The sequence below is a fragment of the Solanum verrucosum genome, unplaced genomic scaffold (genome assembly GCF_900185275.1).
Source record: "Solanum verrucosum unplaced genomic scaffold, falcon-dt-bn FXZP01000032.1, whole genome shotgun sequence".
In the NCBI taxonomy this organism is placed as follows: Eukaryota; Viridiplantae; Streptophyta; class Magnoliopsida; order Solanales; family Solanaceae; genus Solanum; species Solanum verrucosum.
The window spans coordinates 703,488-758,506 of NW_026020569.1; the positions used below are offsets into that span (position 1 = coordinate 703,488).

Sequence of the window (55,019 nt, forward strand, 5' to 3'; positions counted from 1 at the left end):
AAAGTAGGTCCCAGAAATAAAAAACATGTGATGATTAGTGAGTAATGTTATGTTTGTGGGCCTGGCTGCCCCTGCAATGGACGAAATAAGAGGGGACCGCAGGCTGCCGGTGAGTCCATCGCTCATTCGTCTTCACCGAAATAGCTTGAAATACTAAATATTCTAGGATAAGGACTTTTCATAACCTGTATAAGTATTGTTTTATTGGTGTATCTGTATTATCTTTCGTTGAGAAATAATAAGAGTTGGTGATTGATTGTGGGTTTTCTTTTCCTCGAGGATTTTCTATGTAAAATTGTGTTTTTTTTGTTGTTGTTGTTATTGCTTTCATTAGTCGTTGTCTTGTAACAAATAATGATGTTGTGTATGAGTATAATGTATGTTCTCTTGAAATCTTTTACAATCAAAAGTTGGCAATAATGGCTGTGTTGATTGAAACAAGTATTATGGAATAGATTAATTGAAATATTTGTAATGAAACTTTCACTTGAAACTGATGAAAGTCATTTTTCTTATTTGGTGGAAAAAATCAAACCTTTTATTTGGAGCAAACATATTCCACAAATTGAGGTTAACCAAATATTAAAACTTCGGATTCATCAAGAAAAAACATACCAAGACCACTCTAAATCAATTAGTATATTTATTCATATTTTATACTGTTGTCTTCTCTTCTGAACTGCATTCATTTGCTTTTGAAGATGGGATAACGTCTACGTACATTCTAATCTTCCTAACCCCACTAATGAGACTAAGTACTAGATATGTCATATGTTGTTGCTTTACATTAATTATTTTCCTGTAAGCTATGCATGTGCTTATTGCTTTTAGTAAAACATCAAGAAGGGACATCATTTCCAACTTTTTTTAAAACAGAGCTATGGTTGCATCTTCAGTGCAACATAACTATATATCCAAGAAACAGAGTTCTTCTTTAGATGACAAAAACATGATTCCTAAATATAAATGAAGCAAAAATGAAAATAGAGTACATTGTATAATTTTGTTCTCATTGAAGATTTTCCTCTAGGGATCTGATGGCCTCCATCTTGAACATATGAAACAAGAAATCAGACCAAGAATCAATAGGACCAGGCAAGCACCAATGAACACAGTCGTTTGCCACATTTTCATTTGGCCAATGCCCATATTTACTTGGGTGACCATCTGGTCTCAACAACATGGCTCGCGTTGTATCCATCAACCTAAATCTCTTCCCCTTCATCTTCCCTTCTTTCTCCGCGACCTGAAACTCTTCCACTTGGATCCTATATTGCTCCATGCTTTGATCCTCCAACGCGGTCTCATTACTTCCATATGGCCTTGTCCTTGCACAATCACCTCCCTCATTCCAGTTCCCGCCTTCATAATGAGATGGTGCAAATGTCCTAAGAATCGCTACACCCTTAAAATTTTCTAAGTTGTTGATGGCTTTAAGAGTAGTTTTGAATGCCCTTTGGTATGCATAGGTAGATGGAAGTTCAGTTACATTTGGTATTCCACAGTACCTGCAGCCAACTCGTTGATTGTTTACATAGTAGACGCTGCACCGGGCAAACCAGTGCCCGGCGTTTAAGATAATGTAGTCATATCCCTCAATTTTGGTGGTCCATTTCTCATCTGCTTCATCTAGGTATAGATTGTAGAGTCCAGTATGGCATGGACCATCTGCATCTACTTCTTTCGTTGAAACCAAAAATGGTGACCAATATATTGCTAGAGTGAAGTTGTAAGTTGTGTATTTGTACTTTTTGAAAGATTGATCTGGATTGTCAGATATATCAACAGGATATTCAACCTATAAACACAAAAAGAAGATCAATTGTTTTCATCACTTCTTTGATTTTTATTTAGAAATTAGATTCGTTAATAATAATAATCCTGAGATAAAATATAGAATTATTTATCCTATGTTTGATTAGAGATATTAGTAAATCCAAAAAATATTTATACACGGTTAACTTTGTCTATCCCATATATTGGTACCAAACTAGCCCAAAGCGTCGGCAGCAATAAATTGCTTAATATAAGGACCGCTGTCAATGATTGTTGATTAATGGTTTAATTAGTCAAACAAATCGGTCATAATTATCGATATTTTTCACGATAGATTCTTTTTTTTTTTTAAAAATAAAATAATATTGTGCTATTTGGGGTTTGAACCCAAACTCCTTCACTAACTGGACACCTAATTACCACTACGCCACAAGCATAGCTTTTTTTTTCACGATAGATTCTTTTTAAGCTTTATATATTTTAAGGAGAAAAGCTCTTTATAATTTTGGGGACCCGAAGAGATTTTCTGAGAATTAAAAAGCAATATGACAAATTTGACACTGGCCCCCAATGTTCCTCCTATTGTCGTAAGTCTCTGTTGTTCTTTTCTTGTAGTACTACTTTTCTTTATTTTAATTTTCTTTTTAGGTATGAGTTGAAATAAGAAAAAAACTTTTTTTGGACTAGAAGGAAACCATTTCTAGCATGAAAATGACTATTTTATTAAAAATTTCGCCGAGAAATAAGGAGGGAAGAAAAATCCAAAAGATTATTATTTTCAATAATTTGTAGTTAAATGGTCAATATGATATAATTTGATAGTGGTTGGTGACTAGACTTTGATTCCTCCAAGGCCCCCTATGCTCCCTTCCGCCACTTTACTGTTGATGACCATACTCCTCATTAATCCTATATTTTTTTTTAATCTTAATTTATAAATCATATAGATTAGATGTTCAAATCATAAAAACAATTATTAATGTAAGTATTTGAATAAACTATTTACATCATATTTATTATCTAGGATACAATTATTTTCTAACTTTATTAAATCCGAATATTTTATGGATCAAATTATTTTAAAAAAATTATCTTAAGAAGAATATCACACTTTTTGTTTAAAAATAATATAACTTTATTTTTAGTTTTATAATTTATAACTGCATAAATATTTTTTAACTCTTTTTAACACTACTGTCTTATCCCGTTAATACCAAGATTAATACTTGATATTTTTCTTTTGGAAAATTACAATATTTGTACTTTTTTTATTAAAAAAAAGTATAATAGAAAAAATAAACTAATTTTATAAATAAATAACTAATTTGAAATAAATATTTTTAGTAAGATGTACAAGTAGGGCAGAGCCACCTGAGTTCATTCGAATCCCTTCCACAAAAAATTCTATTATTTATATATAATTGAAATAATTTTTTTATGTATATATATTAGATGTCGAACCTACGAAGGAAATATAATGCACCTTAAATCAGCAGTATTGACTATTGTGTATGGAAATCAACAAAAAATTCAAAGAAAGAGAATGATACCCGGGACAAGAGGCATATCAGAGACTGCATTTGGTTTCTTCCAACTGAATCACCCACAATTGCCACCGACATGTTTCTGACCAAATCCAGAAACTGAAACGGGTTGAAAATGGGCAGCTCACATCCATTAGGCTTCCACCTCCACTTCAAATAATCACTATCGGGTCTTCCATGCTTCATACAGTTTTGGTGGTCATGGATTTCAGTACAGGTCACATTCGTATAATATGGAGCATCCGGATTCCAAATCCATTTTCCACTGAAGACATCACACTTGTCTGCTTCTTTAATCGCTATCTTCTGCTCCTCGAAAGGAAAGTATGTGGGTGAAATTTCAGACGGATTTCGGATTATTAAACCTCCTGAGTACCAATTAAATGGGTGATAAAGAGGGATAAGACCCAGAACGACAACTGCTAAAATTAAAAGTATGAATATACTTGGGGTTCTTTGAGCTGAAGTGGAGTATTTCCCAAAGGGAAGCTCCATTTCTGAGTGTTAATTTTCTTCTATGGAAAGTTGAGAAAGAAAGTAGTAGTAGTAGTAGTAGTAGTAGTAGAGATGGCAGAAATTACGGAAAAAAGTAAGTTGTTAAAGATGCATAGTTCATGAAATTAAGGGGTACCACTTTCTACATGTATGTTGACACTTGTAATGATCCTAATTTCTTCTTGTCATTTGGACCCTCTACAAAATAATTGAACATATTAATTCAAAAAAATTGAATAGTAAAATGTTCTCACCGCCTAAAACTATTCATTTGTTATAAATGAGTTTGAGCTTTGTGTCACGAAGTTTCTGTGGATTTGTGATACCTAGGCAGCGAATGGGTTAAAAGAGAAAAGATGATGGTACAATATGCAATGGTGGTGGTACTATAACATTAACAAGGTATGAGGCTTGTCAGTGAGTTGGGTGGCTCATTTATACCACGCTAGTGATTTGAAAAGTTTATTACGCATAACGTGCGGTTGCAGATTAGTTATCTTCACCTCACATTCCAACTTTTTTTTTTATTTTTTATCCTTCCCTTATTCATGTAGCCTACTTAGTATCGAAAAATTGAATCGAATCGAACTAATTTGATATTTCGTTCCTCAATATTTTGGTTTGTATTTGGTACAATTTTCCCTTAATATTAAGATTCGGTAGTACCAAAATACAGAAGTTTAACTGTTAAAAGATCAAAATAAAAAAAATTAGTCCCAATCCCTGAATTAGTGTCCAATATTTAACTGCTATGATGCTGTCTCTCAAATTTTCAATTATGTTGCTGTTTAGTTGGCGGCAGCTGCTGCTTACTGTTTAGTGCTTGCTGTTTATGTATTATGTTATTTCATTTAATTAAATATTGAAAAAGCGTGCGTTAAAAGAACAAGCTGTTGTTACAGATTAAGAAGGACATGGTGGAAAGACTAGATCTTTTAAAGATGGGGAGGAAAGGTCGTAGTTGTAGCAGTTTGGTTCATAGGCTTTATTTTGGAGGCCTATTTTTTCTCATTGCATCCTTCCTAGAAGGTGGTTATGAGATTAGGTGTCTTTGTTGGTTATGGTAATATTCACATTAGTTACCAAAAAAAAAAGGGAATTGAATTGGTTAAGTATTCGGTAGTCGTACCACTCTTGAAAAAATTGAAAATTGAAATTAGAAAGAATCAAACCGAAGTACGAAACGTCCACCCGTACTTGCACCATTAAAAATAGAAAAAAATTGAAGCTGGTTTGGTTTGTCCATTCTTTGTCATTCACCATAAATATGTCCTCAAAAACGAAAATCATGAATATGAAATCAAAGTTTTCAATACCATACCGTACCATGGGAACGTTCACCCCTGCTTCCACCATACAAAAAACATCTTCAGTCTGTAACGTAACCACATCTTGTAGTGTCGTTGATATGAGTCCTGTCTAACCAGAAATATTCCATTCCTGCCTTTGGTAAGCTTGAACCATATGTACCCTTTGGTCTATGGGGAGAAAATCATCAGCTCTATAAGAATTCAACAAGGCTTTTTTTGCCCCAAGTTTTCTAACAGTACTATAGTTACATTTGCAACTCAACCATAACGATCCATGTAACAGAGTTCCACTGTAATTCACAACCATTCTAAAAATAAATGAAGCAACTAAAAAAATCAGAGTACATTGTATGATTTGGCTCTCATTCAAGCTTTTCCTCTAGGGATTTGGTGCTCTCCATCTTGAACATATGAAACAAGATATCAGCCCAAGAATCGATAGGACCAGGCAAGCACCAATGAACACAGTCATTATACATTACAACATTGGCATTTGGCAAATGCCCATATTTACTTGGGTGACCATCTGGTCTCAACAACATGGCTTGAGTTGTGTCCATCAATCTGAATTTCTTCCCCTTCATCTTCCCTTCTTCCTCCGCAATCTTAAACTCTTCAAGTTGGATCCTGTATTGCTCTAAGCTTTGACCCTCCAACGCAGTCTCGTTACTTCTATATGGCCTTGTCCTTGCACAATTACCTCCGTTATTCCATTCTCCACCTTCAAAATGAGAAGGTGCAAAAGTCCTAAGAATAGCCACCCCCTTAAAATTTTCTAAGTTGTTGATCGCTTTAAGAGCAGTTTTGAATGCCTTTTGGTAGGCATAGGTAATAGGGAGTTCAGAAACATTTGGTATTCCACAGTACCGGCAGCCAACTCGTTGGTTGTTCTCGAAGTAGACACAGATCCGGGCAAACCAGTGGCCGGCATTTAAGATGACGTAGTCGTATCTTTCAATTTCAGTGGTCCATTTCTCATCTGCTTCGTCAAGGTGAAGGTTGTAGACTCCAGTATGGCTTGGACCATCTGCATCTGCTTCTTTTGTTGACACCAAAAATGGCGACCAATATGTTGCTAATGTAAAGTTGTAAGTTGTGTATTTGTATTTTTTGAAAGCTCCATCTGGATTATCAGATATATCTACAGGATATTCCACCTGAAGAAAAACAGAAAAGAAGATCAAAATTCATATTACTTCTTTGATCATTCTCACTTCAATTTGTTTTAGGATTAGTTTAACACTAATTCAGGCACATGCAGTGGCAAGTGTAGAGTTTAGCAAGAATCCAGGTTGTTTCCCCAAGTGATACTCGGGCTTAATACAAAATGATGTATTAATTGACTAATACAAGAACCATGGTCAGGTTTGTTAATGATTTATTAGTCAAATAGATCTCCAGGAAGACACAATTAACTTTCTACAATTACGAACCCAAGTTACCAGGCTTGGTTCTCTAACAATTTGGCACAATTACATTATTCTAAGCTATACTTTAAATGAAAAATCTCTTAGGATCTAGCTAAATACTCTCTTTGCCGGGAAGTCCCCAGTGGGGTAAAATGCTTCCTAACAAAGGCAACTCCATACCCAGAGGGACTCGAACCCTTGAACCCGAGACCTCTAATAAAGGATTAAAAAATATTTACCACTCCACCACAACCCTTGTTGAACTAGCTAAATAGTCTTGTTATAATATTGGGAACAAAAGAGACTTTCTGAGGATTAAAATGCAATATGACAAATTTCCCACTGGCCCCCAATGTTCCCCTATTAGGGTAAGTCTCTCCTTTTCTTTTCTTGTAGTACTATTTAATCTTTTGAGGGATGATCAATATTCCCAGTTTCAATTTTTGATTGTCATTCTTTCTTATTACTCTGTATAAAAAGAATGTTTTCCCCTCTTGACAACTCTTTAGTTTTAACTTTCCACTTTAACATGTTTAAAATTACAAGATTAAAAAAAGATTTTAGTAAATCTTAAATATCTTTAATTTTAAAACTACAAGATTCAAAAGTCTTTTACTTTCTTATACACTCCGTGTATGTCAAACCCTACAACAAATTAAACCAGAGGGCATAGTACCAAAATGAGAAATAACTTTTTTGGACTAGAGAGAGTAAATCACTTCCAAAATGAGAATGACTATATTATTAGAAATTTCATTTTCACCCCAAATAAAAGGAAGGAAAGATTATATATTAAGCTTTAATAGTTTCAATAATTTGTAGTTAATATTTATGACTAGACTGGCATCTACTTTGAACAATTAGATGAGATTAAACGACGAACTAAAAGCTTTACATTTCAAGTCCTTCATTTTACTGTTCATCATCAAATCTTTCCCATTATTCCTCCACATTTTACTGCCTTTCACAGCTTCATGCCGGAAAACAGTACTCGTTGACTTATCAATGGCGTCTTTGTGAAATTTGAACTAAATAATGAAAATTTCTAGTCTCAGGTAGACCAAATCTTCAATTAGCCCTAATTTATGCAGCTAATCCAAGCTAGAGTTTATCGAAACTATAGCATAATATGGTAGAAATAGTAATTAACCATAGATCAGCAAGTACAGAGTTAAAATAGAAGTAAAATTAACACTAATTGCAGAGAAGAAAAAGGGTACCCGAGCCAATAGGCATATCAACGACTGCATTTGATTTCTTCCAACTGAATCACCGACAAGTGCCAACGATTTGTTCCTAACCAAATCTAAAAACAGAAACGGGTCGAAAATGGGTAGCTCACACCCATTAGGCTTCCATCTCCACTTCGAATAATCACTATCGGGTCTTCCAAACTTCATACAATTTTGGTGTTCATGGATCGCATAACAGGTCATATTCGTGTAATATGGAGCATCCGGATTCCAGACCCATTCGCCGGTGAAGATATCGCATGTCTCCGGCTCTTTAATCTTTATCTTTTGTTCCTCAGCAGCATGGTAATTGGGTGAAATTTCAGAGGGATGTTGGGTTGCTAAATCTGCTGGGTACAAATTAAATGGGTGATAAAGAGGGATAATACCCAAAACGACAACTGCTAAAACTAAAAGTAAGAATATTCTTGGGGTTCTTTGGGTTGAAGTGGAGTATTTCCCAAAGGGAAGCTCCATTTTTTTTGTGGGAATTTCCTCAATGAAGAGTTGAAAAAGAAAAGTAGAGATGGGAGAAAGAAGAAAGGAAGAAAAAACAAAACAAAGTAGGCTGTTAAAAATACATGGTGGATGTAATGAAAAGAGGGCCAGTTTGCACATGTATGTTGACTCTATGAACGTGCTAATCACATATTTTAAGCTTCTTTGTACTAAGTATTGATTCCTCATCAATTAGCAGATATAATTTGGATTTAATCACTACAGATCCATCATTTAAGATCTACTACAATCTAATTATAGCACACAGACACAACTAGACTTTTTTACTTCTACTAGGGAGGTAGTAACTTCTTCTTTTTTTAGTGTAGTACGTAGTAATTTGATTAAATATTCCCTCGTTATGTAATTATTTGTATTAGTAAATTATGAAATCATGTTATGGAACCACCAAAAATGTAATTAGAGATTTTAAATTTGAGCTTTTGATATAAAAAATTTTCTGGTGAAAAGCACAAATACGAATCCCTAGTGTCGGTGGCCTCATATGTATCAATCCCTAGTGTTGTAAATAATTTATTTGGCAAAACGCGTGGTGAACTGGTGGCTCATTAGTTGTCTCCACTATACAGAGGTAACTAAGGAACACGTTTTCAATTTTTTATTTATGGACTGATCTAGTAGTATGTAAAATTTTCAGGAACAAAATTACTTAAGGATTAACAAATATTGCATCAATTTATCTATCTAATTTTTACTTGACATTAAAATTAAAATAGTAAAGAATTTTTTTAAATTTTATAATGTTAAACTAAAGATATATAAAAAAATATATATACTAAAATAGTTTTTAAACTTGTGATCTTGAACATATCATACAAACAATTGTAATTAGAAAGTTGAGCAAGAAAATAAAAGGAAATTTACACGAATAGTATAATGTTAAGAGTTAATTATATTATATCTTTACTATTTTCCAAATTACAAAAATTCCTTAAATTTGGTGGAATTCCGGTACACTTGAAAACATTCCGATACATCGCGCTTCGATTTCAGATACATCGCGTAAAGTAATGTATTTGATCAATATATTATGTAAAGTGATGTATCCAAGAATAGGAAAGAGTAAAATTTTTTGTGAATTTTTCAAATGATAGGAAATTTTAAAGAATATTATAAATAAGTTGTGTATTTAGATAATATTTCAAAAAAAAATACATTTTCTTAAAGAACCTAACAAAAAAAACACCAACAAATTGAAAGAGAAGAAATACTGATTTCCAAATGGGAGGAATACCGTATTAATTACGAGATAACACTTCATCTTATGCATTTATTATAGTATGAAAAAACTAATACACTTAAGCATTATAACTACATAGTATAGACTATTATAAGTCGTACTGTTAGAGATACATTTCTTGAGTAAAATGGAATAATTCCAAAAGATAAAATTTACAAAAGTGGTATTTGCATTATCTTTTCTCTTTTTTTGTGGAACAATTCCCCCCTTCTAACCAAAAAGAATTACCCTAATAAGTAACATATCACAAGACAAAGAAACTTTTTTTCCAGAAAATCCTAAGAGATGAGATATAATAATTAATCTCCCACTTCTCTTTTCAACAACTCTACTAAGAAATCATTCCAAGCATCAATTGGTCCAGGCAAACACCAATGAACACAATCATTAGGTACCGTAGCGTTTGGATTAGTATATCGACCATATTTACTAGGATGACCATCTGGTCTCAACAACATAGGTTGTGTTGCATCAAACAACCTAAATTTCAACCCTCTTCTTCTCCCTGCTCTTTGTGCAATCTTTAATTCATCCAATTGAATCTTATAAAACTCCAAATTATAACCTTCAAGTTTCTTCTCATTCCTCTTAAACGGTTTAGTCCTTGCACAATCTCCACCTTTATCCCAAGGCCCGTTCTCAAAATGCGACGGGGCAAAAGTCCTCAAAAACGTTACACCTTTATAGTTTTCGAGGCTATTAATAGCCCGAAATGCAGTACGAAAAGCCCGTCTGTAGCTGAAATACGATGTTACATGGTTAACGTTCGATTGCGGACAGTAGAGGCAACCGACAAGGCGACGATTTAAGTAAAACATTGTTGGACGGAAAAACCAATGGCCAGCAGAAATAATAACATAATCGAAACCTTGGATTTGATTCGTCCAGAATTCGTCGAATTCATCAAGATACAAGTTGAAGGGTTGTGTGACATCATTTGGGTCGGTTTTTTCAGTTTTTACCAAATAGGGTGCCCAAAACATGGAAATGTTGAAGTCGTAGTCTTTGTAGATCCAACGTCTGTTTTCGTCTTGTGTTTCTGAAACATCCTCTGGATATACAACCTGAAACAAACAAAAATAAAATGATTTGAAAACCAACGTCTGTTTTCATTGATTTACTTAACATTATCTTTTCTTTGTTTTTAATATGCAAAATTTCAAGTTTATGTTTGACTTAATTATTGTGTACCTCAAAGACCAAGCCTTAAACTTTGGTAGTATTTTTATGAGGATTCTATTTATTGTAGAATTTCTATTCAAGATTATTGTAGTTCCTTTTCGGACAGTTATAGGACAATCGTCTATAGGTGGTATAAGGTAGGGTAGGGTGGGTGGTACGGCTTAGATTGCGATCAATCTTATTCCTAATTGGGTATGGGCTGAGGTTAGAGCACATGAAGCTCACCACTACCTCGTAAGGGCATTGAGACCAAAATTTCAAACCGAAAAAATGAATGAGTTAGAATTAAGGACTATTTAATGAAAAAGAAATGAGAACTTACCTTGGACAAGAGACATATCAATGATTGCATATGATTTCTTGCAACAGAGTCTCCAACAAATGCAAGAGATTTACCTCTAACAAATTCCAAGAATTGAGTAGGATCAAATATGGGCAACTCACAAGCATCAGGTTTCCACCTCCATTTCAAGAAGTCAGAATCAGGCCTTTCAAATTTCAAGCAATTTTGATGTTGTTGAATAGCATAACATGTATCATTTGTATAATAAGGTCCTTCTGGATTTTTCACCCATTCTCCTGAAAATAAGTCGCAAGATTCACTACTACGTGATACTTCAGATGACAAAATTCTAACATCGTCATTGCTAAGTTGTTTCTTTTGATCTGTTTTTTCTGGGACGACTTTAGGTACCGTGAAGTCACGTTGATGATGTCCGGACTTTTTTCTAGCAGGTTGATTATGTCTATCGAGTTTTTTTCTAGGTTCGGGTTGCACTTTCTTATCTGTTATGTCACTTTTGGTCACAAATTTCGTACTTTTATCATCTTTTTCAGGTTTTTCTTGTTCTTGTTCTGGTTCATGTTGTTGTTGTTCTTCCTTTATGGGCACGTTACAAGGTTTCGTGGGCACGTCCTCCACAGGACATGGATGATTGACTTGCAAATCATTATCCAAATGATCAACAACCTGAATTGTATCTTCTGAATTAGAAGAAATAACTTCTGAAATTTTCTTTTGAGAAGAATAACGTATAGAAGGATAATAAATAGGAATAATTGTGAATAATATGGTAATGACAATAAGAGGAGCAAGTTTTGGTGCGGTTTTTCTTCGTGTTTGTGGTTTCCCTATTGGAAGTTCAGAGGATTGGAACTTCATGGAGAAAGCTTTGTATGAACATTAAGAGGAAAAAAATATTACAAAATTATAAAGTAAAAGAGAAGAAGAAGAAAGAAAAATAAGAGAGGTAGTGAGTGAAGAAAATATTAAAGAAAGAGAGTTTACGCATGTTACGCTAAATTCATTAACAAAGTGGTGGTCATCTCTTAACCAAAACTTAGTAACACCATAAGCGCCAAAACAAAGAAATTAGTAATAATATTATGATATATAGCTAGCATTGAATCCAGTACACATTTTTTTATGGGATAGTTATTTTTTTTTTATAACCGTTGTGTCTATACTCTATACTAGCTTAATTTTGTATGCCTTAGATTCTATTAGGTATCTCCTATCAGTATAGGCATGAATAATGCTTATCAAAGCTTAGATAAATTAAAAAGAAATTATTATACCTAGCTTTATTTTGTGTTTCATATTTTGTGAAGTATTTATTGAAGCATTTTGGGATAGCTGAATACAATTTGTAAACTTTTATTGGATGGGTGAGCAACATACAAGGAAAACACTGGGCCGTACTCGAAATATTCAGAATGAATTGGACTTACTGTTAGGAGACCATCAATTGTTAAATGAATCTTTCTGAGGATCCTAAACAGTAAACAGTACCCTTATAATGCTGGCCCTCTAAGATCAAGAAAGAATATATTAAGGATCAAGACTTACAATTCATGAATTTCATATGGCTAACATAGATTGATCAAAGTAAATATAACCTGTTTTGAATCTGAACTGGTAAAACATTACTGATGGAGTACAATTTTTTTACAGTCATTTTTTAGTACTATTTGTTAGGATGTCCCACATCGGTAGAAGGATGGGAAATTGGTCTCCTTATATGGACTTGGGCAAACCTCCTCCCTTTGAGCTAGCTTTTGGGGTTAAGTTAGGCCCAAATGTCATATCTTGACATGGAATTAGAGTCGGGAACTCCCATTTAGAAGTGTTCACGCTCCAGTTCACCGATGATGGCCCCCATTTAGAAGTGTTCGCGCTCCAGTTCCCAACCGGGTGTGTTCAATTGGACACCCTTCGCTAGAAAATTATATCATTTATATAAGTAAAATGCCTACTTAAATTGGTTAAATTTAATATTTTGGACACCCTTAACATAATGAGAAGCAACGGCATAGTGGTGTGAAGCTCTCCGTCTCATTTTATATGTCACATTTTTACTTTGCACTTACATTAAGAAATGATGTAACTTTACCATTCTATCCTTATTCAAATTTTTTGGAACTCAAGTTTTCAATAAATGAATATGAATTATTTATTTTGATTAATTAATTTAACCAATGAACATGAATCATTTACTTAATTTTTCTAAGTTGGTCAAATGTATATTTTCAAGGCTAATAACTCACAAAGGTAAAAAAAAGAACAATATGGTAATTTATGCATTGATTTTATGAAATGATAAGTACTCCTATTATGAACCAACTATTTATAGAAAGGGATGACATATAAAATGGGACGGAGGGAGTATTAAATTTATTATTTTTGAAGTCATTCAGATATTATTCATCAAAACAATTTTTAATTAGAAATCTACTTCTAGTAGCCAATTCAATTCTCAATGAATTGGACTTAACTTTTTATTTCTTTTCATTAAAATTTGAAATAAAATTTTAAATGTAATTATTTAACTTAAAGTTAATTAAAAAAATCTAAGCTATTCATAAAGCGAACAAAAGAACACCTCGTTTGATTCTGATTCCATTATTCATGTCTCAATATTGTTGTTGTCATCAGAGATTAGTGAAAACTTGAAACATAAAAATGATTTCATTTTAAGCTTAACCCCCCCTCCCCCCCCCCCCCCCCTTTTTTTTTCTTTGTTCGTTCACTTCATATTAAATTAAACACAAATATTAAAACTAAATATTATGCAATTTGTTTTTAAAATTTTTTGGAACATTTATTCGTAAAAAAAAAAAGTAATATTAATATTAAGTAGTTTAATTTTAAATTTTTCAATGCACCCATTTATCGAAAAAAATTGCTTATGTAATACTTGAACATTCTTCGTAAAATTTCTAGCTTCACCACTGAGTGTTAAGATGTTCCACATCTAACACTATTTTGTCTACAAGTTATATAAGTACTAACTTGTTTGGATCATTAAAGTTACAGTATAAAATGCAAATACAAATTACGTGTACTTTATTAAAATTGCAGTATATAAGACTAATACTTGTACCTTTTTCTATCCTTTGCACAATCAACTCCATAGCTCCATAAGCAATATACATTATAGTTGAGACAGTAGTGAACACACTCCATCTCATGACAGCTCTTCAAATAATTGGTGAATAAATGAAGGAATAATCATGAAAAGAAACAAACAACACAATTCGATCCAGAATTTAAAGTTTATGAATTTATACAAAAATCTCAAATTGATATATAACAATAACTATCCTCCACAGTAAAAAATTTAATAAATTTACTAATACATATAGGATCTGAGTAAGAATTATTCTATTCACGTGAACCTATGGAGTTTGCTTTATCAAAGAGGGTTGTGGCCTCTGGTCCACTTTTATTGTAGAGCAGAATATATGTCTCAGTATTAATTAGGATTCTCAATCAATCAATTGTCGAAAAGAGGACTCGACATATACCCAAAGTTATGGTGAGGACTGATGAAGGTGTTTGCTGCCTCCATTAATGATAAATACATTCACCTTCGTTTGTTTATCATTGTTTTTCCCTTTTTGTATTTTTCTTCATGTCTTATGGAATCTCATCTGTACTTGTCATGAATTCTAGTGCCGTATTATAATATTAAAACAACAACTCTTTTTTTGACAAATTAATCAACTCTCGCTATCAAAATAAGAAGAAAAAAAATGCAAAGCACAATTTTTATAACCACATGAAACCAAATATTTAAGAATGGCAATGACAAAGACTCAAAAAATCTGAATATAAAAGAAAAAGAAGCTTGATTAGGTCACTCAAGAAAAACTAGGATTTATATTTTATGAGTTCAATATTTAAGATTTTAGCGTGAAATTCATTATATCTTTAATTTTATTCACTATAACAAAAGTACTATGTTCATATGAACCCTATAATCCGCTTTTAGGTGATTGTGATAGGCTGATGTATAAAAGTAGAATATTTCAGGAAACAACCGTATGTGCGTAGTATTTCTAGAAGTTCTCATATTATATACACAAAATAACAAACGGTTCCACTACAATATTATTGAATGTCAAGGCTGTAATACTTTTCCAGCAAAAACAAAGAAGAAAAAATAATATAGGAACTGTTTAGGCAATCGTAACCCATGTCAAGATGGGTCGACCCGATAAATTAAGTTGGGGTATTACATCTCCTATGTTTGTTTGGATAAAATGCATGAGTCAATTTAGACTAAATAATGACTAATTAATAATTCAACTAGCTGATTCAAAATTATTTGTTCATTATTCTTTTATTTATAATGATAATATCAAACAAATTAAAATCCAAAAAAAAATCCTTCTATTTATAAAAATTAAGTGATGATTTTTCAGAATAAGTCGTATTTTTTATGAACATGTCTGTTCAAATTAAGATATATGTATATTACAAATTTTCTAACAATTTCTATTGTACATTGCAATTGTAAGTATAAATTATATCAACTATACCATTTTCTCCTCTCTTTTTTTCCTCGGATAAAATGCATGAGTCAATTTAGACTAAATAATGACTAATTAATAATTCAACTTGCTGACTCAAAAATTATTTGTCATTAATTCTTTTACTTATCATAATATATCAAACAAATCAAAATCCAAAAAAAAATCCTTCTATTAATAGAAATTAAGTGATGATTTTTCAAAATAAACCGTATTCTTTTATGAACAGTCATGTCTATTCAATTTTAAGAATATTTAATGCATGAGTCAATTTAGACTAAATAATGACTAATTAATAATTCAACTTGTTGACTCAAAAATTATTTTCCATTTATTCTTTTATTTATAATGATATATCAAACAAATCAAAATACAAAAAAAAACCTTCTATTTATAGAAATTAAGTAATGAATTTTCCAAATAAGACATTCTTTTAAAACAGTTGTGTCTGTTCAAATAACGATCTCTCTATATTAAAGATTTTCTAACAATTTCTACTATACATTGCAATTGTAAGTTTAAATTCCATCAACTATTCCATTTTCTCCTCTCTTTTTTTCCTTCTCCTTCTTCATCAAGTTATAATAAAGTGTGGATTCAACTCTCATATTCCCTTTCCTTATTTCCGTAATCTTATGGAGTAATTTTTTATGAAGAAATAAAAAAGGTTATTGGTTTTTTCATCAAAGGAGGAGTCAATGTCTTTTTCTTACTACATATATAACTGAAATATGCGTGGTCCACTTTAAAAACTGTTAAAATGCCTTCATTGCATGATATCCAACCGTTATTCATTCACATTATCTCCCTCACTTGGCTTTCCTCCAAACGTCACCTAAAACCAAATTAACACCCCCTCCACCCCCCCACCCCCACCCCCACCCACGCATAAAATAAATCTCCTTACTTTCTTCTTATCTGTAAAAACTTCAAAGATTACAGCAATTTTTTTGGTAGTACCACTACTATAAAAGCAGCCTCTTGTTTTATATTTATTGCATTAACAACATCACTCAAATTCCTTTTTAGTCTTTGTCACCCTTGTATGATTTTGCTTTACTTTCTTGGTATGCTTCTGTTTTTTCTTGTCTTTAATTTCTGTTTATAATCTTTCTGGTATTGGTACTTATAGGTTACAGTATTATACTTTTTGCAGGGTGGTTTTAATTAATCAAGAAGAAAATGATGGGATTTGAGAGATTGATGGTGAATTTGAAGACGAAACTGAGGAGGTCCTTTAAAATGAAGGAATCATACGACAAGATTGAGAAGAGTGAAAGCATGAGAGTGGAGATTAGGAGCAAGAAGGCTCGTAAGCTTATTGAACAGACTCTTAAAATTGCTGATTCCCCCAAATCCCGAAACTATCCTTTCTAGTAATCTGTTTAGTATCTTGTAATGACAAAATTAATCCCAACTTTCATAAGAAATCAAATTATATGCAGAAGTTTAGTGGAATCTCTATCTTCTTCTCATTCTAATTTTAGCATGCACATGAAGAACTAGCAGTAGTTGTTGAGATACATGAATCAATAGTTAGTCAATAAATGACTCTCTGTTTGCTTTTCCTTTTTAGACATTTAGTATTCAAAATTCACTGATTCAATATGATTCCACGCGCAGTAATTGTATTAAAAAGGAAAAAGCATTAAGAAGTTCTTCATTTTGAGTTTTGACCATACTTGAAGCCTTTGATTACAGATGCTTTATGTCAAGTTGTGTTAGTTTAGAAAATAGTGACAATTCATAGATGAGTTAACTAACATCCATTGCATCTATCCACCCCTCTCTCAATAGATTAAAGCAGAGCACGTTTTAGTTATTTGTTTTTTTCTGACCTGTTTAGCCTGAATTCTTGCATTTGCAGCCACTAAATTTTTTTCACCTTCTTTTACTTTCCGGAGTATTCTCCGGTAGAATAGAGAAGTCGTTTTTTTTTTTTGGGTAGATTCATGACACTTCATAGTATTTCAATAATGTTTTAATTAATAGAAGTTATTTAGTTTGTCGTTGAATTTGTTGGAAATTTTTTTTAGACTAGAACTAGAAAGCTTGTTACTTAAGAATGGATTTAGAATATTCATATAGTCAACAACTAATTTGAGATAGAAGTAATTGACTGATTGAATGATTGGATGTTGATACTTAATAGTTAAGTGATATTATATTTACTGAATCTGTAAAATTCCCCATTTCAATCTTTTTATACTAATCAACAAAATATAAAAAAGAAGTCTCATTCAGGCTTTGTACTAACCAACTCATATAAATCTCTGGTAGATTGTCCTGCTTCTTACCAGATCTACTCAACTATCACTCTTACGTAGGATCCACTATAGAATAACTAAGCATTGTTTAGTGGGAATGATCCAAGAAAAGAGAAAACAAACAAGGGAAGAAATTAATTAGTGTCTTTATTGTTGAACTATTGCCTAGACTGAGATGTGATTAGCATGCAACAAGACAAATGATGAGTCATTGACAGAAAAAGCAAGAAATGAAAAAGCTATGCAAACAAAAACACAAATAAATTAAAGCCATGCAAGTTTGGCTTTGTGCCTACTTTTGATAGTCAGCACAGCTAAATTATTTTAGGCAAAATGATGGTAAGCAGAGTACGGTAATGAAGAAAGTGAGACATCAAAGCACTACATGTTAAAAGAAAAAAAAAAAAAAAATTACATGTGTCTATGGTGACGTGGATAGTGCCTGGACATATTCTCTATGTCAGCTGCAGGATCTGTTTTTTACATTTTTATTTTTTCCCCCTCTTGGCATAAGATATGTTTCTTTTTTTAATATGTAATTCACCATAAATTCTAAAATTAAAATCATAGTATTTTTTTCCCTATAAATCATAATGACATTTCGTCAGGTGTAAGTAAAAGAGTACTAAAAATAAAATAGCGAACAGCACCCATTTTTTTACTCAATCATAAAGAATATAAACCAATAGTTAGTTACTATGTAGCTGAAATTTATCCTTGCTGCTTATGAATACGTCGAATTGGGGAAAGATAGTTAAGTCAGTCAACTATTTGTGATTGGTAATGATTTAAAGCTCTCTATTCAGCATTAAAAAGAAAGGTCAATGGGACCTCCAATAAGTCTATTAGAATTGGCTCTGTATAAGTGAAATCTCATCATCCATACATAACGAATTAATAGCATTCTTATTTAGACTATGACTCATAGGGAAGAAACTGATTTATCAACTAGGACATATATAAAAATATTGAGTCGAACTCTTCTTTGTTGTGAAGGTAATATAGCTATGAATAGTCACTAACTTCTGAGAAAGTGTAGAAGAATGGGACCTATCATGGGACATACAATGCGTTAGGGATGTTATGATCATTTTCAATACCAAGCTTGGTTTGATGCATTGCATATTCCTAGAATTGTGTCCAACTTAAAAAGGCACCTCAAGGAAGGCGCCCACATATGCTTACTAGTTAATACTGTCGTGCACAAATGGTCATATTATGCTTGTCTTGTTCTGCCTTCTTTTTCTTGTCCTAGACGAACCTAAATTAAATCTCTTTGGTCCTTAGTTACATCACTATCCACGTAAGAGTTAGAGAGAAGAATGATAACTTCTGCAGACCAATATTATATTTAGGGGCTAAAAGAAAAAGGGAAGTTTTTTGAGATACCTAAGGCCGTATTTAGCAATAAATAAAATGGGTGTAAATTATGAAAAATTAAGGTTCATATCTCAGTACACACAGGAAAAAAAGTGATTTCTTACCTCACTCGAAGCTTTGGCAGACAGAGTTGCTCCTTATTTGAATTAGGGAAATAGTAAAACTTGATGAAATAGTTGAAGTGTGTGCAAATTCCGAACAATACAACCATTGTCAGAAAACAGTAAAAATAGTGTTCGAGTCTTAATCACTTCTGTTGTTTGAAAGTTGATTTGTTATTCCCTCACAATGGAGTTGACAAAAATACAGTGGATAAAACCATAACATAGAAAGTGAAACAGCTAACAGCCTAATATAGACAAATAATATAATATTAACTAACCGTGTAGTTCTGAAATTTGGTTAGATGAATGCATTTGCCTGACTTAAGTTATGTCATTTTCCACTGTTAATGCAGCTCCATGTCTCACATTCAATCGTCATCTGTAACTGCAAGCAAGTTCAGATTTTTGGATCTCCCCAATGACTTTTATTGATTTCCATAGAAACAGTATATTGAAACGTTACAGCAACCTAACTGCAAAAAATTAGCCAAGTAAAGAAGAAAAATTTGATGAAGATAAAGTCTTTAAAGAATTAGCTGGTAGAACTATCATTATCAACGTGAGGTCTTGAACTTGTCGATTATGAAACCATTTTGATTGTAACATCAATTGCTCCTCAGGGTTTTATTAGCTACATTAGATTTGTAAGTAACAATAAATTTTCCCATGAGGTTGACGCCCTTTCTATATTTTAATTTTCTCCCATGATCTCTATTATCTTTTTTAATCATTTTCAAACTGGCTATGAGAGGAGGAAAACAAATCTAATTCCCTCTGCATACTTCATATTACAATCAAACAATGTGAGAAAACGTTAATAATATATGATAAATCTATTGTAGACATTACTCTTGTTGCAAGCTTCATGCCAAAGAGGCAAAGACTACTTGATAAACAAGCCCGTAAGCCCTATCATACATGCCTCAGGGTGTGCATTTATTGTGGAGAAACATGATGATAGACATGACAATAAGGTAATAGCCACATTACCTGATCTATTAGTCCTCCAAGCATGCTAATCACAGTTAGGATGGTAAAGAATTTGTAGACCACCTCATCGAATACACGTCCATGGAAGCAAAGGAGGATCTGGACAATAGGAATGAACACAGAGAGTCAGGCAGAGATTACATTTTGACCAGTAATTCCTCGGTTCCCGACAGCAACATTTACAACAAACTGGTGCTATTGGTGGCTACACAAGCCAAAATATCAAATGTAGAGTTCAATAACACATAATTATTAGACAGACTGAAGCACCTTCTTTCTTCCAAATCGGGGGTGCTAAGGAAGTACACAAGCTCCTGTTGAGAAAACTTTAGCTAATGAGAGAAATCATTGAAACAGCATATGAAAACAAATAAGATAGACGCAAATTAATATATGATCTTCCTCTTTTTTTCTTAAATATGGGAGTGAATTGAAAAGACAATTTTCTAAATACAACCCAGTCTCGATCCACAAAGACCACATTAGATGTACTTCTCCAGTTCTCTTTTTTTTTTTTTTTACGTGAAGCAGTTCACTTAAAACGGCCAATTAGGCGTAGGATACAAAATCCTTGGCACAAAACTCGTAAGTCTTAAGTGTGAACATTGGCATTCAGGGAGAACATTTTTCTCCCATGAGAAAGTCCTGGAAGATTTTTTTTTGGAATAGTTTGAGAGTACAGCTTTTTAAAAATAGGAAAAGCATCATCCACCTTTGTAACGAAATGAAACTAACCTTGTACAAAAGGCCATTTGAGAACCTTTCTGGTTGATGCATATGACAAGGATTTTGAGAGCTAAATTTCAAAATAAACATCAACAGCCAAGAACCAAAGCTTTCAGCTGATCCATCACAGCGACAAGTGAGAGGTTCAGCAGAGATCAATAACTAAAGAGAAAACTATAAGTAAATCAACCACGCCTCAATCCCAAATTAGTTAGGTCAACTACATGAATTCTCTGTACCAATTCCATTCTATTCAGTTCCATTATCATAATTAGACTATTTTAAATTGCTCCTCAACCTGCCGTAATATTCCTCTTTATCTGCGTTTTAGAAGTTGGCGTAGGATTCAGGCGGACAATTGTAAGGGAAAAAATGGCAAGGGTTCTGGTTAATGGCTGTGTTCTGGATGTAAAAGGCGTACTTAATGAGTGGAATGATTCATAGAATCGACATTATTGCGCCAGATTTAGCTACAATCTAACGAGATTAAACCTCTGAATCATGATATCCATTGATAGAACAGGAAAAAATAGATGAATATTCAGAAATAAAAGTCTATATAAAGCAAATGAATACAATCTCACAAGAAGGTAGCACAACCCTGAAGATGCTGGGGATTTGCATCGTCTTCTTCCATGAAGCTCTGCTGAATGGAGATGGTCCTCAACCATAATTCCTTTGCCGGGAAAGGGGGAATTTTGAATTCCCACTTGCCCTACGCGGGTTTTTTAATACCTTTTTATTGGAGCCTGAAAGAACTTTCGGTCTGACCCGACTTCTGTTTTACGGGGTATAGAAATTTCCGACTAATTTTTATTTCGTAACAATAACTTCCCAAAAATTTCAATATTAGGCATACCTTGTCATTTAATTTATTTATTAATAATTTTTTTAATCTACTTAATTTTTTATATTAAAATATATTATATATTAGATTTTTAATTATTGGATATTTGACCTTGGCTTTGGGGTTTTAGATTCTAGAAAAAAGAATAACAACGAGATTCTTTAATAAATTATTTATACATATTAGGTGGACTTTTAACACAAATATAGAATTTGCACCAAAATAATTGAATTATGTTGAACTCCTAATTGCAATGCTAGCTCCACTGTTACCTCTAATATTATATTGTTGATGACCACATTCCTATAAGGTGTTCCACGTTAATTGAGAAAATGAATGTATATGATCTCGGTGTTATTAAAAACATATCTTGGGTGCAAGCCACAACAAAATAAAAACAGTAATTATTTTTAAAGAAACGAAAAGGACTAACTTATAACTTAAAAACAGAGAGATTAGATTCTGCAGTTATCATTAGTTCATCTTAAGTAGAGACAACAGTGTGAAGAAGATTACAAACAGAAGTCTATATATATAAAATATATATACATATAGAAGTGGAAGCTGGCAACACATTAACATGTACCAATTCAATATCTTTCTTTCTTGCAGATATCCTCTTGTGGTCCGGCGCCTTTCTCCAGACTCATAACGGAAGCTTAATGCATTAGACTGTCTTTTTTCAGGTATCCTCATTCCCATTGACACACAATTTTCTGAGTGTTCTTGAAATTAAAGTTAATTAACAAACTTCCATCCATTCTCCTAAACACAAAACTCTCCACCAAAACATAACAACTAAACTTTCTCCAATAGCCATTCTCACTTTCTATTTCTTCTATACCTTCCACTCTTACATCACTTTCTCCTCCATCAAACCATCCCCTTCTTTCTTGTATCCATCTCATTTTCTCAATAACACCACTATGCAAACCAACTTTCTCCAATGTACATTTATTTCTATATTCCTCTTTTACTCTAAACCAAACAAACGCGCCACTCCCTTCTTCATCTTTCACAGCTTCCGTCCCACTTATTAAAGTTAGCAACTTCCTCACACGCGCGTCAACCTCCACGGGTGCTCTGTTTCTTCTTGTTACATTCTCACAAGAAAATATTTGCTCCCACCAACACTTAAGTGTCACTTCATAAAACAATGATTTATTCATCTGTTCTTTAGTTTTAGTTTTCCTCTCTTTTACTAACACACATGGACTATACCATTTGCCAAGAATTATCGGAACCGAACGTTTGGATGATGCTTGGATGTTTAATTCAGGGGTATCTGAACCTGATGGTTGAGAGGATGATTGGAGGCCTTGAGCTTCTTTCAAATTGACTTTAAGTGAATGGATACTATTAACATGCCATCCTTTTTTCCTGAGAAATTTCGGAGGAACACCATCGTAGGCTACAGATTTTGCATAGAAACCACCAAGATCATATGGACAAATCTCGAATTGTTGATAGGGATCTTTGTGGTTAAAAGGCTTTGGATTTAAATCGTTCATCGAATTGTCAAAGCAACAACTGTCCATATCTGCTTCTTTCCAAGATGTATAGGCCCTCCTACATGAATTGATCGAAATGAACAGTTGATATACAAGGAATAATACAGTACTCATATGATCAAGTCAATTATATAAAAAATTATATACTCCGTATCACTTAGTACTACTAGTTGATTATCTGATTAAAAATGGAGTAACTTTATCACATGTTAAATTACTAGAGGTAGCAATATAGTAGTCGGCCTAGCCATAGCCTCACGATAACATGACATTAACCCTATGATTTGGATTTTAAGTAAGGACTTAGCATGCTCACCCTGACGTACTCTTTTAACAACAGCTAGTGGCGTAACCAGGATTTCAAGGGGATTCAAAATTAAAATAAAATGTACGTACTCTTTTTTACACGATAAGTGCATATAACTTAATTAAATCCGAAGATGTTAGTATAGGATACGCGAAAATAAGGTACGTACCCTTTATGTCTGCCTTTGGCTTTGATAACATAGTAGCGGCCGGATGCTATTGGTTGATCAAGAACAGGCAAGAACCAAACTTTGTGAACACTAGGTTCACCAAACTCTGGATTATGAACAACTTTCAACACTCTGTCTTGAGGAAATGGAAGCTTAGTGATACTGCTGTGCTTACAAATGCCCCAACAAAAAGTGTCCATTTCTTCTGATTCTTCATCAGTTAGTACTAAATACCCTGTAATTGTTGGTGGATTTGTTGGAAATTTTGTAAGTGCTTTTGGGAAATTCCTGTACAGAGAACGTGGTGCTGTGGCAAACATCTTTGCTAATTTTGTGCCAGTGTTTGATGTTATGCCTAATTTTTAGGCTTGGGAGTTATTTATACTATATATGATATTTTATAATGTTTTCTTATGAGAGAAGGAATATACAGAATGCTTCTATTTCTTAGTGGCTCTTTACATATTGATAGGATTTAAAGTTCAGTCACGATAATCCCTTGAAAAGGTTTGGGATTATAATACTGCTAGTAATAGATTCAGCCAAATAGGGATAAATAAAATGATTTGATTTAAAGTGACAACATGTACTAACAAAAAGGCGCACTTGTAAAGTTTTTTTTAAAAAAGACTTAATAATTGACAATCCCTTTAACTTAGGACTTAGTAATAACTTTTATTTAGACACTGAATCTATTTCAATTAAGCATTTGAACACATTATAATAAAATGTTTGTATTAGATATTTTTGGATCAATTTTGAAAAAGTTTTGGCGTGATTTCTCAATCATCCATGAATGATGTGTTTATATAAACACTTTGTCATGTTTACGAATATTTAATTAGAACACTCTCTAATTTAAACATCTAGATGAAAATTACTGATGAATTTAATGGTCGTAGATGATTGTATTAAGCTTTAAAAAAAGTAAACGAAGCTAAGCAAGCACCAGAAAAAAAGAAAAAGCAAACAAAAACAATGATTGGCGACTCTCATACCTCAATTTCCACTTACTTTACATGATATTGTTATAATATGCTTATAATGTGTACATATATATAAAGATTTAATAGTGGCATAACGGGCAGCTTCTTTAGGGTGTGGACAGTGGCCATTTATTCAAATGTGTACAAAAATTGGATAAAGCAAACTTTGGTATCTTTAGGTTTTGTGTGGACAAGTAAAGCAAATAATTACACTGGAACCGATGAAGTGGGGTGGCCAGCGGCCAGTGGGAACCAGTTTTAGGTCGAACTGAGTAATAACTAATAACAATAACTATCCACCCCTGACTCATCTTTATACACCCGTCATTAGTAGTGACGAAATTAGAATTTTAATTTTATGAGTTCGGAATTTTATAATAACAATTTTTTAAGGGATAATAATTGAATTCAAAAATATATATATTTCAAAATTTACTAACATAAACATATTATTTAAGCAAAATCTATTAGATTCGATCGAAATGCAAGCTCCGGCCCCTACCATCCAGTAAAGTTATAACTTAATCCAGAAAATTTGCTGATATAAAAGTAAGCAATGAGTTATCGCATTCGCATAGTAGCTACGTGTTATATGTTCCCCCACCACCCATAATTAAAGGAACTGAGTACGACATATATGTGTGATTTACATTTTACACTCTTAAGCCTGGTGTATTACTATTATCTTGTTTGGTACTCTTTTTCAATCTATGTATAACTAATACACTCTATTGTGTATTAATGTGTGTATTGCTAATGCCATGGATTTGTTTTAATGCATGCATTAGTATGATTAAAGACTCAATTTCCCCTCAAAACCTTTTTTACATCTTGTCTACCATAATAGTGGAGCGTATCTTTGTAAATTAATTTTTTTATGCAACGCATGCTATTTTTTAATGCATCAAACCAAACAATGCATAAAATAATCTATGTATAACTAATGCAAGCATAACTAATACATGCATTGCTAATGCAAGCATTACTAATACACTCGATTTAGTATTATTCTTATACACTCTACCAAACGATCCCTTAGTATAAAAATTAAAAATAAAAGGTTTAAATTTATCCTGATAGACTTTATTTTATCCACATTTGAAACTTGGAATAAAAAAAATACTATCGATGTTACACTTCCATATCATATTTACCTTTATTACCAGTGACACTCCACTTGGACGTACCATTTATTCTTGGATTTATATTGGACAGCCTTTTCTTAAGCCTTGTAAGCAGTTACACCTGGACTTATTGGTTAGCTGTCTAGGTTTTTTAACGTTCTTTAATTCTGGTCTTTAACAATTTGCTTGACGGTTGTTACATATCATTTCATAATAATGTGGCATATAACATTTCGAAGGAAAAAGAAGGGTTGGTGTGATAAGTTGACATGTCATATGGCTAAAATGGATGGGGTGAATTAAGGGTAAATTTTAGGGCAAATTACAGAAATCACATACTTTTAAGACAAAATTACAATTTATCCCTTAAAAGTTTACAATTACAGAAATCCCTCAAACGGATACAATAATATAAGCGTTGATACATTAATCTGATGCGCGAGATACATTAATCGTTAAGTAAGATACATTACATTTTATACATGATATACTAATCTGATGCGCGAGATACACTAATCTGATGCGCTGATACATTAATCTGATGCGATACACTAATCTGATGAGTGAAAATGAGGGATTTTGGAGATTTGTAAAACTTATAGGGGATAATGGTAATAAGTAAACTAAAATGTGAGATTTCTATAATTAATCCTAAATTTTAGCCGCTTTTATAACATCACGAGTTTATCCATATATTTGTTGATATTAGCTGCTGTTATTTGGGCCCATCAAATATTATGCTTGTAGAGAGTGTATTGAATGAAGCCCGGGGGCCGCTTTACATGTTTAGCCCAAAATAGCAAAATCACGTCTCTAAACAATTACTACTATATTTTGTAACTTGGAAAAAAAAAGACAAAATAACCTCGGTTAAAGGTGGAGAGTGCTTACCATCCAATCTATTCTCTCAAATGAATTTTTTTAATTTAAAAAGTAAATTCATCCACTTTTATGCACAAATATTTGACATTTGAGGAGAATACCAATTAGGTTCCATGAAAAGATTTGAACTTAAAACTAAGGAGTAATATATGATTAGTATTTGTATATTCAACTTAAGAAGTTAGTTTAATTAGTAGCATGCTTTATATTCATATATTTTTAAGAAGATATATATGTAATATGAATCCCCATTGTCCTTTTTCAATATCCTCATAAGATGCAGTACAAAACCTATATATAAAACACTTCAACATTTTTAGTCTAACATGGACTATCACAACTCATTTTCTATACAATCTAGTACGAAAAAATGCAACATCTTCCCTCTCGTTCCCCTTTCCCTAGGCCTAAATATTTGAGTGGTCCAATTTAGTCACATTGTAACATATGCATGGGAAACATTGTAACTAAATTGGATCAAGCTAAGTAAACTATAGATCATATCAAATTTGAGTGGTCCAAATTAAATTATTTTTTTTGGAAAATTCTGATCTTGATATTTGATGTAATGTTGCATGTAAGTTGGCCATAATGGGTGCCACAATGTGAGCATAGAGAAGGACATTTCAACTGCTAGTTTGCTCCAGCATACTCACGTTTTCCTTTATGTGCTTGTTTGTTTACAATTGAAGCTCTAAGTTTATAGGCTTACAGCAATGCATGTTAAGGAAACAATTTGCCTTCTTCTGTTGTATACCCTAGATAATTCTTCAACTTGCAGTTTCGGATTTTGTGTCATGTGATAGAACCATATTCTCTGTTTAGCGTATATCCATAGAATCTTCCATTAAAAAAAACAACTTTTAACGGCTATAAATATACATATTAATAAAGAGTGTCAAAGTCTTTACTGACATTAGTTAATTGTCATTGGATCCAATGTCACTAAAGGCTTTAGAGGCATATACAAAGAGTGTTAATTCCCGCTAAAAATACATATTTAACAACAATTAAGTTGTTGTTGTTAATTAATTACCACTAAAGATCATTTTTTACGTAGTTTTCATTTGCTTTTAGCATGTAGTACAATCATACTTCTCTATAAAAATATTATTGGTTCGGATACTTTTTTATGTTATAGCAAAATATTGTTATAAAGAACATATAAAAAGGTCTAACTGTAAACTATATAATATGAAAAAATGGAATCCAAACGAAAACTTGACTGTTATAAAGAGGTCTACCAGTAATACTATAGTATAGCATTCTCATGTACACAATTTTGTCATGTGTAATTACTTGACATTGATCACTGCCTCTTTATGATTTTTTTCTTCTTTCATGGAGTTATAAATTAGCTCTCACTTTCAAGTTTAATGCCTCAAAAACATTTAAAATTTGAAATTGTTGATTGTGAGAATCTGTGGCTACAATATTCTTGATGGTAGGTTAGAAGTAACTGTCAGTATTTGTAGTGTAGCATATGATTTAATAAAGTCATTTGAGTTTTATTCAATTAGTGGAGACACGTTATTAGTAAAGTGAAACTTTGACATTAGCAGATCTGGAATACAAAATGTTCAGGTTTAGACAAAATACAGTGGGAACATGGGTTATTAATGATACATGTTTTCATAATTAGCTGGTTAATTACATAATAATTAATGCCCTCCTCCTCCTCTTTATTTTATTTTTCCTTGATTGTTAAATGTAATATTTATTCATTCTTTTAAATATCATTGTCTACAATATTAAAGGCCCAACAAAAAAAAAGAAAAAAAAAAAAGAGTTTGATACAGCAATGCACAGGGTGGCTGGGCACATGGAGGGTTCACATAGGGACATAAAAGGCCACATGTGGCCCTGCCGTAAGCCTTCGGTTATGACTTGGGCTTGTTGGATGAGGTTTCTGATCCAATGCTTGGTTGCTAGGGTGCATCAACACTTTGCATCATGGGTCGATAATGTTAGGCGTCTGGTCAAACTCAACTCCAAAGGCTAGTTATGAGGTGAAAATTGTGAAAAATCGTGTAAAGTGATATGTTTGCTTAACTAATGTGGGGCATTTAACATTCCCACATGTCCAAGATTAAACATCTAAAGTGTAAACAATATAACATTAGAAGAAATAAATATTTGGCCGAATTTAATCTCAAAAGTTATTTCATGAAGAGGTGAAGTCGGTCTCAGGATGTACAAGGAACACACACCTCAATTTATGCGGGACATTTAACACTCCCTAAATCGAACATTTTACGCATGAACAATATAATATGAGAAGAAATATATATACATTTGGTCTTATTAATTTCAAAAACTAAGTCATGAAGTGAAGATTGTCCAAAATGATATAACGAGATACATTAACATTTAAGTAACAACGCTTCATGCTTATGATTGAACCTATGAAACGTAAACAACATACATCAAGGTCCAGAGTTTAGAAGCATAGACAACATAACATGAGCACATATATAGTACTTACTACTAGATAAACCAAATTAAAGCGATTGATGGGTCAGGGTATGATATTCAGTTATTTGGATAAATATAAGAAAAAAAAAAAAAAAAAAACAGCAGCTCATGATTTTCTCAGTGCTTCCATATAAATGCCAGGATTTCTGTGATGGGTGTCACCATCAAGCTGTTTGTTACTTAAACCAATTTCCTAGGCCAAAATGTAACACTGACTTTTAAGTTTTAATGTTAAATCCAGCTCTTGTTTGAGTATTATTAGGCTTTATGCTCACATCACTAATTAAGGCAGTGCAATTAGTGTGGAAGTCAAACCTGGACTAATTAAATCTGGGATCTGATGCATTTACATAATTAATGGAGTGTTTAAGAAATAATTCCCCAATAATTAGAGTTCAGTGTGTTAAAAACTTAAAATTAATTAGAGTGTGATTAAAGGTCTAACAGTCAACTTGATTTGTTTTTAGAATGCATGAGAAGGATTTTATGTAGAATATGCTAAACTTGCTAGGCTTTTAATTTGATTATTTCTAGACAAATTGATCAAATATTGGGTACATAGTCACCACATCTAATAATGGAAGGTATACAAGTGTAATTAAAGGAAACGATTTAACGTGGGATGTGTGTGACTATGGACCTACACACAAAAGAAAAAAAAAACAAATTATATTATTATGGTGTAACATCATAAATCGTATAATTGAGTCCAAAATGAAGAAATCTAATAAACAACTCGTTATTAAAGATTGTCTTGTCTACGTAAGCAATCAGCAAATATGAACACATATGTACACTTTCATGTGAAAATCCAGAATACTCTCATAACGAAAGGATCCTTAACTTGTCTTTCCTTGCACTTGCACCATTATTAGTTGGGGAAATGAAAAAGGTTCTCACTATTATCATTTATTCTGGATTTAACTTTTATATATTGACAGTTAAATATTTTTTTTTATATGATGGGTGAATTTTAACCGACAACAAGCAAGGGCGAAGTTAAACTTGAACATAATAAATTTTGTTTAAACTCAGTATTTATCTTAATAGTTTATTGAATATATATAAATATTAATTTAAACATAATAAATTTTAGAAATTAGAATTCAAAACTCATAATTGGCAAATCCCTACTCCTTCTCCAATTCATGTCTTACTTCTCAAATATTGTTTCACTCTTTATATGAATGGTTATTTGTAATAATCTTTTAAATAAATTAATAGCATGACATTTCTATTTCACCTTCAATATTACAAAAGCTAAACTCCTACTTATTTTACCCTTTTGGTGGTGGATTAAAGTTTGTACAAACTTATAATATTGCTAGAATTTAAAGAGAAAAAAATACAGGAAAAGGTAATTACATGTGTAGAGTCACTACTGAAAAATTACTATTTTACTGAAAGATATTTATTGAAAATTCTCATTGATATATTGATTAAATTGGTGAGAAAAAATAATAATTGTGTTTTTATATGAAAAATTAAAGAAGTTTGCAAGTATTTTTAGTGAGAAACTGCTCTAAATTCAATGGAAAACTAATTTTAAAAATTAATATTTTATAATATAAATTTCTCATTAAATAAAAAAAACTCTTTAATTCTAGTGGTTAATTACTATTGGTATAGTAGGGAGTAGGGACATTATATTAACTAGGAGGTGTCATGTCATTTTTAGGACATCCAAAATGACAAAAGAAACAAGTCAAAATTAACAAAAAGGTAAATCCGAATCAGATCTTTTCCTAAATAATTTTACAAAAAAGAGATGAAACTCCTTTTGATTTGTATGAATTATTCAATGATCATTAAGTTAATTTTAGCTTCGTTGACTCACCTAACATGTAAATTGTTCTAATATGTACTCCTATTTTATAATTACGTTGTTTTAATGTCATTTCTCTCACAAGAGAGTTCTGCTCTTTCCGACCTATCAGATTACTAAATTATTATTATGATAAAATTATTATGTTATGTATTGTTATCTTATATTTAAATTATTATGTTATGTAAAATATTTTTAAATTAAAATTTTCATCTTATCATTTTAATTTTGTGCATTCTTCATAGTGAAAATTAATAGTGATATCAAACTATATTAAAGTGACGAAAATTAAAACAATTGAAACATTATTAATTCGGGATGAAAATAGTATATATTAAATGATATAGTTTTTAAAATGTTATATTACATTTAAAATGAATTACTAATAATAGAGATATAATCAATGGTCTTATAAGAAAAATAATATGCTAATTACAAAATAATAATAATAAAATAATGAAAAACTTAAATAGAGAGGTGAATAATAATTCTCCAAATTTGGAGCACTACTATTCACCTCTCTATAAATAGAGAATAGAGAGTCATTTAGAGAATGGTTGGAGAGCTCATTCTCTATTTTACTCTCTAAATATAGAGAATAGAGAATAAAATAGAGGTGGATCGGAGATGATCGCTAATGTAATTTTACAATAAATTATTCTTCAATCATTTGTGTATTGTACGGATTTGAAAGGCCCGAAGATAAAAAAAAGCAAATAGTTTCATCATGCATGTCAGAAATAAAACATGGGAAACTAGACTGACACTTGTAATTTATCTTACATTAATAAAGTGCCATTTTAATGGCTTTAATATGGAGAACTAATAATAGTATAACTAAGTTGAAAAAGAAAAAAAGAAAAGGTCAACTACCGCGTTTTGTATGAGTTACCGAGTTCCATAAAAAATTATAAGTTTATAAGTTAATTTGAAAATCAAATACGGTGATCATTGAATTAAAATAAACTTTACTCAAATTTTCTATTTTCACCGATTCAATAAATACAAAACTAACCTCTTTACATGTAATTTTATACGGTTACCATGATTTTACTAGAACTACCTAGTGTAAAATTTTCATCTCAAATTATCACTTAGGGTGTGTTTGGTATGGAGGAAAATGTTTTTCTAAAAAATATTTTCTTAGAAATAAGTGGATTTTAACTTATTTTTTTATATTTGGTTGGTGAGTATAAATATTTTGTAATGTTTAGTTGGTGAATGAAAAATATTTTTCATAAAATATCTTTTATTTTTGGCTTGATACTGAAAATACTCTTTAGGAAAATAATTTATGTCTCGGAAATCAACCTCGATAATTGATCTAAGACCCGATCCCAACACCCAAACTAGGACAAGACTTTGATAACCATTCAAAAATCCAACCTTGAGATTTGACCCAGGATATGACCAGACTTTCGACCCAAGAATATTTTTTTTCAAAAACCAACGGGGTCCCCCGGGGGTAGCATAAAAATGACTTTTTAAAAAATTTGAAATATTTTTCAAAAGCAATTTTTAATTATTTTTTTTGATGGGGTGGGTTGGAGTAAAAATTGATTTTTTTAAAAAATTTGACATATTTCCCAAAAATAGCATTTTTCTCAAAAAAAAATTTTACGAAAATGGCCTGAATGGGGGTGGGGGTAGAGGTATGGGGTGGCGTAAAAGTAAAATAAAAAAATTAAATTTGAAATATTTTTAAAAAACAATATTTCTTTTAACAAAATAATGTTAATTACTACTCGTTAAAAATGAAAGATAGTGTCGTGTAAAGATAGACTGCAGAGTTAAATACACCAATGACAAAATGACTTCAGAAGGGAATATAACCAATTCACGCCAAGTGTCTCCATCTTAATTTTTCTTACATGCCTCTTTTTAAAAAATATTAATCGATATGACTTTTTAATTATTTTAATAGTCTTCAAGTATAATTATCACTAAAGTAGAATAAAAAAAGACAATTTCAATTAAAATTTTGAAAAATTTAAAATATCTATTTTTAAAATTTACGTAAGATAATTTGAGACGGAAAGATCGGTTGATGACAACTATGGTAACATGGAAAAGATTGACTTGAGGAGGCGGCAGGCGCGGTTTCTTTCTCTTTTATAACAACCAAAAAAGAAAAAAGGAATTAGAAGACCAAAAATTCATGTTTAACGATCCTAATCTGTGGAAAAAGACACGCTATTTTACAGATCATCAGACTATATTATTTTCCATGAAAATGCTGTGACGTATGAAACGACAACATAGTCCCTTTTGTTTTGAGTTGGTCTAAATCAGTCCCTTGCAATATGTTGTAATGCAGTTTTCAGTCCTTTATGTTTTTCTTGAAATTGACTGATCATTCATTCTAGAAAAAAAGGTTTGATATACCTCTTGAAACTTTATAATTTAGAGTTGATGTAATCCTTATTACAAATGTGGTTTACATATATCCTTATTAATACAGAAATGACTCATATATACATTTACTGTTACACAAAATGAATTAGAAAAAAGAAAAACATTTCTAATAGTAGTTTCTTTCAGTTTAGACCGTTCACATACTTCTCATGATTCTTATAGTTTAACTCTAAAAAAAGAAATCATGACAATTAAAAGTGGACTGATGAAGTATTTCACTATTTTAGATTGTACATCCTTTAAGAAACTAGATAAGTTTACCATTGTATTCTTATTTAGTGTCCTCTTGAAGGCAAGTTTTCAATAAATGAACATAAATTAGTTTATTTTGATTAATTAATGAGTAAATTTTAGGTTTAGCAAACATAAAAATCATTTTAGTGTTCTATAGCTACAGTTTTGTTATTTGCATGATTTGTATAAAATCGCAGGCAGTATCTGATTGTATAAAATCACATGCATCTGATTTGTATAAATCGTGGTGATTTGTATAAATCAGGTGTCCGTGTCTATAAAAATTGTGTTTGTATATGTATATGTTCTTTGTGTTTGTATATCTGCATAAAATTTGAATTTGTATACAATTGAATCGAGTTGAAACAAATGTATTTGTATATCAAATCTCTCTCTCTCTCGCTTTATACAAACACAAATTATACATTATATTTTGTATAATTTGTGTTTGTATAAAGCGAGAAAGAGAGAGACAAAAGAGAACTAGGCAAGAGAAGATTTGTATTTTAAGTGTATAAGACGAAAAATAATAATAAAAAATAAAAATAAAAAAAAATAAAAAATAAATAAATATATATATATATATTTGTATTTGTATATACAGTTCTCTCTCGCTTTATACAAACACAAATACAATTTATATATTTGTATTTGTATAAAGTGAGAAAGGCGAGTGAGAGTGGCGAGCGAGATTAAGGGAGAGTGGCGAGCGAGATTCAGGGAGAGAGGTGAATGACAAAGTGTTTGCTACAAATTAGAATTAAATGAAACTGTGGTTATAACATTTATTTTGAATTAATAGTTTGTTATTTCATACCATTTCTCTTTAATTAAATTGACCATTAATCATTTTGTTTTCCTATGTTGGTCAAATTCATACTTTTAAGGCTAATAACTCTCAAGAGTAAAATATGAATAATAGTGTTATTTATATAATGATTTTGTGAAATGACAAGTATTAAAAAATATTTATTTTTAGTAAGTACGATGTGTAAATAGGAACAAAGGTAATAAGATCCTGCTTGGCTTAACTTTAAAAAATATATTTTTAAAAAAAGTCAAATTTAAGTAACCTTTAAGTTAAAAAATGAAAAGTATGGGAGTACCTACTTTTAACTTTTTTTAAGTCGTTTTAAACTTGTTTTAAATTATTTTTAACTTTATCAAATACTCCCAAAAACTAAAAAATGACTTAAAAGTAGATTTGACCAACTTTTAACCAATCCAAACATACTCTAAATCACTTTAAAAAAATCAATCCAAACAACCCTTAATTTGGTCAAAAATAGTAAGTATCACCTTTACGATCAAATGTGTTCAATGTTGATAACATTAAGGACTAAAGCTACTCTCATAAATATTTGAAGGACCACTTTAGAACATGGTCATTTTTGTACGTCATGAAGAAGCCGCGGGGGTAGAGGGAAAATTGATGAGTTGAATATTTAAGATTGTGCATTTTGGCTGTAATTGGCTGTCATTTATCGTTTGCAAACTGGTTCTGTTTTTTTGTTGATGTACTGTCCAGACGAATCTGGTGACCCCCACTCCCCCTTCTTTTCACTATTAAAAATTGTTGACACAAAAAATTATTATATAAACATAAAATTGTCTTCCTTCTTTGAACTCACTAATCTCTTTCCACGCTTTCCCTTTTTGACCCGCCTGTTTAATCAACAACTCCTTCACTACTACTGCTAATTACTTATTAGCAGACATTAAATTACAACCCGAAGCTTCCATGTGCCACACCAGTCTCCACTGACACCTCTTTTTATTTCTTCTTCTATTTCTCACGAGCATATTCTCCATCTATTTTCTGTTCAAGATCTAAAAATTGTACTCTCTCTGTGTCACTATCCAAATGACATAGCACAACATAATTGAGTTTACAAACACTCATTTATTATCGTTTTGCTCAACTTTTTCATCTGGGTTTTGTTTTTTAAGAGATTTTTAACAATGGCGCCGAGCTCTGTTGTTGTTACAATGGAGAATACGAAAAATATTTCATTAGTTGAAGTCAATGATTTGGATTCACCAGCTTTTAGGGATAAAAACAAGGCTGCAAATCCCAAGAGATTTACTAAAGTGCTGTTACTGAAAGCCCAGAGGACACTTGGCTGTATCCCAAAAACATTTGCTTCTGTTAAGAAACGGATTGCTTTATCAGATGAAGAGCCAAAATACAGGGGGAAGTTGTACAGATTTATTAGAGCTTTTCTTGCTATATCAGTGGTGGCTTTGTGTATTGAAATTTTTGCTTATTTCAATAAGTGGGAATTAAATCTGGTGAATCCTTGGGAGGTGCAAAGTATTTTGCAATGGACTTATATGGCTTGGATTTCATTTAGAGCTGATTATATTGCTCCTTCCCTTTCAAAACTCACTACATTTTGTATTGTGCTTTTCCTTATTCAATCCATAGATCGCCTTGTTCTTTGTCTTGGATGTTTCTGGATGAAATTCAGGAAGATTAAGCCAATTATCAATGAAGATGCATCTGATCTTGAGGATGGATCTTATTGCCCTATGGTTCTTGTACAGATTCCCATGTGCAATGAAAAAGAGGTAACACAACTTGAAATATTCCCTATCTTAGCTAGCAATAGATTTTGAAAATTTATCTTTATATATTTATGTATATCTGTTTAGACATGAAATTTGATCTGATTTTCAAGTTCCCACATACTGGTCCAAAACAGTTTTGGGGGTTTTGGAACTTCCACTCCCAAAAATTCAAAATTTTCAATTTCGAATTCCAAAATGGCAACTTTAAAAAACCCCAATTTTTCAAGTTTCAAAATCTATGATCAAATGGGAATTAATATTGTGGTCATTCTTGCTGATTGTTCAGTTTAAACAGATTTTAATTTGACGGGTTCAATATTTATGTTCACACAATTGAATCCATTGCCGTTTTGCAATTACGGGTAGTATTTGTTGAAATCTTTAGTGATTTTTCACATATATATGATTTTTGCATCCGTTTAAGCTTGTGTTGTTTTTCAATTCTCCGATAATAGTGTTTGTGAATTTAATCTGATTATCTAATTTTCTTGAACTCAATAGGTTTTTGCACAGTCAATTGGTGCTGTTTGTCAGCTGGATTGGCCAAAAGACCGATTCTTGGTACAAGTATTGGATGATTCAGATGATGAAGTCCTGCAGCAAATGATCAAGAATGAATGTTTATCCTGGAAAGAGAAAGGGGTCAACATTATCTACAGACATCGGTTCATCCGAACTGGTTACAAAGCTGGCAATCTTAAATCTGCAATGACTTGTGACTATGTTCAGGACTATGAATTTGTTGCAATTTTTGACGCGGATTTCCAACCAAATCCTGATTTCCTTAAACTGACTGTACCTCATTTTAAGGTAACAAACTAGTTCAATTGCTCAATCTGAATTGCCAGTTGCTAATCTTTTTTACGAGGCTAAATAGTTCTTTTCGATTTCTGTTATGTAGGGAAAACCGGATGTTGGACTTGTTCAAGCACGCTGGACCTTTGTTAATCAGGATGAAAACTTACTTACTAGGCTTCAAAACATTAACTTGTGCTTCCATTTTGAGGTGGAACAGCAAGTGAATGGTCACTATCTCAATTTCTTTGGATTCAATGGAACAGCTGGTGTTTGGAGAATTAAGGCTTTGGAGGAGTCCGGTGGATGGTTGGAACGGACAACTGTTGAGGACATGGATATCGCGGTCAGAGCACACTTGTATGGCTGGAAATTTATCTATGTTAATGATGTAAGGGCACTTTGCGAGTTACCAGAATCATATGAGGCTTACAAAAAACAGCAGCACCGTTGGCATTCTGGTCCTATGCAGCTCTTCAGACTATGTCTTCCTACAATCCTGACTTCCAAGGTGAGAGTTGCTATCTATTATCTTCGCACTTCCTATTCAACTTCCCAAACCCGAACATTCAAATTTCAGACTATTATTAGTAAGTTTAACCGTTTTGTGCATTGTCGTTGCAGATCTCTGTCTGGAAGAAAGCCAACATGATATTCCTTTTCTTTCTTCTAAGGAAGCTTGTATTGCCCTTTTACTCATTCACATTGTTCTGTATCATACTTCCATTAACAATGTTCATACCAGAAGCCCAGTTACCTGCTTGGGTTATCTGTTATGTCCCTATAGTCATGTCCATTTTGAACATCCTTCCGGCACCAAAGTCTTTCCCTTTCCTAATGCCATACCTCCTATTCGAGAACACAATGTCCGTGACAAAATTCAATGCCATGGTCTCGGGGCTATTTCAGTTGGGAAGTGCCTATGAATGGGTGGTCACCAAGAAAACAGGCAGATCTTCTGAATCAGATTTGCTAGCATTTGCTGAGGAGGAATCAAAGAAAATGAACGAAGAGAAATTATCAAGAAGGCTATCTGAATCTGGTCTAGAACTATACGGAAAACTAAAAGAACATGAACAAGAGATCCCGAAGAAAAAGAAGGCAAACAAAATCTACAGGAAGGAATTAGCACTTGCTTTTCTTTTGCTGACTGCAGCTGCAAGAAGTCTGTTATCTGCACAAGGCATTCATTTCTATTACTTGCTGTTTCAAGGCTTAACTTTTCTTATAGTTGGCTTGGATTTAATTGGAGAACAAGTCAGCTAGCAAAAGCAAAGAGTTTTAATATTTTATTTGGAATGTCATCATCTGTTTAGAGACCAAAATTTCTGGTTGAGTAGTAATCAAAACTTGGCTACAAACTGGGATTTTCACCATAAGAATAGTTACAGGTGAATTTTAAACAATAGCATACTCACATTCATTCATATATACTTTTTATTTTATTTCTTTTCATTTGTGAAATTTGTAATTGCCTTTACTATATCAAGCAAAATAATGAATTGGAAATATTGTTTGGCTTACTGTGAACTGGGATATGGATTTCTGAGTTTACACAATGGCCTTTCTTCTTCTTTATTTGTCGATTGTAAATGTAATATTTATTCATTTGTGTAAACACATTGTTACATTGATGAAGTTTACTATTTGGAAGGAATTATTTGTCACCTGATCTTCTTCAGAAGTACAGTTTCTGAATACTTTTGGTACTAAGTCTAAGAGTGTATCCTTTTGAATGTCACAATCTGTAAAGTAGAACAGAGTTCAAAATTTCAACAACGAACGCCTTCTATCTTGTCTCTCCTCCTCCCAAGAGATCAAAGAGAGAAGTGACAAATTTAGTCATACAGTGGAGAAACCTTTGAAGAATTTGAGTGGTCCAATATCTCAGATAATCTTGCAGGTAAGTTAGCCATGATGGGTGCCACAATGTGTGCAAAGAGAAGGACATCTCACCTACTATTTTGTTGGTTTATCCCAGCATACTCATGTTTTCCTGCATGTGATTGTTTGTTTACAATTAAAGCTTTTAATAATTTTACAGCAATTCATGTTAATTAAGGAAACAATCTGTCTTCTTCTGCTGTCTACCCCTGATAATTTTTCAATTTGTGGTTTGTTTTTTGTGTGTGATCATGTAATAGAACCATCTTCTCTGTTTATTGTATATCCACAGAAACTTCCTTTGCTTTTCACATATTTAGTATAGTCAAACCTCTCTATAATGACGTCATATGTCCAGATATCTTTAGGCTGCTATAGCGAAATATTATTATAAAGAACATATAATATAATACAAAAGATGGAGTCCAAAGAAAACTTGGCCGTTACAGGGTCTAAATGTGGTACTATACTATAACATTCTCATGTGCAGAGTGTTATTATGTGTAGTTACTTGAAGTTGATCACATCTTTTTTACTTAAAAGTTAATAAATACATACCACTAGAGTCACTAGCATTTTGTACTTGAATTCATGATTGATTGATAAGTTGTTCTCATTTGGAAGTTAAAAACGTGTTACAGAGATTTAATTGTTCTTTTTTTTTCCCTTTAAATTCATTCTTTGAAATATCATTGTCTTCAATAATAAAGGCCCAATAAATAATTTTTTTAAAGAAGTTTGGTACAGCGATGCACAATGTGGCTGGGGCCTGGTCACATGGTGGGTTCACATAGAGACATAAAAGGCCACATGTGGCCCTATCGTAAGGCCAATATATTAAATTTTGTTAATTAACGAATATGATGCGCCGTATCCTTATGTTATGACTTGCTTGGTTGATAGGGTGCATCAACATGACCCCCCCCCCCCTCCTTTCACCCCTATTATTGCTCTTTCACTTTGAGATAAATTCAACATTTAGAATCATCGATTCATAATGTTATTCAAAAAGTGAATTCATCAAGTGATAATTGTCCAAAATTATATAAAGAGATACATTTGCTCAACCAATGAGAGACATTTGAAGTCCAGACAACATAATATAAGCTTGGTGAACTCAATTCGTTCAAAAATTAGCTCATCATTTGCCCAAGACAATATAAGGAGATATCTTCCTTATTCCCTCAATGAATGTGGGATAATTAACACATTCCTCTTGCATAAGATTGGACATATGAGGCGTAAACATCATATATGAGAGTCAAGCGTGGACTACAAAACACAAGCGCGCAATATTGGATAAACCCAAACAATTAATGGGTCAGGCTGTGATATTCAGTTATTTGGATAAAAACAGCTCATGATTTTCTCAATGCTTCCATATAAATGTCAGGATTTCTGTGATGGCGGGTGTCACCATCAAGCTTTTGTGTTACTGTGTTTGTGATAATATTAGCCAATTTCCAAGGGTAAAGTTTACAATGTCTTTTACATATTTATTCCACAACGTGTTTGGGTATTATAATTAGCCTTGTTGCTCATATCACTAATGCAGTGCAATTAGTGAGGAAGTAAACCTGGACTAATTAAATCTGGGATCTGAAGCAATTACATAATTAATGGAGTGTTTAAGAAATCCGCAATAGATCTATGAAAAATAATTAAATTTATGTGTGCTGTTATTAATTATAGTATGATTAAAGGTCTAACAGTCAACTTAATTTGTTTTTTGATGCATGATGCATTAGAAAAAATAATTAGGGTTTAAATTTGTTAACTTTTTGACAGGTTGATCAAATATTGGATGCATGGTCACCACATCTTATAATAATATAATGGAAGGTACAAGTGAAAGGCACACCGCGATCAGGATTGTGGTGGAGTGGTATGTATTCAGGTTCGAGTCTCTTGGTTACGGAGTTGTGTTGTTAGGAAGAGTTTTACCCCAATTCCAATATGGACTTTCGGATTTAGTCGGACTCCGATGTAGATATCAGACACCTGATGGAAAACCTAATGTAGACTTTCAAATTTAATCGGACTCCGATGTTGGAATGGAATCAAAAAAATAAAGAAAGAAAACGGGGTTAACGTGGGGTGTGTCATGTGTGGACCATGGACCTACACACAGAAAAAAATCATATGGTGCAACATCACAAATAGTATAATTAAGTCCAAATTGAAGAAATCTTTTAATAAACAAACAAATTGTTATTCAAGATTGTCTTCACTGCGTAAGCAATCAACAAATATGAACACATTTGCACTCCTTCATGTGAAAATCCAGAATACCCGGAGAAGATCATATCCTTGTCTTTCCTAGCTGGTTCAGTATTTGAAAAGTAAAATTTTAGTTTTAACATATCAAAGATAAAACAATAGTTTTTTTTTACCCTCACTATTAATTACTTATATTCAATCCATTATAAAAATCTAAGATTATATACTCATAAATTAATATATGTATTGTGATAAAATTCTCGCACAAATCATTATTTCTTAAAAGACGCAAATACTAGAGTACTTCTATATATTAAGTTATTAGCACTATTGTTAATTAATTAAGTATTACGTCATCATTATTTCTTAATAGACATACGTCAGAGTACCTCCATGTATTAAAACATTATTGTGATAAAAATTCTCTTACCAATCATTAAATTTGTTTGCGCTTCACATAATCATTAATAAAAATAAAAGTATGGCTAGATAATGCTAATTATTCAGGACCTTCATTAATAGTTGGACCATTTATTTGAAAAAATGGGCTTATCCGATTGATATTTGGGCCTTGATATTTTGTACTTGGTCCATCATAAATAGTTAGAAGATTTAGTCATATACAAAAAATTTAAATATCATCTCGAGTTAATTTTTCAACTCATTGAATTGATTTCTAGAATGTCCTTTGGAGCGGGCCGGGCTTAACCTAGCCCTTTAAGCTAGGGCCTATGTGGTTCTAATCCAGACAAATTTGAGCCCAATTTGATTCGATGGGCTTAAGTAGAAAGGTCCATCACAAACCATAACCCATTAAGTGAGTCTGATGGGACAGACTGGGTTTATGGAGGGTTACCAATTATAAAGTTAAAATTTTACAATTTTAATACTAAGTAAAGTGTTAAAGTTTGGAGATAAAGTTTGGTTTTTAATAAAAATAAAAATTGGTGTATAAGTTTTTTAAAAACACAGTCAAATCTAAATTCTCAAATTTTAATAGGTGAGAAATCTTAGTAGTTGTTAGTGAGAATTTGATTGTCCACTTTTGTAATCTCTTACCGAATTTCCCTTGCCCAAATTTTTTTTCGAGAAAAAATTTACTATGTATAAATGAATTTGTCATATACGGGCAAATCAATTTAATGAGTGGTTGGGACATCTAAGTCATCCTCTTCTTTTTTTCCTCCCCAAAATCGCTTCATTTGCGAAGCTAACGTAAATGATTATTTATCGAGTTTCGTATTATTTTTGAAAAAAATGAATGACAAGTTTAATTATGAAAAGAATTTAAAACACTAACTTAGAACGTGTACCAAATAAAATCCAAACCACCCTATAACGGAATCATCTCTTTTTAATTCAGAAAATAATGTCCAAACACTAATATGATTTTCACATTTCCTTTTTATTCCCTAGAAAAATGCCTAAACATTCATATTTTCACTCTTCTTTTATTAAAGGTAGAGTACTTTGATGAATGCATGGTTCGAGCCTGTAGAATTTCTTTTTTGTCGGTAACGTCATTTCAAAATGAGCCTATAGGGTACAATTCGAATCCAATCGATCTCAAATGTGGATTTCGGACACCTAGCAGATAAAAAAAAGTTAAAGAGGATTATGAAAAATATAGATTAAAGACTTCTCATACTCAGGAAATTTAAGAAGTTGTCTATGATACACTTGCTTTATTAGAAGTAAGGTGAATGGTGGGGTGATTAAGATATGTGATTCCACTTCTTGCTAGTTGCAAATTAATTAGGCTTCCCCCCCAAATAAATCATAATCTAATATTTGACGGCTATAAAGACGGTTAACGAGATTAAGATATGCATTTACACTTCTTGCTAGTTGCTAGTAATTGTTTTTTTGCAAGTTGCTACTAATTAATTAGGCTCTTCTTTCATAATCTATTATTGGAAGGATATAACAAAGATATGTTTAATTATTTCACATCATACGGCATTGTCCATATATAGTTTTCTTTCCTTTGGCAAGTGAGGAGATTTTGTGCACTTATATATTGCATATTAATCGTAATGAAGCAAATACTTCTATCTGTACACGTTTTAAAATACACCATACATTGGATGTTTTTAAAAGACTTGTCCTTTGAGGAAAATTAGATGTATCCTCAAACCTCCTATATACAATTAATTGTTGTTTAACAGGATGGGCTTCATTAATTAATTTGTCTAATCATATGGTTACGGATCTTACTCCCTCTATTCATTTTTACTTGTTATGTTTTGATTTTTGAAAGTCAAATGGTATGAATTTTGATTAATTTTAAAATGTAAATTTTCATCATATTAATATGAGAACTTAGAAGAATTGGAGCTTGTAATATTGTCATATAGATTTTTACTTTCTAAAATATGGATTTACAATATTAAATTAATCTAATTTAATGTAGCATTGAAGATTAGTCAAACTGACTTTAGTGAAACAAAATTTACTTGTTAAATTTTTTTGGAGGGAATATTAAGTTAAAATGTTAAGTATTCCCTTCATACCGATTTACTTGTCAAATTTTGATTTGACACATATATTAAGAAAAGAAGAATTAGTATAGTGAATTTACCATTTCACCTATTAATTGATAGGATCTCAAATACATATACTCACTATATTTTTCAAATACCATAATTCAATATGAATAAATTGAGGGTATATATAATAGAAAGAAAGAAAAAATGATTCTGTATTATCAAACATGACAAGTAAAAATAGAAATGAAACTAAAATATTTAACGAATAAAAGTAAACGAAGAAGTATATACAAGTCAACACAACAGTCCCGATCGATAACTTGCTTCTTGAGATTAATCTTATCATATAGCCTTTGAACGTTGAAAACATTACTCTCACCGATCGACTTTTCAAATAAATTAAAACAGGGGATTAATGTTTCTCCATATGTCACATTTAAAACGGCGACTAGAATTTGGATGAGAACAAAATTCACATGAAAAAGTATATACAATACTAGTACTTTTTAGAATCAAATCCTTTTAAACTAATTTTCATTTTATTAATTTCCTACTCGAAATATTCTTTTTTGATAATTACTGACGTTTTCATTAACTTTTCATATTTTTTCTAGAAATGTAAGAATCTGTTTTTATTAAAAAGAATCTCAACTTTGAAAAATTTAACCAAGACAAGTAGACAACTTTAGCTAGGAAACTCGATCGGTATATGGTTTTCCTCAAATATGGATATTCTGCCAACGATATATATAATTTTTTTCGATTTTTTTTTTTGCTAATTACTGACGTGTTTCCACCATTTCTTCTTTAAAATGTAGTTGTTATATTATTTTAATTAAGGATATCTTATCTTTAGATAATTATATTGAACGAAGACAGCTTTGAGAAGTCGGTGTATCTGTTTGCCGACAACATTAATTTAATTAAGTCATGTGTTGTTGTTAACTAGTATTGAACTTTTGGTTTTAGCGTGTAAGTAGTAACTTAGACGTTGAATTACATTAACTATCAGATTAAGGAAACAGAAGAAGGTTAATTAAGAGTTTCACTTTGATATATGGCTGGATAGAGAAAAAAAACAATTCATTTTTGCAATAAATTTAGTTAACGTTCTAATTTAGGTACTTGCTTTTGTATAAACGCAATTTTCATAAAGAAGGTTTATAAAACTTACATATAACACTTGTTTAATTACTCGTAGAAGGAGAACGCAAGATTAATTACAAGATTAAAAATGATAAAAAAGAATAGCTAATTATAAGGATTAATTCTCTCACCAACAATTGATCTAGCGTTTTCTAATATATAACACTTCTCTTCGAATATACTAATTAAAAGTAAAATTAAATTTTGAAATGTTTTAGGAAATATATGAAAGGATGTAATAAGGTCTACTAGCGTTTATCTAGTACTCCCTCCATTTCCTTTTTATTTATCAAATATACAACTTTTCATTTTACGTATTTACCTTAGTAAATCAAGAGAGAATTAAATATTTTTTAATTTATTATTATCATTAAATAATTATTTTTTCAAACTAATTAGAGTTCTAATAGTTAAATTTAATTTTAAAATACCATTAATTAGGTTATTAGGTTCAATGTACTACGTAGTAATCATTATCGCGCTATTTTAAGAAAGGTCATTTCCTTTGATTAGTGATTGGTTATAACTATTTTATGCATATGATTAGTGGTCCAAATTTCAATAGTAGAACAATTTAAGGGATTCATATCTCACCAAATTCACAAGTAGTTGTGGCCAAGATTGCTAAAGAAAGAGCAAATCTGGAAATACGTACAAAATGAAGTCTTTCCTCATCAGAGTTTTTTTTTCCAAAAAAATAGTAAATGAGCTGTATACTAATATTCAAAGTTGAACAAACACTATCAACTTCATATTTTACGATATGGAAAATTTGATTCCATAAAGCAATAATGCATTTTGAGACGTAAAAGATTTGTTTGTACAAAGAAAGTGTACATTCGATGCAATGTATGCATCCAGTAAATATAATTAATTTTAACTCTAAAAATTTATTAAACAATTAAGAAGCAATAGTACGGGAAAACTTCAACATTATTAAGAAAGTTTTTATTATATGATATAAAGGTGTAAATGTGTTATCTCCTGTATTCAGATTAGCAAATCATAAAACAATTAAGATGAGAAGAAAAAGAAAAGAATTATCCGAGTGCACAGAAGTCACTGTGTGTCCTTAAGAAATTTAATCCACTCAAGTACCCAAAGTTGAAGATTAATTCTTCCAAGATAAAACGGATAAAACGCAACATGTTGTTCAGTTACATTTTTAGTAAGCAACACTCTCCACTTCAGGAATTAAAAGAAATTGTTTGGCCACTTCTGTTTTATAAAGTTTGTACTCATGATTGCTGGAGCCTGCATGAATGGAGAATTTGTTATATTTTATTATGACAGTCATATCTATACAATTCAATCAGAAAAAAATAATCTCAAATTTAAAAATGAAAACTGCCATAATTTTGTCCAAATAAAAGATTTTTATATGTGTACCGTTTTATTATGAGATGAATAAAACTTTTTAAAATATCATTTACCTAGGCATGCATAAATTTACTTCCAACCCATCAATATCCCGCACTATTTAAAGGAAGAATCTTTTCTTTGATTAGTGTAATGTTTCTTTCTAAATATTAGCCTTTTAATTAGTTATCCAGTAAATACCAATATACAATATTAGAGGGACTCAAATTTCACCCAACCCACGTAAGGAAATAAATAACAAAGTAAATATGAAAGGGAAAAACAATAATATTTTTCTAAAAAAGGAAAAAGAAAAAAATTACATTATTCCACGTGGAAGTGGGACCAATCCGACACACTGCTGATTGTACAAATTTTATCCTTTTTCTAACTACACTGGGAATGACGCTAATGCCATGCTGAACACAGTGACGGCTGTATCCAACTATTTATTTAGCAAACCAAATTCCACTTGCACTGACCGCGCGTGGAAACAACGTACGATTATTCTTATAGTACTAGTAATTATTTTCGCAAGTGTGTTTCCCTACATTCCCTCTTATTGAAATTCAATCGCCGTAGAATCTGAATCACATGTTTGAAGGGATCAGGATATCAAAAAAAAATTAAGAAAAGGAAAATTCATTAAACCTTGGAAATATAAAAGGAAAAATAGAAAAAGAAAATTGCATTACTATTTTTTTTCTATAAAGAAAAGGAAAAGTAAAAAGTACTATTTCCAAACCAAACTTGACTTTGACTAATGAAACTCTATAAATATCATGCAACATTTCAAACGTTACACATACTTTATTAGAATTTAGAGACAAGCAAAAAAATTCATTAATTACATGGCAAACAAAGTTGTATGTCCAAAGGTTTTTCATGACCTCCGACGATTCGCTCGATGTCTAAACACGGCTCCGGTTGTCCCACCGATGAATTTCACCGGCAACTATGGTTCTACTGTAACAACACCGACGTTACAACCTACGGACCAAATATTAGCCGATCCTGAGAAAAAAGTGATCAATTTTGATGATGTGAAGGAGTTGTTTACGGGTGTATCGACCTTGAAGTTGATTAGATCATCGTTGACACTTCAAATGGCGTCCATCGAGTCGATGGTTGACCTAGGTGTGTGGGTAATGAATTCGAAATTCATGCATATGCCAATATTCAAGGAGGTAATACTAGGGTTTGTTAAAAGTACATTCTATGAACATTTTTGTGCTGGAAAAGACTTGATTGAAGTACGAAAGACGGTTAGTAAGTTGTCTAACGTTGGTTTAAAAGGCATGCTTGATTATGGTGTGGAACATGCCACGGAGAATGAGTCTTGTGATCAGAGTATGAAAGTTTTTCTTCAAACAGCCGAATTGGCCAAGTCTCTTCCATCCTCATCTGTAAGATCAAATTCCTACAAATCTTTATTATTATTTTTTTATTATTTATTTCTAGTTTTAAATCGAACTAATTCTATTTGAAAATTCTAAAGTCCCAAGTATTTTTGGAATATTGGATTAGTTTCCACAAAATAAGATAATTCAACAAATTGCAATAGATGACGGCTGACGCAACAGAACGTGTGAATTGCGTGGAATTTAAATACAATACACATTTTTATTCTTATTTAACTTTTTCCTTAAGTAACGTATATTCCTCTTAGAATAACTGATACCTAACACAATTAAATTCTTCTTTATGACTTTTCAACAAAAGACATAAAGATTTACTTTTTCGTACTAAAAACTGTTTAAATGTTTTTAAAAAATAATTGGAATAAAATAAAAAAATAACTTCATGAATAGATAACAGAGCCAAAATCAAAATCATAATAATAGACTTTTTTTTGTTGCTTGATGATCAAAATTTTTGATGTGTCCTGTTTTAGTTTGTCATAAAATTTTGTATATTTTTGTAATAATAAACCAGCCTGATTTCTTTACATGTCGAATCAATTTTTTTAGTACCTCATTAACAATAAACAGATTTGTTTTCATACTATTTAGTGTTTATTGTGATGAAACAGGTCAGTTTTGTGGTAGTAAAGATAACTGCAATTTGTACACCAAAGCTGCTCAAAAGAATGAGTGATTTGCTTAGATGGGAACAAAAAGATCCTTCATTGAATCTCCCATGGAAGCAAAAGACGCTTCCACTTTTCGCCAAATCGAGTCCTTTTTATCACACGTTGAAAAGACCAGAACCTCTAACGGTCGATGAAGAGCGTGATCTACAATTAGCTCATGATAGACTTGAGAAAATTTGCAAGAAATGCTTGGAACTTGATGTTGAGTTACTAATTGATGCTGAAGATACAGCTATTCAACCCGCAATTGATTACTTTGCATATTCAGCAGCAATTAAGTATCACAAAGACGATCATCCTTTGATATTCGGAACAATTCAAGCTTACTTAAAAGACTCCAAGGAACGTATGATCATCGCAAAAAAGGCAGCAGAGAAAATTGGAGTTCCTATGGGATTTAAGCTTGTAAGAGGTGCTTATATGTCAAGTGAAAATGAATTGGCTTCAAGTTTAGGATTCAAATCTCCGATTCACGATAGCATTCAACAAACACATAATTGTTACAATTCTTGTGCTGAATTTATGCTTGATGAAATCGCTAATGGTTCAGGAGCTGTTGTTCTTGCAACTCATAACATTGAGTCAGGTAAATATCGTGATAGTACACTTTTATTTACTTAATTATAATAGTATTCAATATGTCACTTAATTATATTTGAATATGCATAACGAATTACTCATTAGATGTTTTGAACTTTTGATAAATAGGAAAACTTGCTGCATCCAAGGCGATAGATTTAGGGATTAGAAAGGATGGTAAAAAGCTCCAATTTGCTCAGCTATATGGTATGGCAGAAGGGCTTTCATTTGGGCTGAGAAATGCAGGATTTCAAGTGAGCAAATATTTACCATTTGGACCTGTAGAACAAGTTATGCCTTACCTTATTAGAAGAGCTGAAGAAAACAGAGGTCTTTTGTCTACATCTGCCTTCGATAGACAACTCATGAGGTAATTAAACATCATTTAATAATTTCGTAAACAAAAAACAGAGAAGTTTAAACTCAAATATTTTTATTAATTTTGTATATTATTTATTGTTTGCAGGAAGGAATTAATCAGGAGATTTGATGTGGCAACTTCATGAATCTTGAGAACTATTGGAAGTGTATATAAGATATAACTAGTATTGCTACGAATAAATCGAACTTGTAACAGAGCAATTGACGCTCCAATTGATACGATGTCAGCAATTACTGTAAATAGTTCATTGATCTGGCAGCGAATTGCAAACACGAATTTAATTGGAAGCAATTTTTAAGATCGAAGCCTTGTTAGAGACGTGACAAGCAACGATGGTCTAATTGTCAAAGACGTAAAAATTGTTAGTAATTGTCGCAACAAAAAATTTCCACTATTTCTTTATCTCTTTCTTGTACTAGTATGGAAGTTTAATCCAACTATTGTAATTTGTTTTTTCATAATACAAATTAAAGTTGCCGAAATGATGAAAATTGTACCTTTATTTACTGCTCCATGTGAAAATATGGCAGATTAAATCAAAGTTACTTAAAACTCGATGTTATAGTGAATAGGATTTATTTAGTTTCAACTATTAACATAGTGAAAATCAGATTATTTTTTAGTACATACTCAGTATGATGTTAGCTTATAAATATAATTGGAAAAGAATGATGTATAGGAAATTTTATTCATTTTAAGGTAGATGGGTTATTGCATCTCCAACAAAATAAGTTTACTTTTGGTGACCGATAAGGATTGTGATGGTGTGGTAAATCTCGAATTTGAATTTTTATGTGTACGGAGTCATGATGGGAACACTTTACCCTTGCAAATCGAAAAACATCGTATGAACACCGGATAGAAAAACAAACAAAAGAGTTCACTTCTAGTGTTTTCCTTCATGGTCAACATTTCTAGCAACTTCTTTCATGGGGTTTCACAAATCAATGTGGCCTACCTAAACAATGAAATTTTCAAGTCGGTCAGTAATTGCACTCACGTGATAGGTTTTACCACTTGCCAAGAATCTTGGCGTTAGATTATGACATAAAGATTCCTCAACCGGAGCACGCCATAAGAAAAGTCCTTACACCGAATCTCATGATTTTGAAGGCGGAGATTCAGATTCCTTTATGCCCACAACTTTTTTTTAATGTATTCCTGCTGTACCTCAATTATTGAATAAAAACAATTTAAGTCTTACAAATATATATTATTTGACTAGTAAAAATGGATATTAAAATTCTATCAAAAGCAAGAAAAATAATTTTCAAACAAGTGGGTTTAAGAAAATAATTCAAATTGGTAGGGTCAAAAAGCCGCAAAGCGAAAGACCAAGTTGTAGACCGAAGTGGTCAGGAAGTGTCCAAGAAAGTAGGATATATTAATTACTAGTATAATTTATAGTAACAAATTTGAGGTACAAAAAAGACGGTATCCAAGACAAGTGGAACAACAAAAAAACAGCTAAGATACAGAAATTTAACGGTGAAATACACATGGTGGTACTGAACATCTACAGTAATACATCGTCAGTAACAACACAGCATCTACTCAGCATGATTTAATTATTGCGTTATTTAAGTTATCACTTTAACAAAATAAAAAACAAACTTCCTCTATAAATACCATACATTTCTCACAAACTTTACATATTCATTTGAGAGAGAATAAAAAAATTATAAACACACAAAAAAATTTCTCTTCCGCCGCCCACCGTTGCATGGCCAATAAAGTTTTTTGTCCGAAACTCCTTAAGAACCTCGGATTTCATGTCCGCCGTTTAAACTCAGCTCCGTCACCTCTTTCCGCCGTCCCACCGTTAAATTTCACTGGCGATTTTAACGCCGTACCAAATTTGGTGGAACCCGCACCACAGATTAACACAACCCTCCATCACCACCACGACCATCATAATACTAATAACATTATCAATTTCGATGATGTTAAGGAGCTATTCTACGGCGTTCCGACCACGAAACTGATTCGATCATCGATGACGTTACAAATGGCTGCTATTGATCCCATGGTTGATTTGGGTATGTGGATAATGAATTCTAAACTTATGGAAATGCCTGTTTTTAGGGAGGTTATGCTTGGGTTTGTTAAAACTACATTTTATGAACATTTTTGTGCCGGGAAAGACTTAACGGAAGTTAGACGGACCGTTACCAATCTATCTGATTCTGGGTTAAAAGCCATGCTTGATTATGGGGTGGAACATGCCACCGATAATGAATCTTGTGAACAGAGTACGGCGGCCTTTATTCAAACGATTGAATCAACCAAATCACTTCCCGAATCTTCTGTAAGAAATTAATCTTTATTATATTTCTGAAAAGGAATGTCTATATTTTATTCAAAGATTCTGTTTTATATTATCAAATTCTTCCAATATTCTTGGATTTATCAATTTCAATTTTTTTTGGTGAAACAGGCAAGCTTTGTGGTAGCAAAGATAACTGCAATTTGTACACCAAGGCTTCTAAAAAGAATGAGTGATTTGTTAAGATGGGAACAGAAAGATCCATCATTCAATCTTCCGTGGAAGCAAGAGTCACTTCCACTTTTTGCCGAATCGAGCCCTGTTTATCACACTTCTAGCAAACCAGAGCCTCTAACGATAGAGGAAGAACGTGATCTTCAATTAGCTCATGAAAGACTTAGGAAAATTTGCGAGAAATGTTTGGAACATGAAGTTCCTTTACTAATTGATGCGGAAGACACAACAATTCAACCTGCAATTGATTACTTTGCGTATTCTGCAGCAATTAAGTACCATAAAGATGATCAGCCTTTGATATTCGGAACAATTCAAGCTTACTTGAAGGACGCTAAGGAACGAATGGTTATCGCTAAAAAGGCTGCAGAGAAAATGGGAGTTCCAATGGGATTTAAGCTTGTGAGGGGTGCTTATATGTGTAGTGAAAAGGAATTGGCTTCTACTTTAGGATTCAAGTCTCCGATTCACGATAGCATTGAGCAAACACACGCTTGCTTCAATTCGTGTGCGGAGTTTATGATTGAAGAGATTGCTAATGGATCTGGTGCAGTTGTTCTCGCCACTCATAACATTGAGTCAGGTAACTATTACAGTAATTATTTTTCATCATTTATATCTACGTTGAAATATAAATAAATAAATTTGTTCGCTATTGTCTAACACGTATAATGTGTGATATATATAGGAAAACTTGCTGCAACCAAAGCTATAGATTTGGGAATAAAAAATGAGAGGCAAAATCTCCAATTTGCTCAGCTATATGGTATGGCAGATGGTCTTTCATTTGGGCTGAGAAATGCAGGATTTCAAGTTAGCAAGTATTTGCCATTTGGTCCTGTAGAGCAGATTATGCATTACCTTATGAGGCGTGCTGAAGAAAACAGAGGCATGTTGTCTACATCGGCATTCGATAGGCAACTCATGAGGTAACTAACCATTGCAGAAAAATTAATAACTTTATAATACTCGAACGTTGTTAATTTGATTATGGCAATGTGTTTGCAGGAAGGAATTGAGCAGGAGACTGGAAGTGGCAACTTCTTAAATTCATATTGAGAATGTGAAATCTATATTAGTAAGTAAGAATAATAAACGAGGAAACATCACCGACTATTGTAAATAATTCAATGATGTGAGGGCAAAAATTGATGATGATGATAATGAAGATCAAAGCAACCATGGATGGGTAAAATGCATGAGGAGGAAGTCAGTTTATCTTCTTGTGTGTTATGGAAAATAAAAAAATGTACATATTTATTTTAGGTCCACTTGTTGTATCTTTCTCCATGTAGCTACATTATTATATTACTATATATAATGTAGTAGCACCTTAAGTTGGTTATATTTGGTATCGTGTTTTAGAAATAGAAGTGGAAGAAGGTACTCCCTAGAGTGGAGCCAAAATGTTGAAATTACAAAGTGTGTATCTGTTTCTCTCTCTCTCTATCGAGACATTATGAAATAAATCAGATTTACTGGACTTGATTAACATTTTAAGTAGAGCTGTCAAAAAGGGCCGGCTCAACCCCATCGGGTCCAAGCCTCGAGGGTCAAGGAATTTGAAGGGCTAGGGCGGGACGGCCCTTCATTAGGTAGGGCCTGAAAATGCTCAACCCAACCCTAGAAGGGCCGAGGGCTGGGGCAGGTTAGCCCTTTTGTTTTTCTTTTTTAATTTTTTTTTCTTTTCAAACTTATAATTCTATAACATCAAAAAAATGAGAAGATTTTCAAATTAAATATGAAAACAATGATGTTGTTTCAATAATACTAACAAAAATCTAGTGTAATTAACATATATCTCTCATACTGAAAATGCGAGTGAGATAAGAGAGTGACAAGCAAGATAGGAGGGAGACGAGGGCGCGAGATTTGTATATGTATCCTAGATACATGCGAATCTACTTGGATAGGGTGTATCGAGAACAAATTAACCCAATTTTGAGTCGATATATTTTGAGATATTATCTGAATACGAAGATTTATAATATTACAACATAACGTGTATTCAAATAATTAGATTATCTACTAGTGAAATTATTGTAAATTACTCTTACATAAAAAGTTTTGGCCCATGGGTCAACCCCGGCCCAGCCCCGATCAAGCCTCAAGGGCCAAGGGCTTATATGGGTCGGGCTTGTAAGCCCTAATTTTAAATGAGCTTGAAAAATCTTATTCCATCCCTACCCCAATAACAGGTAGGATTAGGCCGGCCCCATAAACTAAGCCCATTTTGACGGCTCTAATTTTAAGCTCCTTTATTATTGTTATTATACAATTAAAGTTGCAAAAATTAGAGTACTAATTAAGTAGAATGGGAAGGAAATTGAAAGAGCCGCAAAATGAAGAACGAGTTGTATAAACCTCAACATTAAATAAACAAGAACATTGGGGGTCAATCATTATAAAGCAATTTTATGTTACAAAAAAAGATCCGGCTAGTAGGCAATTAGAGGACCTACCAGATAAAACACACGAGCCTGTTTGGATTGGTTTATTTTATATGTTTTTAAGTTGTTTTGTAGTATTTTATAAAATAAAATAAAAATTGTATATATACACTTATTTTTAAGTCAAAAAAATAAAAATAAATTAAAAATAATCCTTAAACTATAGAAACAAACTTCTAATATACTTACTAGTTGGTTCGAAATATCAATTCTGAAAAGGACATTCTGATATAAATTTTGAGATTCATAGTACGAGATTTTAACAAAAGAAAATGAACAGTCTATCTCAATTTATATGATAAAGTACATATTTTTCAATTTAAAGCTTTTATCGATTATTACTAAAATACTATAATCGTCTAAAAATAACCATAAAAAACAATAGATATTATGCATCGATCATAAATTAGTTGCGGTACTATATGTGAATCCTCAATAACCATGCATATTACTCCGTTTTGACATTTATCAATCAAATTATTTTTATAATCCAAATACCATATAGTTCGAGTAGCATTTTTCAAACCCTAGCACTCAAATAGACTTGAGAAGAAGTAAAATTAATTGGACCCATAAATTTTAATTTTCTAGTGCTAAAAGGAGACAACTTGCACTGATGACCATAGTGCATAAGTATTAATGATTGAGCAAGATCTCTACGTACCACGTCGTATACTTTACTATCCCTACCTAATTATTAGTCAAATTGTCAGATGCAATAATTAAACAAAGTTTCTAATCACATATATTAAACAAAGCTATCTCAGCTGCATATATAATTCACACCC

The 55,019-nt window shown here is 32.1% G+C and overlaps 7 protein-coding genes and 2 long non-coding RNA genes across 9 annotated transcripts; 4 read left to right on the plus strand and 5 right to left on the minus strand.

Annotated features, from left to right (window-relative positions):
- Nucleotides 1-981: 981 nt before the first annotated feature.
- Nucleotides 982-3,928, minus strand: LOC125811139 (protein trichome birefringence-like 19). Its single transcript, XM_049490634.1, has 2 exons — nt 3,327-3,928; nt 982-1,798 (listed from the first exon to the last, which is right to left on the minus strand). The coding sequence occupies exons 1-2, from the start codon at nt 3,813-3,815 to the stop codon at nt 1,010-1,012; spliced, it is 1,278 nt and encodes a 425-aa protein (XP_049346591.1). The 5' UTR covers nt 3,816-3,928; the 3' UTR covers nt 982-1,009.
- A 1,375-nt stretch (nt 3,929-5,303) lies between these two features.
- Nucleotides 5,304-8,323, minus strand: LOC125811075 (protein trichome birefringence-like 19). The gene is made up of 2 exons (XM_049490568.1): nt 7,755-8,323; nt 5,304-6,282 (listed from the first exon to the last, which is right to left on the minus strand). Exons 1-2 carry the CDS (start codon nt 8,241-8,243, stop codon nt 5,488-5,490), a joined length of 1,284 nt encoding a protein of 427 aa, XP_049346525.1. The 5' UTR covers nt 8,244-8,323; the 3' UTR covers nt 5,304-5,487.
- A 1,309-nt stretch (nt 8,324-9,632) lies between these two features.
- Nucleotides 9,633-11,936, minus strand: LOC125810939 (protein trichome birefringence-like 19). The gene is made up of 2 exons (XM_049490445.1): nt 11,030-11,936; nt 9,633-10,589 (listed from the first exon to the last, which is right to left on the minus strand). Exons 1-2 carry the CDS (start codon nt 11,867-11,869, stop codon nt 9,825-9,827), a joined length of 1,605 nt encoding a protein of 534 aa, XP_049346402.1. The 5' UTR covers nt 11,870-11,936; the 3' UTR covers nt 9,633-9,824.
- Nucleotides 11,937-16,444: 4,508 nt separating this feature from the next.
- LOC125810942 (uncharacterized) lies at nt 16,445-17,003 on the plus strand. Its single transcript, XR_007441894.1, has 2 exons — nt 16,445-16,565; nt 16,679-17,003. It is a non-coding gene; the product is annotated as an uncharacterized LOC125810942 (long non-coding RNA).
- On the minus strand, nt 16,679-17,220 carry LOC125810943 (uncharacterized). The gene is made up of 2 exons (XR_007441895.1): nt 17,075-17,220; nt 16,679-17,024 (listed from the first exon to the last, which is right to left on the minus strand). It is a non-coding gene; the product is annotated as an uncharacterized LOC125810943 (long non-coding RNA).
- Nucleotides 17,221-22,272: 5,052 nt separating this feature from the next.
- On the minus strand, nt 22,273-24,352 carry LOC125811118 (uncharacterized). Its single transcript, XM_049490613.1, has 2 exons — nt 23,824-24,352; nt 22,273-23,405 (listed from the first exon to the last, which is right to left on the minus strand). Exons 1-2 carry the CDS (start codon nt 24,141-24,143, stop codon nt 22,529-22,531), a joined length of 1,197 nt encoding a protein of 398 aa, XP_049346570.1. The 5' UTR covers nt 24,144-24,352; the 3' UTR covers nt 22,273-22,528.
- An 11,006-nt stretch (nt 24,353-35,358) lies between these two features.
- Nucleotides 35,359-38,648, plus strand: LOC125810685 (xyloglucan glycosyltransferase 4). The gene is made up of 4 exons (XM_049490158.1): nt 35,359-36,335; nt 36,837-37,145; nt 37,237-37,641; nt 37,755-38,648. The coding sequence occupies exons 1-4, from the start codon at nt 35,727-35,729 to the stop codon at nt 38,394-38,396; spliced, it is 1,965 nt and encodes a 654-aa protein (XP_049346115.1). The 5' UTR covers nt 35,359-35,726; the 3' UTR covers nt 38,397-38,648.
- Nucleotides 38,649-46,969: 8,321 nt separating this feature from the next.
- LOC125810684 (proline dehydrogenase 2, mitochondrial-like) lies at nt 46,970-49,478 on the plus strand. The gene is made up of 4 exons (XM_049490157.1): nt 46,970-47,634; nt 48,261-48,906; nt 49,029-49,269; nt 49,366-49,478. The coding sequence occupies exons 1-4, from the start codon at nt 47,080-47,082 to the stop codon at nt 49,403-49,405; spliced, it is 1,482 nt and encodes a 493-aa protein (XP_049346114.1). The 5' UTR covers nt 46,970-47,079; the 3' UTR covers nt 49,406-49,478.
- A 1,452-nt stretch (nt 49,479-50,930) lies between these two features.
- LOC125810683 (proline dehydrogenase 2, mitochondrial-like) lies at nt 50,931-53,273 on the plus strand. Its single transcript, XM_049490156.1, has 4 exons — nt 50,931-51,589; nt 51,719-52,364; nt 52,470-52,710; nt 52,790-53,273. Exons 1-4 carry the CDS (start codon nt 51,005-51,007, stop codon nt 52,827-52,829), a joined length of 1,512 nt encoding a protein of 503 aa, XP_049346113.1. The 5' UTR covers nt 50,931-51,004; the 3' UTR covers nt 52,830-53,273.
- The last annotated feature ends 1,746 nt before the right edge of the window (nt 53,274-55,019 follow it).

What these genes read in the sequence shown, in the direction of transcription:
- LOC125811139 (XM_049490634.1), bottom strand. Translation starts at nt 3,815, where the DNA reads ATGGAGCTTCCCTTTGGGAAATACTCCACTTCAGCTCAAAGAACCCCA. An exon ending in TGATATGCCTCTTGTCCCGG is followed by an intron (nt 1,799 to 3,326) that starts GTATCATTCTCT and finishes TTGTGTTTATAG; the next exon opens with GTTGAATATCCTGTTGATAT.
- LOC125811075 (XM_049490568.1), bottom strand. Translation starts at nt 8,243, where the DNA reads ATGGAGCTTCCCTTTGGGAAATACTCCACTTCAACCCAAAGAACCCCA. An exon ending in TGATATGCCTATTGGCTCGG is followed by an intron (nt 6,283 to 7,754) that starts GTACCCTTTTTC and finishes GTTTTTCTTCAG; the next exon opens with GTGGAATATCCTGTAGATAT.
- LOC125810939 (XM_049490445.1), bottom strand. Translation starts at nt 11,869, where the DNA reads ATGAAGTTCCAATCCTCTGAACTTCCAATAGGGAAACCACAAACACGA. An exon ending in TGATATGTCTCTTGTCCAAG is followed by an intron (nt 10,590 to 11,029) that starts GTAAGTTCTCAT and finishes TGTTTGTTTCAG; the next exon opens with GTTGTATATCCAGAGGATGT.
- LOC125811118 (XM_049490613.1), bottom strand. Translation starts at nt 24,143, where the DNA reads ATGTTTGCCACAGCACCACGTTCTCTGTACAGGAATTTCCCAAAAGCA. An exon ending in GCCAAAGGCAGACATAAAGG is followed by an intron (nt 23,406 to 23,823) that starts GTACGTACCTTA and finishes CAATTCATGTAG; the next exon opens with GAGGGCCTATACATCTTGGA.
- LOC125810685 (XM_049490158.1), top strand. Translation starts at nt 35,727, where the DNA reads ATGGCGCCGAGCTCTGTTGTTGTTACAATGGAGAATACGAAAAATATT. An exon ending in CCATGTGCAATGAAAAAGAG is followed by an intron (nt 36,336 to 36,836) that starts GTAACACAACTT and finishes TGAACTCAATAG; the next exon opens with GTTTTTGCACAGTCAATTGG. An exon ending in CTACAATCCTGACTTCCAAG is followed by an intron (nt 37,642 to 37,754) that starts GTGAGAGTTGCT and finishes TTGTCGTTGCAG; the next exon opens with ATCTCTGTCTGGAAGAAAGC.
- LOC125810684 (XM_049490157.1), top strand. Translation starts at nt 47,080, where the DNA reads ATGGCAAACAAAGTTGTATGTCCAAAGGTTTTTCATGACCTCCGACGA. An exon ending in AGTCTCTTCCATCCTCATCT is followed by an intron (nt 47,635 to 48,260) that starts GTAAGATCAAAT and finishes GTGATGAAACAG; the next exon opens with GTCAGTTTTGTGGTAGTAAA. An exon ending in TTCGATAGACAACTCATGAG is followed by an intron (nt 49,270 to 49,365) that starts GTAATTAAACAT and finishes TATTGTTTGCAG; the next exon opens with GAAGGAATTAATCAGGAGAT.
- LOC125810683 (XM_049490156.1), top strand. Translation starts at nt 51,005, where the DNA reads ATGGCCAATAAAGTTTTTTGTCCGAAACTCCTTAAGAACCTCGGATTT. An exon ending in CACTCATAACATTGAGTCAG is followed by an intron (nt 52,365 to 52,469) that starts GTAACTATTACA and finishes TGATATATATAG; the next exon opens with GAAAACTTGCTGCAACCAAA. An exon ending in TTCGATAGGCAACTCATGAG is followed by an intron (nt 52,711 to 52,789) that starts GTAACTAACCAT and finishes ATGTGTTTGCAG; the next exon opens with GAAGGAATTGAGCAGGAGAC.